The sequence below is a fragment of the Procambarus clarkii genome, chromosome 64 (genome assembly GCF_040958095.1).
Source record: "Procambarus clarkii isolate CNS0578487 chromosome 64, FALCON_Pclarkii_2.0, whole genome shotgun sequence".
In the NCBI taxonomy this organism is placed as follows: Eukaryota; Metazoa; Arthropoda; class Malacostraca; order Decapoda; family Cambaridae; genus Procambarus; species Procambarus clarkii.
In genome coordinates, this window is record NC_091213.1 from 7,645,105 (window position 1) to 7,717,193 (window position 72,089).

The following is a 72,089-nucleotide window of genomic DNA, read 5'->3' on the forward strand; positions in this document are numbered from 1 at the left end:
TTAATAGATAGGGAGCCGAGCGGACAGCACGCTGGACATGTGATCCTGTGGTCTCGGGTTTGTTCCCGGGCGCCGGCGAGAAACAATGGGCAGAGTTTCTTTCACCCTATGCCCCTGTTACCTACCAGTAAAAAAGGTACTTGGGAGTTAGTCAGCTGTCATAGGCTGCTTCCTGGGGGGTGGGGAGGTGGAGGCCTGGTCGAGGACCGGGCCGCGGGGGCACTAAAGCCCCGAAATCATCTCAAGATAACCTCAAGATAGGGTTAACAACTTTAACATTTTCATATATGTGGGCTGGATTATTTATACTCAAACCCATTACCATGACTTCTTAAAAAAATTATTTATTGTCATATAATTATTAGATTATACTGCAACTACAACTAGGACATTATCACACACAGATATCACACTAACGTGATGCATCAAATGAACAAATCCACAAGGGCCGTGACGAGGATTCGAACCTGCGTCCGGCAGCATTGAGATGCTCCCGGACGCAGGTTCGAATCGTCGTCACGGCCCTTGCGGATTAGGTTCATAGCACATTAGATATGACGGGTCATATCTGATAGGTTTTCATTACGTGTGTTTTTCTAACTCGATATGTTTCGCGCCTCCCCCAGCGCCATCAACCCTATACTGTACAACGCTCTCTCAGTCAAGTTCAGGAGGGCCTTCAAACGCATGCTGTCCTGTGGTAGGTAATGCCTCTACCTCCGTTAATCTCTCTAATCAATGCTGTATTATGTGTGTGGTGTGTATGCGTTGTATGCGTGCGTCTATACACACACACATTATATATATATATATATATATATATATATATATATATATATATATATATATATATATATATATATATATATATATATATATATATATATTTCTTGAATGATCAGTTATCTTCCTGCCAGCTCACAAGATCCATGGTAGGACAAGCAGGTCCTTGGTGTTCACTACTGATTCAAGAGGTTCGTTTCAATTACTTAATCAAGTTGTTCCAAACTTTTTTGGCTCGATTCTTAACGATTCGTTGTCATTCAACAATGTCGGCGCTTAATGGATAAATTCTGTCTTTTACAGATATCGAGGTCGTGATTAATATTATTTTTTAGTATAGCATTTAGGTTTTCAAATACGATAAACCTATTGTTTAACTTCAATGATTTTACTACAATGTCGATAACTCCAAAATGTTCACAGGTGGTGGTTTCCCCAACCACAGGTGTTTAGATTCTCTAAACCACAGGTGTTTAGATTCCCTAAACAACAGGTGTTTAGATTACCTTAACTACAGGTGTCTAAATCCCCCCCAAATTAATTTATCTAAATGCGAGGGAATAACTTTCCCCAGCTACAGGTGTTCATTCCCCTCAAATGCAGATATTGAAAGGCCCCATTTACAGAAATTGGCTTAATTCTTTTAACCACAGCTGTTAGTCTCGCTCAACCACAGATATTAACTACCCCTCATAACAAGTTATGATTCTCCATCTATAAATGTCCGATTTCCTAAAACTGAAGGTATAACGTCCTCCAAGTACACATGTTCAGTTTCCTCACCCACAGGTGTTGAATTCCTATAGCTACAGATGATGATATATCACACTGTTACTGCCCCCCACAACACACACTCTTGTGGTCACAACACCATACAGCTCCACAACATGTGTCTACTGCCAGACTGCTCATCCTGCCTTTACAACCACCCAGGGAGGTGAAATCCCCGGCAATGAGCACTTCCAAACTCACCTCAACTTGGGCTTATCCCCTTTGAACTAACATCAAACGCCCAGTTAGAGGCGGCTTGGTGCGTCGCTTCAGCAGTCAGTCACCCGTCTCACTAAACGATGCGGCTAATGTGGAGTGTGTGTGTGTGTTCTGTTCTTGTCGAGGGCCCAGATTCACGAAAGCACTTACGAACGTGTACATCTTTCCTCAATCTTTGGCGGCTTTGGTTACATATATTAAACCGTTTACAAGCATGAAAACTTGCCAATCAACTGTTGTTGTTGTTATAAACAGCCTCCTGGTGCTTCGGAGCTCATTAACTGGTTTAATAATTGTAAACAAAGCCGCCAAAGACTGAGAAAAGATGTACAGGGGCCAGATTCACGAAGCAGTTACGCAAGTACTTACGAACGTGTACATCTTTCCTCAATCTTTGATGGCTTTGGTTACATTTATTAAACAGTTTACAAACATGAAAACTTGCCAATCAACTGTTGTTATTGTTATAAACAGCCTCCTGGTGCTTCGGAGCTCATTAACTGTTTAATAATTGTAAACAAAGCCGCCAAAGATTGAGAAAAGATGTACAGGTTCGTAAGTGCTTGCGTAACTGCTTGGTAAATCTGGACCCAGGGCTGTAAGAGTCTCGAACCTTGGTCCCCAGCGTGTGGAGTATTAAGACACAGCCCAGTCGGTAGAGCTTAGGTCTCACACACATGGGGTTCATGGTTCGAGACCTCGGAGTCTTGGCTTTACTCTCGAGTTGATGTAAATTTTCCGTTTAGGCGTCTACGTTTTAGTAAAAAAAAAATTATTATAAATGTTTTGACGTCTTAACTTTTCACACTAAAGAGGCTTTAAGGTGGAACTCAAAATTGAATACTTGTCCAAGATCCAACCCGTCCTCTGCTCAAGTCCATTCCATCCAGCGGTCGACCCCACAGACGTATTCATGAATGTTTTACATGCTGTTCATTCAAAACAAGAATTTTCTCAAATATAAATTAATATTATAATATATTATCATATTGTGCATATATGGGCTTAGGTCAGGTTAAGTTCTGTTGGCGATTATTTGTATTTGTAGTACGTGGGCGAAGCATTTACAGCGTTGTGGTTCGAACACAAGTCGTCAGTGAAGCACTTGTTCCGGAAGTGTTCGGACGTCAGCAGTTGTGAGTCGTGTGTAAACCGTTTTTCATTCATAAACACCTGGGGGTTTGGCGGGTGGATGGAATGGTCTTTGGGTCTTTGTTTGGAGGACGGGCTGCAAGATTTGATACATTTATTTCAACTATTTCGAGGAATTATTGAGACTCAGTGGAGGTATGTCTCGAGAGAAGTGAACAGACAGTCGAATATGTCAGAAATCCTGTCTACCTGTCTATTATTTTGTTCCTCTGTTTGCCTGTCTGTTCGTCTGAACGCTTGTTGATTTGCGTTTCTAAACGTCTAAATAGACGTTAGGTCCTGATTACGTTTTGACGCACATAATACGCAAGGTAAATCTAGAATGAGAAATTCAATTGGAGCAATGCGGAGGATTCGAACCAGCATCATATGGATACGTCAAGCCGCATGCCTTAAACCCCTGCACCACGGTACGCTAATTAGTAACCTAACTTGAGATTCCTGAGTCGCCTCAGGCCCCCTTGAGGCATCGAACTGATACCAGATGAAATGTTCAGTTGAATCCCATATTACATATCAGCTTATCGTGGTCCAATGGTCACGGAGTGGGGCTAGGTGTATCCAGTTCCCTAGTTCGAATCCCCGCCTTCCTTCACTTCAATTCCTCATTGATATTACGTTAGTGGGATTGAGTTTAAGAATAAGTTTAGCATACTTGAAGCAGGATACTGGACCGTATCCTCTACTGGATCAACACGTTATGCTTAAGAGTTCGTTGTCTGTCTTCTTAAAGATGTCTGTTGCTGCGGCAGTTAGTTCATGGGGGCTGCTGTCCGTTCATGGGGGCTGCTGTCCGTTCATGGGGGCTGCTGTACGTCCATGGGGGCTGCTGTCCGTTCATGGGGCTGTTGTCCGTTCATGGGGGCTGCTGTCCGTTCATGGGGGCTGCTGTCCGTTCATGGGGGCTGCTGTCCGTTCATGGGGGCTGCTGTACGTCCATGGGGGCTGCTGTCCGTTCATGGGGCTGCTGTCCGTTCATGGGGGCTGCTGTCCGTTCATGGGGGCTGCTGTCCGTTCATGGGGGCTGCTGTCCGTTCATGAGGCTGCTGTCCGTTCATGGGGGCTGCTGTCCGTTCATGGGGGCTGCTGTCCGTTCATGGGGGCTGCTGTCCGTTCATGAGGCTGCTGTCCGTTCATGGGGGCTGCTGTCCGTTCATGGGGGCTGCTGTCCGTTCATGGGGGCTGCTGTCCGTTCATGGGGGCTGCTGTCCGTTCATGGGGGCTGCTGTCCGTTCATGGGGGCTGCTGTCCGTTCATGGGGGCTGCTGTTCGTTCATGGGGGCTGCTGTCCGTTCATGGGGGCTGCTGTCCGTTCATGGGGGCTGCTGTTCGTTCATGAGGCTGCTGTCCGTTCATGGGGGCTGCTGTCCGTTCATGGGGGCTGCTGTCCGTTCATGAGGCTGCTGTCCGTTCATGGGGGCTGCTGTCCGTTCATGGGGGCTGCTGTCCGTTCATGCGGCTGCTGTACGTTCATGGGGGCTGCTGTCCGTTCATGAGGCTGCTGTCCGTTCATGAGGCTGCTGTCCGTTCATGAGGCTGCTGTTCGTTCACGCAGCTGCATGTTAACTGGTACACAGCGGTACACAGCACCATCGCAGACACGACAGTTAACGGAGCGAAGAATCTCTCACTTATATAAAGATGGGATGAGGATTCTCAGTACGACTGCTTCTTCGCGTTCTCTACGACCTGAAAACGACCGCTACCCTCTACTCTACGACCTGAAAACGACCGCTACCCTCTACTCTACGACCTGAAAACGACCGCTACTCTCTACTCTACGACCTGAAAAACGACCGCTACCGTCTACTCTACGACCTAAAAACGACCGCTTCCCTCTACTCTACGACCTGAAAACGACCGCTTCCCTCTACTCTACGACCTGAAAACGACCGCTTCCCTCTACTCTACGACCTGAAAACGACCGCTACCCTCTACTTTACGACCTGAAAACGACCGCTACTCTCTACTCTACGACCTGAAAACGACCGCTACCCTCTACTCTACGACCTGAAAACGACCGCTACCCTCTACTCTACGACCTGAAAACGACCGCTACCCTCTACTCTACGACCTCTTCTCCTCTCTAGACACTCAAGACCTCTCTATACGACTGCTTCCCCCCCCTCTATCACTACGACCTCAAGGTGACCGCTTGTCCCCCCCCTTCTCTACGACCTGAAGGACGACTCCCACTCCCAAACGACTCCTCTGTGACCCCTAAACATCACACATTACGGCATCTTCTCCTCATCGTCATCACCCATTTTCTGTCTCTTTCATGTGGGTTTTATTGCTACATATTATCATCCTCCACTCGTGGCTCCTCTGCCGAAGACTTCAGGGGAAGCTGCGGTAATTTGGGACCCTTTAGCTCGAGGGGTCCTTGGAATATATTTTCTCTCCTTTGCATGTCATATCATTATCCTGCAGATTTTCCTCCCATAACTTAGAGACTGTTCTTCAAGTCAGAAAGATGTTGTACTCATGTTTCAAGTTGGCTTCATTGATGACTTTTATGCGGCAACATTGATGAAGCAACATTGATGAAGCAACATTGATGAAGCAACATTGATGAAGCAACATTGATGAAGCAACATTGATGAAGCAACATTGATGAAGCAACATTGATGAAGCAACATTGATGATGCTTCTCTTCAATTCATTGTGATCCTTTTTTTCTGCCTAGTCGTTAAATAGAATGAAATAAAGTCTAGCATAATTACTTACTGATTTCTGACTTTTTACTGCGAGAAAGACGAAGGCATTTTTTTTTCGTTTGAAGTTACTAATTAGGTCTGAAGTTTTACTGATTGTATTAAGTTCTTCGTTGGCCATTCTTAAGTTTTTAAGTCTGCAATCAACAGTATTCAGTTGGCAGACGATCGCTGCCAATACCGCATTTAAATCGTTCTTTTCATAACTTTGGCATATTTTCTCTCGAAACATCTGTTGTTTTTTATCTTAAAGTCACGATTCTTCCAGTATGTTGTGTGGTGCCTGAGGGAGACATTACTTCCATCTCCACCACACTCCTTCACCACATGGCTGCCATCTCCACCACATGGCTGCCATCTCCACCACATGGCTGCCATCTCCCCTCTCTGATGTAGTCTCTGTGAGAGCTATATTTTTCACTGTCCCTACATTACCGCCCCCAGTGTTCCAGCCGTCCCTGCTGTCTACCCGTCCAACACCCTGTCTATCTCATCTTCTCTCTGTTCGTCAACTACGTTGTTCTCGATGTTCCCGTCCTCTCCTCCGGTGCGTTGAATAAACGTGACAATTTAGCAGCGCCTCTTGCATTGGGTGTTGTATATGGTGTCAAAACGAAGCTGATCGGTGATTGCTTGACACGTTGGCCCGTGGCTCTATATGTACTGCCTTACATACACACTTGATGTATATGTGATGTGTGGGTTTGGGTTTGGTCTGTGTATGCATGCTGTGTATGGATCTGTTTCTATGTGTGTATACATGATGCATGGGTGCGTTTTGGTCTGTGTATGCATGCTGTGTGTGGATCTGTTTCTATGTGTGCATACATGATGCATGGGTGCGTTTTGGTCTGTGTATGCATGCTGTGTGTGGATCTGTTTCTTTATGTGTGTATACATGATGCATGGGTGCGTTTTGGTTTGTGTATACATGCTGTGTGTGGATCTGTTTCTTTATGTGTGTATACATGATGCATGGGTGCGTTTTGGTCTGTGTATGCATGCTGTGTGTGGATCTGTTTCTATGTGTGTATACATGATGCATGGGTGCGTTTTGGTCTGTGTATACATGCTGTATGTGTGTGCATGCATGCGCATGTATGCCCATATTCTCACCGCTCCACCACTAACCGTCCGTGCTTGTCTCTGGCCAACAGGTAAGCGGAAGCAAGAGCAGTGGGCCATGACCATGTTTTACAGCGAGGGCGGGAAGCGACTACCCTCCCGCTTGGCAGCAGGACATGCGCTAGCAGGCAGGGCATCGGACGGAGCGGCAGCAGGAGGGCCACGAGGCCTTGGAGGATCTCCAGGAGGTGGTTCAGGGGGAGGAGGAGGTGTTGGAGGGGTGCTGGAGCGCTCTTCGTCCCCTCCACTCTCCTATCCGGCCACTAACATGTCCCCTGAAGCCGCCACAATGGAGACTACCCTTAATACGAACGCCATCCCGGCTAAACTAGCCACCTAGGCTATCCACTGGCCCCTAGGATGGTCCTGAATACCTTAGGATGGTTTTTAAATAGTTTAAGATGGTCCTAAATAGTTTGGGATGGTTCTAAATACCTTTAGGATGGTCCTAAATAGTTAGGGATGGTTCTAAATACCTTAAGGATGGTCCTAAATACCTTAGGATGGTTCTAAATACCTTTAGGATGGTTCTAAATAGTTAGGGATGGTTCTAAATACCTTTAGGATGGTCCTAAATACCTTAGGATGGTTCTAAATACCTTAGGATAGTTTTAAATAGTTTGGGATGGTTCTAAATACCTTTAGGATGGTCCTAAATAGTTTGGGATGGTTCTAAATACCTTTAGGATGGTCCTAAATAGTTTGGGATAGTTCTAAATACCTTTAGAATGGTCCTAAATAGTTTGGTATGGTTCTAAATACCTTTAGGATGGTCCTAAATAGTTTGGGATGGTTCTAAATACCTTTAGGATGGTCCTAAATAGTTTAGGATAGTCTTTAATAGCTTAAGACGGTCAATGTTTGTTTTACTACTACCCACTCATATCATAATTAATATTACCCGTATGATAATATTATTAGTGTCATAGATTATTATTTTTATTATTATTTTAATGATCAATAATGATCCAATGTCATTATCAGTCATCACTCTAATGTCTTGTGCTTCTGGGGGATATCTCTGTGTCTTGTCTCATGCTGTTATTGATCTGTGTCCACCAGTATCTTGTCTATGTAATCTGTGTCCCAGGATGTGTCTCTTGGTCTAGGCCCCCAGGGGACAGGGCCGGGGGGGGGGGGAAATGCACCCTGTGTGTTGGCCTTTCCTGGGTGACCTGTAGTGACCTAGGGCAGTTTTGGCATCGTTGGGTCAGCATCTGGGGGTCACGGTACTGTGGGGTATCTGTGGGGGAGGGGGTCACGGTACTGTGGGGTATCTGTGGGGGGGTCACGGTACTGTGGGGTATCTGTGGGGGGTCACGGTACTGTGGGGTATCTGTGGGGGGGTCACGGTACTGTGGGGTATCTGTTGGGGGGTCACGGTACTGTGGGGTATCTGTGGGGGGGGGTCACGGTACTGTGGGGTATCTGTGGGGGGGTCACGGTACTGTGGGGTATCTGTGGGGGGGTCACGGTACTGTGGGGTATCTGTGGGGGGGTCACGGTACTGTGGGGTATCTGTGGGGGGGTCACAGTACTGTGGGTTATTTGGGGGTCACGGTACTGTGGGGTATCTGGGGGTCACGGTACTGTGGGGTATCTGGGGGTCACGGTACTGTGGGGTATCTGGGGGTCACGGTACTGTGGGGTATCTGTGGGGGGGGGCTCACGGTACTGTGGGGTATTTGGGGGTCACGGTACTGTGGGGTATCTAGGGGTCACGGTACTGTGGGTATCTGGGGGTCACGGTACTGTGGGGTCTCTGGGGGTCACGGTACTGTGGGGTATTTGGGGGTCACGGTACTGTGGGGTATCTGGGGGTCACGGTACTGTGGGGTATCTGGGGGGTCACGGTACTGTGGGGTATCTGGGGGGGGGCTCACGGTACTGTGGGTATCTGGGGGTCACGGTACTGTGGGGTCTCTGGGGGTCACGGTACTGTGGGTATCTGGGGGGGTCACGGTACTGTGGGGTATTTGGGGGGTCACGGTACTGTGGGGTATCTGGGGGGGCTCACGGTACTGTGGGTATCTGGGGGTCACGGTACTGTGGGGTATCTGGGGGGTCACGGTACTGTGGGGTATCTTGGGGGTCACGGTACTGTTGGGTATCTTGGGGGTCACGGTACTGTGAATATATGAGAGTCACGGTACATTAAACATCTGAGTGCCACTGTACAGTGAACATCTGAGAGCCACGGTACATTAAACATCTGAGAGCCACGGTACAGTGAACATCTGAGAGCCACGGTACATTAAACATCTGAGAGCCACGGTACAGTGAACATCTGAGAGCCACGGTACATTAAACATCTGAGAGTCACGGTACATTAAACATCTGAGAGCCACGGTACATTAAACATCTGAGAGCCACGGTACATTAAACATCTGAGAGCCACGGTACATTAAACATCTGAGAGTCACGGTACATTAAACATCTGAGGGGAGGAGGAGGAGCCACGGTACACCTAGCAGACCAGGAGTACCTGTAGGACTGGAAACAAATTGTCGCGACAATGAAAGTTAGTTTTTACAACATCTTTACTCTTCCCTTCACATCGGATTTAGAATTTATTTCTCACATGGGCAACCCACTGAAGATTTTCATCTTCTCATGTGTGGTTTGGTCACCAGTGAAGACCTCTGTTGTTAAAGATTTGCTACCTAAACTAAAAAGTTCCAAGCAGCACGGGCTATGGCGAGCCCGTAAAGTGAAAACCTGGCCCGGGACCACCTTCCCTACAGTGTGGTTACCTCACACTTATCTAAAAATATTAAAAAATGCAAATATATCACATGTGAGTGAATGGACTAGGTCTGAAGGGAGCTATCAGGGGGAAAAGCGCCAAGTCATTGCGATAAGGGGTCAGGATAAGGATTTGGGATGGGACGAGGGAAGAAAGGAATGGTGCCCAACCACTTAGACGGTTGGGGATTGAACGTCGACCTGCATGAAGCGAGGCCGTCGCTCTACCGTCCAGAGCAAGTGGCTGGGGAAGGAAGGAATTATCAAGGGAAAGCGCCAAACCATTACGACAATATAGCACAGGGAAGGGGTCAGGATAAGGATTTGGGATGGGACGAGGGAAGAAAGGAATGGTGCCCAACCAATTAGACGGTCGGGGATTGAACGTCGACCTGCATGAAGCGAGCCTGTCGCTCTATACCGTCCACCCCAAGTGGCTGGGCGGGACTTTATCTGACCGCTGTCAAGCACAGGTTGCTCCTGGGCTTGACAGCGCTCAAGCACACGAGCATCCTGTGCAACATGAGCAACCCGCTGTCAAGCACAGGCCTGCATGAGCAGCAAGAAGAAAGCACTCCATACGCTGATATAAAGCAGGAGCTGTACAGGACAGGAAACATAAAGCAGGAGCTGTACAGGACAGGAAACATAAAGCAGGAGCTGTACAGGGCAGGAAACATAAAGCAGGAGCTGTACAGGACAGGAAACATAAAGCAGGAGCTGTACAGGGCAGGAAACATAAAGCAGGAGCTGTACAGGACAGGAAACATAAAGCAGGAGCTGTACAGGACAGGAAACATAAAGCAGGAGCTGTACAGGACAGGAAACATAAAGCAGGAGCTGTACAGGGCAGGAAACATAAAGCAGGAGCTGTACAGGGCAGGAAACATAAAGCAGGAGCTGTACAGGTCAGGAAACATAAAGCAGGAGCTGTACAGGTCAGGAAACATAAAGCAGGAGCTGTACAGGTCAGGAAACATAAAGCAGGAGCTGTACAGGACAGGAAACATAAAGCAGGAGCTGTACAGGGCAGGAAACATAAAGCAGGAGCTGTACAGGTCAGGAAACATAAAGCAGGAGCTGTACAGGTCAGGAAACATAAAGCAGGAGCTGTACAGGACAGGAAACATAAAGCAGGAGCTGTACAGGGCAGGAAACATAAAGCAGGAGCTGTACAGGTCAGGAAACATAAAGCAGGAGCTGTACAGGACAGGAAACATAAAGCAGGAGCTGTACAGGACAGGAAACATAAAGCAGGAGCTGTACAGGGCAGGAAACATAAAGCAGGAGCTGTACAGGGCAGGAAACATAAAGCAGGAGCTGTACAGGGCAGGAAACATAAAGCAGGAGCTGTACAGGTCAGGAAACATAAAGCAGGAGCTGTACAGGAAACATAAAGCAGGAGCTGTACAGGACAGGAAACATAAAGCAGGAGCTGTACAGGTCAGGAAACATAAAGCAGGAGCTGTACCGGAAACATAAAGCAGGAGCTGTACTGGACAGGAAACATAAAGCAGGAGCTGTACAGGAAACATAAAGCAGGAGCTGTACAGGTCAGGAAACATAAAGCAGGAGCTGTACAGGAAACATAAAGCAGGAGCTGTACAGGACAAGAAACATAAAGCAGGAGCTGTACAGGAAACATAAAGCAGGAGCTGTACAGGAAACATAAAGCAGGAGCTGTACAGGAAACATAAAGCAGGAGCTGTACAGGAAACATAAAGCAGGAGCTGTACAGGAAACATAAAGCAGGAGCTGTACAGGACAAGAAACATAAAGCAGGAGCTGTACAGGACAGGAAACATAAAGCAGGAGCTGTACAGAACAAGAAACATAAAGCAGGAGCTGTACAGGACAGGAAACATAAAGCAGGAGCTGTACAGGACAAGAAACATAAAGCAGGAGCTGTACAGGACAGGAAACATAAAGCAGGAGCTGTACAGGACAGGGAACATAAAGCAGGAGCTGTACAGGGCAGGAAACATAAAGCAGGAGCTGTACAGGACAGGAAACATAAAGCAGGAGCTGTACAGGACAGGAAACATAAAGCAGGAGCTGTACAGGAAACATAAAGCAGGAGCTGTACAGGAAACATAAAGCAGGAGCTGTACAGGACAGGAAACATAAAGCAGGAGCTGTACAGGAAACATAAAGCAGGAGCTGTACAGGACAGGGAACATAAAGCAGGAGCTGTACAGGACAGGAAACATAAAGCAGGAGCTGTACAGGAAACATAAAGCAGGAGCTGTACAGGAAACATAAAGCAGGAGCTGTACAGGACAGGAAACATAAAGCAGGAGCTGTACAGGAAACATAAAGCAGGAGCTGTACAGGACAGGAAACATAAAGCAGGAGCTGTACAGGAAACATAAAGCAGGAGCTGTACAGGACAGGAAACATAAAGCAGGAGCTGTACAGGACAGGAAACCTAAAGCAGGAGCTGTACAGGAAACATAAAGCAGGAGCTGTACAGGACAGGAAACATAAAGCAGGAGCTGTACAGGACAAGAAACATAAAGCAGGAGCTGTACAGGAAACATAAAGCAGGAGCTGTACAGGGCAGGAAACATAAAGCAGGAGCTGTACAGGACAAGAAACATAAAGCAGGAGCTGTACAGGACAGAAACATAAAGCAGGAGCTGTACAGGACAGGAAACATAAAGCAGGAGCTGTACAGGACAAGAAACATAAAGCAGGAGCTGTACAGGTCAGGAAACATAAAGCAGGAGCTGTACAGGGCAGGAAACATAAAGCAGGAGCTGTACAGGGCAGGAAACATAAAGCAGGAGCTGTACAGGACAGGAAACATAAAGCAGGAGCTGTACAGGACAAGAAACATAAAGCAGGAGCTGTACAGGACAGGAAACATAAAGCAGGAGCTGTACAGGACAGGAAACATAAAGCAGGAGCTGTACAGGACAAGAAACATAAAGCAGGAGCTGTACAGGACAGGAAACATAAAGCAGGAGCTGTACAGGACAAGAAACATAAAGCAGGAGCTGTACAGGTCAGGAAACATAAAGCAGGAGCTGTACAGGGCAGGAAACATAAAGCAGGAGCTGTACAGGGCAGGAAACATAAAGCAGGAGCTGTACAGGACAGGAAACATAAAGCAGGAGCTGTACAGGACAAGAAACATAAAGCAGGAGCTGTACAGGACAGGAAACATAAAGCAGGAGCTGTACAGGACAAGAAACATAAAGCAGGAGCTGTACAGGTCAGGAAACATAAAGCAGGAGCTGTACAGGGCAGGAAACATAAAGCAGGAGCTGTACAGGGCAGGAAACATAAAGCAGGAGCTGTACAGGGCAGGAAACATAAAGCAGGAGCTGTACAGGACAGGAAACATAAAGCAGGAGCTGTACAGGACAGGAAACATAAAGCAGGAGCTGTACAGGACAGGAAACATAAAGCAGGAGCTGTACAGGACAGGAAACATAAAGCAGGAGCTGTACAGGACAAGAAACATAAAGCAGGAGCTGTACAGGTCAGGAAACATAAAGCAGGAGCTGTACAGGGCAGGAAACATAAAGCAGGAGCTGTACAGGGCAGGAAACATAAAGCAGGAGCTGTACAGGACAGGAAACATAAAGCAGGAGCTGTACAGGACAAGAAACATAAAGCAGGAGCTGTACAGGACAGGAAACATAAAGCAGGAGCTGTACAGGACAAGAAACATAAAGCAGGAGCTGTACAGGTCAGGAAACATAAAGCAGGAGCTGTACAGGGCAGGAAACATAAAGCAGGAGCTGTACAGGACAGGAAACATAAAGCAGGAGCTGTACAGGACAAGAAACATAAAGCAGGAGCTGTACAGGACAGGAAACATAAAGCAGGAGCTGTACAGGACAAGAAACATAAAGCAGGAGCTGTACAGGACAAGAAACATAAAGCAGGAGCTGTACAGGACAGGAAACATAAAGCAGGAGCTGTACAGGACAAGAAACATAAAGCAGGAGCTGTACAGGTCAGGAAACATAAAGCAGGAGCTGTACAGGGCAGGAAACATAAAGCAGGAGCTGTACAGGGCAGGAAACATAAAGCAGGAGCTGTACAGGACAGGAAACATAAAGCAGGAGCTGTACAGGACAAGAAACATAAAGCAGGAGCTGTACAGGACAGGAAACATAAAGCAGGAGCTGTACAGGACAAGAAACATAAAGCAGGAGCTGTACAGGTCAGGAAACATAAAGCAGGAGCTGTACAGGGCAGGAAACATAAAGCAGGAGCTGTACAGGGCAGGAAACATAAAGCAGGAGCTGTACAGGGCAGGAAACATAAAGCAGGAGCTGTACAGGACAGGAAACATAAAGCAGGAGCTGTACAGGACAGGAAACATAAAGCAGGAGCTGTACAGGACAGGAAACATAAAGCAGGAGCTGTACAGGACAGGAAACATAAAGCAGGAGCTGTACAGGACAGGAAACATAAAGCAGGAGCTGTACAGGGCAGGAAACATAAAGCAGGAGCTGTACAGGGCAGGAAACATAAAGCAGGAGCTGTACAGGACAGGAAACATAAAGCAGGAGCTGTACAGGACAGGAAACATAAAGCAGGAGCTGTACAGGACAGGAAACATAAAGCAGGAGCTGTACAGGGCAGGAAACATAAAATTATGATATACGAAACTCTAGTTGAAATATAAAGCCAAATAACTCAATAGATAATATAAGATATCAGTTATCAGCCACAACTCGAACATAGAGATCAAGAACAGGAGCTGGATAATAGTATCAGTAAACTTAAATACTTTCCAACATTGATTATGGAACAAAAAATAATAATAGAATATAATTACTGCATTATAGACGTATCTAACAATGACGAATTATTATACAAAACATCATTTAACACAAAGTAATAATTCTCATCATAGCCTTAATATTACAAAGCAATGTTGCATAAACAAGCTAAACCCTTAAAGAAGTTCAAAAGTTGCAAGAAATTTTGATTGCAAGAAATGAATCTAACTTGGAAAGTCGTAGATTGGTACTGTGTTACTCCAATGGCTAACGAGACCTGATCCTATAAAATTTCGTTCAATAAATCCGTTGTTGTAAGTAATGCATTTGCAAGAGTTAGCAAAGTTGGCATGCAAGAATATCACATCCGATACCTGCCCAATTCTCAGCAAGTATTTATGTTCTACGATCAATTGTGAATAACTTTTTCCACTCTCTCCAATGTAAATGTATTCACAATATTTGCAAAGGATAAAATAAACGAATCCCAATCCCGACCCAATCTTCACCTGCAGGAGGCGTTTATCGTATCCTTTAATAACACAATAAAGTGGTCATGCACGAAAGTTCAAATGTATTGTAATATTGCATGCTGCAATAAGTAAGTTCTTACATATTGGAGCATACAATACGTAAGAGAGTTTGCCAGTTATACCTGTAAAATCTTAGAACATTCCATGGCTAGCAATGCTGAAACGACAGTTTGGCTCCTACGAAGGACTTCGGTGACTTATGTTGGCCTGAGAGACCAATAACCCTTTAAAGAGTTTAATCGGATAAACGAGACTCTATTGTAGTGTTGTATCATAAGTCACTTGAGTCATATCTGAAACGTTTATAAGTGACCAAGGGCACCCCAAGGGTACCCCTAGGGCACTATGTTAAGACTAAAGTCTTCAGATATACCTCAATGCTCTAAACTTTAAAAACCATACAAAATTACCTCCCATAGGGTCGCTCTGGAGCTGTGATAAGCAGTTAGTAAAATAAATGATGTTCATTTTGAGTGCAGAAGGAGAAGATGTACACCTCGTAGGTATTTTGATCTTACTAACGTCTAGGGAAGTGTCAAGGAATCATTCGGTGACTCACAGGTACTTTGAGGTCCCAGGTTCACAGGTTTCTGAGGTACAAGGCTCACAGGTACTCTGAAGTCCCAGGTTCACAGGTTTCTGAGGTACAAGGCTCACAGGTACTCTGAGGTCCCAGGTTCACAGGTACTCTGAGGTCTCAGGCTCAAGAGAATTGCCAATGGAGGTACTCTGAGTGGTCGGCGTGTCTTGGGTTCTATGATAGCCCTTTGGAGTGAGTTATCTAGGGCTCTACAATAGCCCTAAAAAACAACCTGGGATGCTACGATAATCCTTAGGGTGCTCTGTGGTTCAATGATAGCCCCCTCAGGGTGATCTATAGTTAAATAATAACCCTTAGGATGCTTAGGGTTCTGCGATAGACCCCTTAGAGAGTCATACGGCTCAGTTGAGTTCAGAAGACTCAAATGTTGTAAATATTTCAGGGGATGTAGCACCTATCCGCCTGCAGTCCTTGTCGCAGTGATCACAGACCTTTCAGTGACATCTGTGGAAAAGACGTCACAGATAGGGCTATTCCCAGACAGTAGTCATGTAGTAATATTTTCTGCTTTCTTCACTATCTCAATAATATGAAAAACCTCTACTTTTTTACTTGAATAATTTATATATATCTATATGAATGGATTATTATTATGATATTGAAGAATATGTGCTTATGACTTTGTGCATTGTTGGGGGAAATGCATAAAATATGTGTGTTATTGATTGTCAGAATTTAATATGTGTATTCATTGAATATTTTAGTAAATAATGTATCTATTAAAATATGTGAGTATTTATTAAGTAAATATCTGTACAATAGGCGGTGTGTGTGGTTAAGGGGAGTGGAATAACCATATATACAAATTTAAGATTATTTTCACACACACACACACACACACAAACACACACACACACACACACACACACACACACACACACACACACACACACACACACACACACACACACACACACACACACACACACACACACAGGATGCCGAGTAGAATTCTACGAATTTATGTTACCAATCATATCCTCCCCCTAGTGTGGGTTCACTACCCTTCCCTCCCCCCAACATCCTCCCCTAATGAGGGTTCACTAATATTACCATCATTGACCTAAATACCTGAATACAGAGTCTGAAAATCAAAGATTGTAAATAAGTCACAGACATTATTAATAAAAATATTACAACTATTACTTTTAATGACTATTATTAAACCAAAATTAGCAGAAAGTGAGGCTGAATAATCAATATGAATTAGAGAGGATGAGAAGAAGTAGGAAATCTCGAAATACTAAAAAATATATATTAAGGGATATGGAACTCAGGGAGAGGAAAGGGGAGTAAGGGATAAACATAATGGGTCAACAAGAGGCAAGATGAAGTAATAACAGTTCCATGTACCCAACAAGAGAAGCAATAACAGTCCCATCAACCCAAGAAGAGACAATTACACTGCTAATGTGAATTTAAACACCTTGCCTCACCCATCTAGGGAAGATAAGTAATTCCTTCTATTGTTAATAGAAAATGGTGCAAGAAAGCCACTCCTATGACTAGGGCAGGACTCCTGAGCCAGGATTCACCAAGTAGAGATGACCTTACCTCGATCATGGCAGAATAGTGTGGATTAATTACACATTTCACGAGATCAGTGTCCAACAAGGTTCAGCCTTCAAGTCAAGATTATTATAATACGAACACTCTCGTAGTGCTTTGGAGCTCGTAAGTTCTAATACATACAGACTCAACGGCCGTGGAGGAGATAAGAGGGACGGCTGTCGTATGTACGCTTGGTGAATACCGGCTCTTTGAGAGCCAGGGGAGTCTTTGACCTGTAAGGAAGTGCTTAATATGCGCCAAGATCACATGAAGGAAATCATATCATCTGACTTAAGATATTGATGGAGGACTTAGGAACACTGCTGGAAACAAAGGGTGGAACTAAGGAAGCTGAAAGAATGTATAGAGGGAAATTATGAAGATCCATGTTGACCAGACCACACACTAGAAGTTGAAGGGACGACGACGTTTCGGTCCGTCCTGGACCATTCTCAAGTCGATTGTCTTGATCTTGAATGGATCTTATGAAGATCCATTCTACAAAAGGGAATAAAGTAACAAGGTTACTATGGGTCAAACACAAATATTTACTGACTGCTAATTGAAAAAAACTTTGTAAATATGAATAAAAGTACAAGACTGAAGGTAAATTATTTGACTGTAAAAATATATATTTTAAATAATAAAGTACAAGAATGTGAAAACATATGCTAACTGAGGAGGAGGGGGAAGGGAGGGACTGAGTTATCAGGGGAAAACTCCAAGCCATTACGACCATATAGCACTGGAAATGAATCAGGATAAGGATTTGGGATATGACTAGAAGAGGAAAGCAATGGTCCCCATCCCCTTATGGACGGTCGAAGAATTGAACGCCGACCTACATGAAGCGAAACCGTCGCTCTACCGTCCAAGCGAAAGGACTGAGGGAATGATAGAACCAGCCAAAAAAAATGCATCATAATATAGAGAGTGAGATAGCTGGATGATTGATGGCTCATCTGGGAGCTGAGCTGAACTCACCAAGTTGAGAATATTGATATATTGGCTCGCTTACACCGGTCAAAAACATCAGACCTCTGATAGTGACGTTTTCAATTACTTTGGCCTTAAAATTTGTAAGGGATAATGAACATAGAGTAAAGTACATATACACACATGATATTTGGGAAGGTTGTGAAGAATGGAATGTTCTTGTACGTGAATTTTAACGAAGCGCTCACCACCACTACTCTGCTGCCTTCTCTTATCACCACTACTCTGCTGCCTTCTCTTATCACCACTACTCTGCTGCCTTCTCTTATCACCACTACTCTACTGCCTTCTCTCACCACCACTACTCTGCTGCCTTCTCTCACCACCACTACTCTACTGCCTTCTCTCACCACCACTACTCTTCTGCTTTCTCTTATAACCACTATTTTGCTGCCGTCTCTTACAACCACTACTCTTCTGCTTTCTCTCACGAGAAAGCAGAAGAGAAGAGAGTGAGAAGAGAGAGAGAGAGAGAGAGAGAGAGAGAGAGAGAGAGAGAGAGAGAGAGAGAGAGAGAGAGAGAGAGAGAGAGAGAGAGAGAGAGAGAGAGAGAGAGAGAGAGAGAGAGAGAGAGACAGACAGACAGACACACACACACACACACACACACTCGGGGCACAGCCAAGTGCCCCATTTAGTAAATTCCACAATATTATCCACCAACCATTGTCCCCCAGACGCCCCTGGTGTCGTCACGGGACTACGACGCCACAAGACAATGATTGATGAGCCACCGTCCCCCTCCCCCGTCACCCCTCCCATCCCCCCTCGTCACCCCTCGCTGGACAAAACAAAAAAAAATGAGACACGAAAAAAAATCTTGAGTTTTAAAATATTCCCCAAAAATATTCTCTTTCTAACGAGATTTTGGTCTTGACTTTAAGGAAAGTGCCGTTCTACCCCGTTTTCTGTTTTGGGTCCTCTGGTGGTAGGTTAGGAGAGACCACTTTAAACTGACCCAACAGGGCAACCTTAGGAGGTTGCCCTGTTGAGCTATTAGCTCAAGCTATCGGGGTGAGAATAGCTTCTCACCCCGATTTTTTTGGCATTGAATAAGTCTTGCAATGCTTCTTCGAGACGTGGGTGTCCACAAAGAGGTCTCGACAATCACTCACCACCCACTCTCAACCTTGGCACAACTCCACATAAGACTCCAGAACTCCACGGCTCCCTGACGAACACGATGAGTCACAATAACGTGGCTGAAGATATGTTGACCAGACCACACACTAGACAGTAAAGGGACGACGACGTTTCGGTCCGTCCTGGACCATTCTCAAGTCATGTGTGAGCACGACTCCCGCACGATGTGATAATGATCCATGACGGACTGAAACGTCATTGTTTTTCCATCTTCTGATGTCTGGTTTGCTCCTCACGGGACGCCTTCATTATAACAAGTCATATCTAGAGTTACAATATATTTTCTCGACAAGATTTTACATCTATTTCGAAAACAAATTTTCCACCTACTGAGAGGCTGAAAATGAACTTGTTCCTATTACCTGATAATAAACTACCCATTTTATTCAGTCCCCGCCCCAGCCACCGGAAAAAAATGCTCTAATTCTATTTATTAAATCCCAGGAGCAGAATGATTCGTCAATATAACCCATGTGTGGGTCCCAACAACTGAAAATTGTCTTATCTTGTTAGTTGCAACTTTCAACTTGACAAACCTCTGCGTCTCTGAATCAAATCAAACACGAATCAAGGGATGCAAATTGGTTAGGTTTAAATTATCATCCACACTTCCGTGGAAATAAAAATGACATTCTCTTGGGCTCTTGGAGACTCGAACCCTGGACCCCGGCGTGTGAGGACGTACCTTGTTTCGTACCTTGTTTCGTACCTTGTTTCTGACCTTGTTTCGGACCTTGTTTCGTACCTTGTTTCGTACCTTATTTCGTACCTTGTTTCGGACCTTGTTTCGGACCTTGTTTCGTACCTTGTTTTGGACCTAATTACGTACCTTGTTTCGTACCATGTTTCGTACCATGTTTCGTACCTTGTTTCGAACCTTGTTTCGGACCCTGTTTCGGACCTTGTTCCGAACCTTGTTTCGTACCATGTTTCGTACCTTGTTTCGAACCTTGTTTCGGACCCTGTTTCGGACCTTGTTCCGAACCTTGTTTCGTACCATGTTTCGGACCTTGTTTCTAACCTTGTTTCGGACCTTGCTTCGTACCTCGTTTCGTACCATGTTTCAGACCTCGTTTCGGACCTTGTTTTGTACCCTGTTTTGGACCTTGTTTCGGACCTTGTTTCGAACCCTGTTTCGGACCTTGTTTCGGACCTTGTTTCGGACCTTGTTTCGGATCTTGTTTCGAACCTTGTTTCGTAGGCGAACCCTGTTTCGGACCTTGTTTCGGACCTTGTTTCGGACCTTGTTTCGAACCCTGTTTCGGACCTTGTTTCGGACCTTGTTTCGTAGGCGAACCCACATCAAATTATGGGGTTGAGACGTGGGCCAGACGGGCTACGGCATCTCTGTGCTGGCAACACTGGGCGTCAGTTCTGAAGATAACGGGGAATAGTGACATTAATGGTGAGTGTAGCAGCGAGAGTCATGATGGTGATGAAGAAGGTGATGGTGATGGTGAGGGGAGGGGGGGGGGAAGATGATGATGGAGGCGGCGCGGCACACACACACACTCCCCAGCAACGCCCGACCATCACAACTTTATCACCGGATGACTACACGCTCCAGAGGGCGTCGTTTATCTCTTATTAGTGTTGCATAGCATGTCTTCCTCCAGTGGTGTGTTGCAGAGAGGCCTCCTCCTCCAGTGGTGTTGTGCAGGGAGGGCTTCCTCCAGTGGTGTGGTGCAGGGAGGCTTCCTCCTCCAGTGGTGTGGTGCAGGGAGGCTTCCTCCTCCAGTGGTGTGTTGCAGGGAGGGCTTCCTCCAGTGGTGTGTTGCAGAGAGGCCTCCTCCAGTGGTGTGTTGCAGCGAGGCCTCCTCCAGTGGTGTGTTGCAAAGGCTGAAGAAAACACATAACGAAGAAGTGACGAGGACCAGAAAGAGATTGACGAAATATCTTACCAAAACATAAGTTAGAGAAGCAGCCAGAAAAAATTTTAACATCACGGTAAGCTCGGCATGTTTCTGATTTAAAAAAATCGACCATTAAAGGCGATCTTGAGTATAATGCTTCAGAGACGTGTAATGAGAGAAAAGATAAAAAACATTGAGGGCCAGGGAACCTTATTACGATATATCCGTTAGCCAGAATATATCAAAGGAGAGGACAAAGAAAATCAGAAAATAAATTATGCAAGGATACCAGATAAACACACAATAGAGATCACCGTAAAGTATTTGACCGAACCAGCCTATCAGAGCACCTATTCAAACAAGCATGCAGAAATTACTATCTCAAAGAATAGTTCTTTTCCACTTAAGAATGGTTTTGGGGCAGCCAGAACAACTATGCCCTGTTTAAACAACAAAGTTGCTAGGTTAAGATGATTAATATTTTGTTAATCTCTCAAGACTGGGGACCTCACGTTAAACTGTCAAGACTGGGGACCACACGTTAAACTGTCAAGACTGGGGACCTCACGTTAAACTGTCAAGACTGGGGACCTCACGTTAAACTCTCAAGACTGGGGACCACACGTTAAACTGTCAAGACTGGGGACCTCACGTTAAACTGTCAAGACTGGGGACCTCACGTTAAACTGTCAAGACTGGGGACCTCACGTTAATCTGTCAAGACTGAGGACCTCACGTTAAACTGTCAAGACTGAGGACCACACGTTAAACTGTCAAGATTGAGGACCTCACGTTAAATTGTCAAGACTGAGGACCTCACGTTAATCTGTCAAGACTGAGGACCTCACGTTAAACTGTCAAGACTGAGGACCACACGTTAAACTGTCAAGACTGGGGACAAACGTTAATCTGTCAAGACTGAGGACCTCACGTTAATCTGTCAAGACTGGGGACCTCACGTTAAACTGTCAAGACTGGGGACCTCACGTTAAACTCTCAAGACTGGGGATCTCACGTTAAATTGTCAAGACTGAGGACCTCACGTTAAACTGTCAAGACTGAGGACCTCACGTTAAACTCTCAAGACTGAGGACCTCACGTTAAACTCTCAAGACTGGGGATCTCACGTTAAATTGTCAAGACTGAGGACCTCACGTTAAACTGTAAAGACTGAGGACCTCACGTTAAACTGTCAAGACTGAGGACCTCACGTTAAACTGTAAAGACTGAGGACCTCACGTTAAACTGTAAAGACTGAGGACCTCACGTTAAACTGTCAAGACTGAGGACCTCACGTTAAACTTGAATAAGAGAAACTGTCCCAGTATTAAAAACAATAGACAGGCACAACGCATTCAATTATAGACCAATGTTCATAACATACTTTCAACCACTTGGGCTGGACGGTAGAGCGACAGTCTGGCTTCATGCAGGTCGGCGTTCAATCCCCGACCGTCTACCAAATGGTTGGACACCATTCTTTCTCCCCCGTCCCATCCCTAATTCTTATCCTGACCCCTTCCCAGTGCTATAACGTGAGAGAGAGAGAGAGAGAGAGAGAGAGAGAGAGAGAGAGAGAGAGAGAGAGAGAGAGAGAGAGAGAGAGAGAGAGAGAGAGGAAGATCATCCACACAAACTTACTCATAATGGCTTGGCGCTTTCCCCACTGATAGTTCCTTTTCTTCCTTACTTCACGAGAAGAGTATTGGGAAAGGTATTCAGAAAGAGTGTGACGGAGCGCTTGGAGAAACTCACCTTCGCGACAGAAGGACAACCTGGAGGCAGAGAGAGACACAGTTTCGTCTGACAAACATTAAAGTGTTTTATAGCAAAGTCGCCAAAATAGCGACTGGAAAAAGGTTGGGTAGACTGCTGCTTCCTAGAGTGGCTAGAGTTATCTGATACTGTTCTTCATGCAAGATAAGCTTAATGATAAGCTTAGTTAACTAAGATAACACATGGTCACAATGAGAGAGGAGGAGGAGGAGTCATGCAGGAGTGCAGGAGAAAGGTTGTAAGTAGGTTTCTGCAAGGTTGGGTCTTGGGTCCATTACTGTTCCTCATTAGGAAAGCCCTGTGTCCACCTACTCATCCATCTGCCTGTGTCCACACCCACTCACCCACCTCCCTGTGTCCACACCCACTCACCCACCTCCCTGTGTCCCCACCCACTCACCCACCTCCCTGTGTCCACACCCACTCACCCACCTCCCTGTGTCCCCACTCACCCACCTCCCTGTGTCCCACACCCACCTCCCTGTGTCCACACCCACCACCTCCCTGTGTCCCCACCCACTCACCCACCTCCCTGTGTCCCCACCCACTCACCCACCTCCCTGTGTCCACACCCACTCACCCACCTCCCTGTGTCCCCACCCACTCACCCACCTCCCTGTGTCCACACCCACTCACCCACCTCCCTGTGTCCACACCCACTCACCCACCTCCCTGTGCCCACACCCACTCACCCACCTCCCTGTGTCCACACCCACTCACCCACCTCCCTGTGCCCACACCCACTCACCCACCTCCCTGTGTCCCACACCCACTCACCCACCTCCCTGTGTCCACACCCACTCACCCACCTCCCTGTGTCCACACCCACTCACCCACCTCCCTGTGTCCACACCCACTCACCCACCTCCCTATCCCCACCCACTCCTGAGTTACGAATGGCTGACAACTTATGCCTCCCTCATGAATATAAATAAGCAACATTTAATCTTTAACTTCCTTCGGCAAGTCCGCCATAAATTCCTTCCTACGTAACAAAATATATATATATTTTTTATCTCACAAATTCCAAAATGTCGGAAATCAACACCACATCCTCACTACCACGAGGCAGGAAAAGTGTGAAATATTTTTTTTTTCTGCCTCTCATCAGAGTCAAGTGGGTTCCAACCCCTGTCGAGGGAGTCGAGTTTACCCAGCTTATTGCCAGTTTGCCAAGGGTAGCCGAGACGGCGAGGGTGTGTGGAGGAAATGGCGCTGGCCAGGCCGGGATGTGGTGTAGGCAGGAGTAAGGAGAGAGAGAGGGAGGGAGAGACAGAGAGAGAGAGAGAGAGAGACAGAGAGAGAGAGAGACAGAGAGAGAGAGAGAGAGAGAGAGAGAGAGAGAGAGAGACAGAGAGACAGAGAGACAGAGAGAGAGAGAGAGAGAGAGAGAGAGAGAGAGAGAGAGAGAGAGAGAGAGAGAGAGAGAGAGAGAGAGAGAGAGAGAGAGAGAGAGAGAGAGAGAGAGAGACAGAGACAGAGACAGAGAGACAGAGAGAGACAGAGAGAGACAGAGAGAGACAGAGAGAGACAGAGAGAGAGACAGAGAGAGAGAGACAGAGAGAGAGACAGAGAGAGAGACAGAGAGAGAGACAGAGAGAGAGACAGAGAGAGACAGAGAGAGAGACAGAGAGAGAGAGAGACAGAGAGAGAGAGAGAGAGAGACAGAGAGACAGAGAGACAGAGAGACAGAGAGAGACAGAGAGAGAGAGAGAGAGAGAGACAGAGAGAGAGACAGAGAGAGAGACAGAGAGAGAGACAGAGAGAGACAGAGAGAGAGAGAGACAGAGAGACAGAGAGAGAGAGAGAGAGAGACAGAGAGACAGAGAGAGACAGAGAGAGACAGAGAGAGAGAGAGAGAGACAGAGAGAGACAGAGAGACAGAGAGACAGAGAGACAGAGAGACAGAGAGACAGAGAGACAGAGAGACAGAGAGAGAGACAGAGAGACAGAGAGAGAGAGACAGAGACAGAGAGAGAGAGAGAGAGAGAGAGAGAGAGAGAGAGAGAGAGAGAGAGAGAGAGAGAGAGAGAGAGAGAGAGAGAGAGAGAGAGACAGATAGAGAGGAAGATCATCCACACTAACTTACTCATCCACTTGGCAGAAACCATTTACTATTCATCTTTCTCTCGAATACTTCTATTCCAAACTTCAACGTTTTTCAACACAATATTCTCCTCTGTGTAGCTTAACACCACTCTCTATGGGCCAAGATAATGATTGCATGCATTAAGCTGATGCAGTCTCAATAAATCTCAGTCCCAGTCTCAGAAGTCATCATGAAACCAAAAACTTTTTCTTTTGCTGCCAAAATTATCTTCAAAGAGTCTTTTCAACTCCCTTCGTCCCTCTCATCATTTTCTCAGACTTATGGAAACTTAGGAAATAGCTTCTTGCCATTTAATCAAAAGAATAGTTTTTTATATAAATTTCAGGAGTGCATACAAATTCCCCTGGTGGATATATTCAGGTGAGGAACCCTACAGTAGGCCTACTGCCTGAGGCACTGATTAAGACATGGAAAGTGACATTTCGTATGTAGATGTGAGATTGGTAGGCCTACCTACCAAGGGTGTAGATTATAGTTGATATATAAGTATTATGACACTAGGACAGGGTAAACTATTCCATGAATGATATTTTGATCTGAAAACAATGCTTTTAAATAGATCGTCAGATAAATACGATATTTGTTGATCAGGAGGAAGAATTATATAGCAAAAATAAAGGTGTAAAATCTTTCATGAAATTTCTACGTTAAATTAATACAAATGTGCGACAATAAATTATGAATGCAAACAACGGTTTTGAAGCTTAGGTAACTGCAGATGTTAAATCATGGAATTTTTTTCCAGTTGTATGTGACAAATTGTTTGTGACAAAAGCTTTGTGAAGACTGGGCAGGTGGAAGGAAGTTTTGGATAACTGATAAATGTCAAGGACGATACTTCTAATATTTTGAATAATATTTCTTTGTCATTTGTCAATAGAGAAGACCTGGAAGTTTTACCCTAAGAGAAAACAGTTTGTACCCGTTTCCTATGACACCACAATCATTCCCTTCCCTTCACTACCCTTCCCTATGACACCACAATCATTCCCTTCCCTTCACTACCCTTCCCTTTGACACCCCAACCATCACCTTCCCTTCACTACCCTTCCCTCTGACACCTCAACCATCTTCTTCCCTTCCCTTACCCCTCCCTACCCCACACTTACTCACCCAACCACCTCTCATCCTCGCTCCATGCATTCACACGCTGCCTCTCCTCCTTTCCCACATCAATCATCATCATCTTTTCCACAATCTCGCCTCCTCCAAGCCATCCCCAACCTATTCACCTTTTCCTCCTCCTTCCCAACCTCCCACACTGCTCTCTCTTGCCCCACTAACCCTCCCCACCTCCCACATTACACAGGACTCCTACCCACGAGCCACCTCCCCTACTTTACCCAAATATTTTCGGCTTTCATTCCACCGGAGTAGCGGCCAGTCACGCCTTGCAGAGCCGGCAGTTACAGCCCCCCGGGTCGAACCACCTGGGCGGGTCGTCGGCTCGGCTGGTGAAGTTAGCTACCTCACACTTTACCTGACCCTGACGATAGCAGACTACCTCCTGGAGAAGGTGGTGTTTGGAGCAGGAGAAGATTGGGTGTTGCCGCCAGGATAAATGGAGATGGTGATTGGGGTGAGGCATTAAGAATGCTGATTGTAAAGGAGAATCACTCAACTTGATAGAAATGGCAAAGGGGCAAGTATTTGCAGGCGATGAGTCACAATAACGTGGCTGAAGTATGTTGACCAGACCACACACTAGAAGTTGAAGGGACGACGACGTTTCGGTTCGTCCTGGACCATTCTCAAGTCGATTGTGAACTAGGGGCAAGTATTTGTTATTTGTTAGGTATTTGTTTGGTAGACGAATGATCAGTTGTGTTCAGCAGGCTTGGAAACAGGCGAATAGTTATATATATCAGGCGAAAAAGGTCATTATTTTTATATTATGTAGGTGGGTCAAGTGATTAATTTTATGCAGTAGGCGGAGGCAGATGTGACTGACAAGATGAGGTATCATCACTTTCATTTTGCATTTTGGAATTAGGGTTTGCTGTTGAAATATCATTTTAAAATCCTCTGAGATTAAAAAAAATACAAAAAAAATATAATGTGAACGAATTGCACATGTCTCAGTCATGACTGAGACATGTGCAATTCTTTCACGTCATGACTGAGACTTGCATATGTCTCAGTCATGACTGAGACTTGCATATGTCTCAGTGATGGCTGAGACTTGCAATATTCCTCAGTAAACACACTCTTCGGTCACGTCAAGGAGCCAGTCTCAGTGACAGGATATTTAACCCCAAATTGGCAATCCCGAGAAAATAACCACGCTGCCAGTGTAGAGCTGATTGTGGTTGTAATAGGGTGATATCGGTCAATTATATCTATACACGATATCATTTGTCCGCTATTCATTTTACAACTTCATATGCTTTAGACAGCAGTTCTACAACGTTTGAAACATTTTTATTAGTAATAAAGTTCATTTCAGAGATAGAAATTGAAAAAAAACAAGACTATGTTAACTTGAATTTGTGTGTGTGTTTAAGTGCCATTTTTAACTACTTAGCATGTGTTAATGTGGTTCACTTAAGTGCTCATTATCAGTTACATACACTGTTGTATGGGTTACTGCATGAATGGCATGCAATGCAAGGCTCCATTAATCCAAGTGAATGCAATATTTTGATCCACAACACTGTAGTGAGCCGCAAATACACAAATCATATTTGCAACGTTTTTTCACAGATATATTTTGTGGAAAAACAAAAATTGTTATGTTTCATAGCGGGGAAAAAAACATGTGATTTCGTGCATGTAAATACAATATATATTGGGTTGTGGCGGACCATAAACACGGGTCCTGTCTAATACGACGTGTCTGAAAATTGTGTCATTTAATTAATAAAAAACTAATTGGGCTAATTCAGAGGATTCCCAATGTGGTAAATCATTTATTAAATCTTTAAAGGCACTTTTATCTAAACCTTTTATCCAAAATATATATATATTACATACACACACATATATAAATATTATATATATATATATATATATATATATATATATATATATATATATATATATATATATATATATATATATAACTTGTCCTGGGGACCATTCAGGCTTGTTCGCATTTGTGTTCCTCACGTGTGCCCCAAAGAATGAGGTGATTTGGTAAAATGCTATGCCCAAGATTACTATCCGAGTGCCGGCGGTGGGGTGGTTCAAATAGCCTCGGCTATCACCTCATTGTCCGGTCGTGATGGTCAAGTGGATTAAGGCGTCTTGTACATACCAGTTGCGTTGCTTCTGGGAGTATGGGTTCGAGTCACTTCTGGGGTGTGAGTTTTCAGTTGCATATTGTCCTGGGGACCATTCAGGCTTGTTCGCATATATATATATATATATATATATATATATATATATATATATATATATATATATATATATATATATATATATATATATATATATATATATATGTCGTACCTAGTAGCCAGAACTCACTTCTCAGCCTACTATTCAAGGCCCGATTTGCCTAATAAGCCAAGTTTTCCTGAATTAATATATTTAGTATAATTTTTTTCTTATGAAATGATAAAGCTACCCTTTTCTCTATGTATGAGCTCAATTTTTTTTTATTGGAGTTAAAATTAACGTAGATATATGACCGAACCTAACCTACCCTACCTAACCTAACCTAACCTATATTTATAGGTTAGGTTAGGTTAGGTAGCCGAAAAAAGCTAGGTTAGGTTAGGTTAGGTAGGTTAGGTAGACGAAAAAACAATTAATTCATGAAAACTTGGCTTATTAGGCAAATCGGGCCTTGAATAGTAGGCTGAGAAGTGCAGTTCTGGCTACTAGGTACGACATATATATATATATATATATATATATATATATATATATATATATATATATATATATATATATATATATATATATATATATATACAAAATCCTTTAATATAATAAGTGTTAAGTAAATAAGTACGTAATCTACGATTAGCCTTAGCAAAAACAAGTCTAATATTCTTGCGTAATAAAAAATACTGTGGCAGAGTTTTAGTCGCAGACTTCAAAGCACTCAGAAATGCTTTCAACGTGCTTTCAAAAACATTACTGTCCCTAAATCCCAAAGAAAATTTCTATTACCATAGTCTCACCGACCACATAAATGCCATTACTGTCGCGTCAGTGGCAGCTGGACGAATTGGATGTGTTTTTTCTGTGTGTGTAATTTTTTTTTTTTTTATGAGCGGCTGTGAAAACATTCACACAATACTGTTGCTTAAATATGTATTACTCTGAAAGCACTATCAACTATACATAAAAACACATAATCGCAATAGCGAGATACGTGTATGAGAGCATTACTTTTAAACAAGAGTGTGTGCCAAGAAAATTGGGAAAATTGGATTGCATATGCAGGCGATGAGTCAAAATAACGTGGCTGAAGTATATACCTTACTTTCCGCCTCAGCTCTCTCTTGCCTATTTATTACCTGTCTCTACCTCCTCATCACAATCGACTTGAGAATGGTCCAGGACGGACCGAAACGTCGTCGTCCCTTTAACTTCTAGTGTGTGGTCTAGTCAACAAAATTGGATTGTGTGTCCTCATCTCCACCTTCAGATTTCTTGTAATGGCTTTCAGGTCGTTAGTTTTAGCACATGGTGGGTGTTGAAAATTCCACCCACTATATCAATATTATTAACTAAATAATGTAATATTTCCATATCATATCTATCATTTACATCAGAATCATATCTCTACTGATGATTTAAGAATCATCAGTATCCTACATGACCATTTGGGCTACGTGCTCTATTGGGCTCAATAGGCCGTGTGACATTGTTCATGTAAGATCAAGAATCTGGAAGCTTCTAGAAGTACGCTAATAATAATAAAATAATTATTGGAACAAAAATTATAGCTTCCAGTGATGTATTTTCAAAATAATAAAGGACAAATTGTACTATTAAATACTATCAAGAATCTTTAAATCCACTATGAAATTATCTTATAATCTGACTTTATCACAATAATCCGTCTAGGCAAGGAAAATATGCAATCTATAATCATTGTGGGGCACCTTCACTGTAGAGGAGAGCGGGCCGACGCCGCCGCCAGTGGGGCAGAAGCGACCAGGGGCCAGATTCACGAAGCAGTTACGCAAGCACTTACGAACCTGTACATCTTTTCTCAGTCTTTGGAGGCTTTGTTTCCAATTATTAAACAGTTAATGAGCTCCGAAGCACCAGGAGGCTGTTTATAACAATAACAACAGTTGAATGGCAAGTTTTCATGCTTGTAAAGTGTTTAATAAATATAACCAAAGCCGTCAAAGATTGAGGAATGATGTACACGTTCGTAAGTACTTGCGTAAGTGCTTTCGTGAATCTGGCCCCAGGACGGGAGGGAAGTTTGTTGACATCGAAGCGGTGCTCACGCTTGTGGTGTTTGAGAACAAATTTAACAGACATTACCTCACAATCTACTTATTCGAATCACTAGTGGTGGCTCCCAAGGTACTCAGGGAGTTCCTAATCTATAATCTGACATAGAATTCACCCACAAGAACTCATATAGAGAGTAGGGAGAGCGAGCTTATGTTCAAAGAGGCCCACCACGTTTCCACCATCATTTAATCTCATCCTAGCTACAAGTATCCATCCTACATATTCTACATATCCTACATCCTACATATCCTATCATATCCTACAGCAAACGCTACTAGGGACATAATCAACATAGAAGCTGCTATATCACCTTTATATCATCATTAAAATACAGAGGTTGGTCTCGACAAGAGAGATCTCGTCTGGTAACTGTCAGAGAGGCTCTGGTTGTCAATTCAGGAAAAGTTATTGGTTGTTTTAGAGCGTAGAATTGCATGTTTTATAACATTAATACGTTCATATATAAATTGAGAGTCGTTAGGCAGCGAAGCAACGCCTCATCAGTTAGGAAGTTCTGACTTAACCTTTTCAGTGACTGAACCTTTTCAGTGACTGAACCTTTTCAGTGACTGAACCTATTCAGTGACTGAACCTTTTCTGTGACTGAACCTTTTCAGTGACTGAACCTATTCAGTCACTGAACCTCGTCTATTGCTGAATCCTTCGTATAAATCTGAAATATGTCTGGATATAATATTTTGTTTGTATAATTTGCATATACATTATACTTGTATAATACCTCTTGTGTTTATTAGCATTTGATTATTGGCTGCTGTTATATTTCTCGAGCTAAGTTACACTCCAGGCTATATTGTTAAATACTTCAGTGTTTTCAAGTATTTAACAATACAGTTTGAGGATCATTCAAGTGTATCATCTGTGTTATCATTTTGCGTTCCCCGGCCCACACCTGGAGGAGGTGAAATAGTTGACAACTTAATATGAATTAACTCGGGCAGGGGTGGTGGGGGAGGCGGAGGGTTGTATCAGTTGAAAAATACTGTCTTGTGCTGTTTGTGGTGTGGTGGTACAGTGGTAGAGCACTCAGCTTTGTGGTACAGTGGTAGAGCACTCAGCTTTGTGGTACAGTGGTAGAGCACTCAGTGAGTGGAGGTTCCCGTCTCAGTCAGAGCACTTGGAATTTTCAAGTAGGGAATATGTTACAATATAGAAGCTGAAAACTCTTATGTGTCCAGGACGGGTCCTAACTGAGCCACTTACTTTCCATTTCACACGTGTGGTTTGGGTTACAATGTTTACATAAATGATTTTGAGTTACTACCATAAAGGCTGTTTATGTATGGATATAATGAATACCTGCCAGGATGGCTGCACACAGGGACAGTCAGATCAAATAAGTTGACCAGACCACACACTAGAAGGTGAAGGGACGACGACGTTTTGGTCCGTCCTGGACCATTCTCAAGTCGATTCTCAATCGATTTGATTCTCTATTGAAGGGACGTCGTCGTCGCTTCACCTTCTTTATTATTGTGACTCATCGCCTGCTGATCAAATAAGTATAGGGAGAGAGACGACAGGTACAACATTCTTCTTAAGGGATCTGAAATTCTTGGTTCAAGACCGGGAGAAAATGGCAGATCCTGGAACTCAGGGATCTGGGTTCCAGGCTCACTGAAACAGCAAAAGATCCAAGAGCAGCCACTTTACTATCCCACCGTCTCAGTGTAGCGATCAAGAGGGAAAATATCCATTGCATCTTTAATTTCTGTCCAGCATCCAAGAAGTTCGAAAACACCAGCAGCTTCTGAGAAGCAAACTTTATTTTTTAAAATATTCATCTTTGAAACCAATCAGTTTATAGTTTATAAACTTTATATTTTAGTCCACCTTGATATGAGTTTTTGGTGTTTACTTTGAGTAATCTTGTTTGATAATTATTTCTGTTTAATTAAGGTGCTCAGAATAACATTTGGTGTTAATTATTATATAATATATTATGTTTTTATAACGTGTATAATGAGTAATATGAACCCTTTTTTTAACTCTACAGTGTTTGTATAAGTCTTCTGAACTGCTTTGTTTTTAATTATAATTTCGAATTAGTATTTGCTTTGTTGAGTAAATATTAAAACCAACAAAAATGGACCGTAACACGTAAATTGAGCTATTGACTTTATATAATTAGTGTTTCTATTAGCACTATATTTAATAACTTCATGAACACCCTTTATAACCCAAAAAATAATATGAGAAGTTGTAATGAATGGAGAGGAAGCCACATTGGTTCATTGGTTCCTTCCAGTTTTTCCAACTAATGAGTTAAAAGCAACTGAAAGAGCCTTTTCTTCATCTTTGTAATTGAATCACTATCGTTACCTCATTTCTCATCTCCGTGTGGTGGTGTAGGCATTAGTACAGATAATGTGTCGGTTCTAGAGGTAGGTGCCCACGACGGCTTTGCTTCTTTCAGGGTTGGTGTTCAACGATTGTCGAAGTTGTTGGGAATCATTTATTCACTTTATCCCAATATCCTAGCTCCTTGTCCTTATATCTCAGGTCCTTGTCCTTATATCTCAGTTCCTTGTTCTTATATCCAAGCTCCTTGTCCTTATATTCCCAGCTCCTTGTCCTTATATCTCAGTTCCTTGTCCTTATATCTCAGGTCCTTGTCCTTATATCCCAGCTCCTTGTCCTTATATCTCAGCTTCTTGTCCCCATACCCCAGCTCCTTGTCCTCATACCCCAGCTCCTTGTCCTCATACCCCAGCTCCTTGTCCCCATACCCCAGCTCCTTGTCCTCATATCCCAGCTCCTTGTCCCCATATCCCAGCTCCTTGTCCTCATATCCCAGCTCCTTGTCCTCATATCCCAGCTCCTTGTCCTCATATCCCAGCTCCTTGTCCCCATATCCCAGCTCCTTGTCCCCATATCCCAGCTCCTCGTCCTCGTATCCCAGCTCCTTGTTCGGTGGAACCTCATCCTAGTGCCTTACTCTCAGCCAGGAGCAACATTCACTCTCTTCCCCAATTCACTGAATTTTCCCCTTGCAAAACAAACACAAAACGGCTGGGATTACTTTAAGTTGGTGCATCAAAACCTGCTGCTTATGTGGTCTGCTGTTCAAGGCTAAGGATTTGGGATGGGACGGTGGGTGGAAGGAATGGTGCCCAATCACTTGGACGGTCGGGGATTGAACGCCGACCTGCATGAAGCACGAAGAGTCCAAGTGAATGAGATGTTATTATCTAACAGTTATTGTGTTTGACATATATATATATATATATATATATATATATATATATATATATATATATATATATATATATATATATATATATATATATATATATATATATATATATATATACTCAGCAGTATAGGCACGCACAAGACAACACAGATAGCATTACCTGCATTCTTTCCCTTTATCAGTGCTGCGAGTTCCCGCCAGAATCTTTAAGAGACTCCATTGGGATTCATGATCCCAAATTCACTTAAGGATCCAGCCAATGGGACACTCGTGCAGGCTCTTCGCCACGATCAACTTCTCCAAATAACTGCAGACAGACCAAATGAGATAACCCCACAGTGGAGAACATTGCCTCGGCAATGTTGGAGGAAGCTTATGGGAAGGATACAATACGCTTCTACGCTGTATAAGCTCCTCATGCTGGGGACTTCCTGTTGGCTTTCAGTTAGTCGTCGCTGGGTACCCGCCTGGACCCTTGGGCTCTAAGTATTGGTGTTACCCTGCAACTTGCCTTTTCAATCTCCACCGACGTGTCTGTGACTTTACGTCGGCAGACCAATAGGGTAACTATGGTCTAATGTGTTGTAAGTCAGAGGGAAAGATTGCTAGACATGAAGCAGTCATTGCCCTTAAGAGAAATGACAACATAAGGAACCAACACATGCAATAGCCTAAGTAATGGAGTGCAGAAAATTTAAAACTAGCCAAGAGACTATAGAGGTTAAATATGCAAGGAATTTTGCTTGCAAGGAAGGAATCTATCTTGAAAAGTCCTTGGCTGGTATTAAGTTTATTATTACACTGTCAGGTTTTATGTCCATGTCGTTCAACGACGTTGTCCATGTCAACAGGGACTTTCTGTTCAACAGAACCCAAGTAAAAAGTAGCAAAACAGGGGCCAGATTCACGAAGCAGTTACGCAAGCACTTACGAACCTGTCCATCTTTTCTCAATCTTAGCCGGCTTTGTTTACAATTATTAAACAGTTAATGAGCTCCGAAGCACCAGGAGGCTGTTTATAACAATAACAACCGTTGATTGGCAAGTTTTCCTACCTGTAAACTGTTTAATAAATGTAACCAAAGCCGTCAAAGATTGAGGAAAGATGTACACGTTCGTAAGTGCTTGCGTAACCGCTTCGTGAATCTGGCCCCTGTCCATATTTTCTCAATCTTTGGCGGCTTTGTTTACAATTATTAAACAGTTAATGAGCTCCGAAGCACCAGGAGGCTGTTTATAACAATAACAACAGTTGATTGGCAAGTTTTCCTGCCTGTAAACTGTTTAATAAATGTAAACAAAGCCGTCAAAGATTGAGGAAAGATGTACACGTTCGTAAGTAGTTGCGTAACTGCTTCGTGAATCTGGCCCCAGGACACCAAAGGGGGGTTTTTGGGGGGCCATATATTTGTTTATATATTGGACCACCAGGGCTCAGGAAAAGTGGCTCTTGAGCACATGCTTGGAGTAGCTGTGTTACGGACAACACTGTCGTGATGAACTTGGAGTTTCCTCCACCATCGTCCTCTATGTTAAATATCGAACCTGGTTCCTCTTTGATCCAGTTTCGATATTTATGGGACACGGAGGTTGTCTACCATTAATTTTGTGCCCATTTTCGTCGTCCAATAATATAAAAGTGTTTACGGAGTCAATATATGAGGGGTATATTAGAGGAGCATCGACCACCTTATCGGGCCCCCAAAGGGTGCCTTTGGCGCCGTGCAATTTGCGCAATTCACTTTCAAGCCAACGGTGATTTTGCCCACATTAGCGTCATGTGTAATGTTAATAATTTTCTGTAGATAAAACAAAGAAGTATCAAGCACGACAAACGAGGTGAACAGTGCCACGTTCACTGCACATCCATGGGAACACTAAACTGTGAAGCTTCACCGTCGGGGTGAAGCCAAAACCAAATGAGACCAATGAGACCAAACCCACATCTCACAAGTCATCAAAACCAGACAATTCGTTCTGTGAAACCTTTATAATTAAGGCTTCCGGCAGGTGAAGCCTTTACGTTGGTGGTGGTGATTAGCGTCTCAGAACGTGAAACTCAATATCCTATTTTCGAATTAGTTAAAACTGCGTCAGAAAATAATATTTTTACTGTTACTACCAATTAAAATATGCAAAATTAATGGCCATTAGAGATTTGCAAAAAAATTTCAAGGAATTAATAATAATAACTTATTATTATTATTATTAATATATATATATATATATATATATATATATATATATATATATATATATATATATATATATATATATATATATTAAACATTCCCTCTAATGCGTTATGCGTGGTTTCCTCCGAGGCTATGGGTCCCCCTTCTTCCAGCTAGAGGTGGTACTCCCTTCCATTTGTATATATATATATATATATATATATATATATATATATATATATATATATATATAGTTCTGAGATTCTTGTATAGCCACTAGCACGCATAGCGTTTCGGGCAGGTCCTTAATCCTATGTTCCCTGGAATACGACCCGCCAAATCGTTTAACAACCAGGTACACATTCACTGCCGAGTTAACAGAGGCTACAGTTAAGGATTGGCGCCCAGTCAATCCTTCCCGGCCAGGATACGAACCCAGATCAAAGCTCTAAGCGAGTTTTTTATTTTTTATTATATATTTATTTTTTCTACCACAGACGTGGTCAGACATTTACAATGCTAACCAGGTTATATACATTTTCTTCTGTCCTCCATGGGCAGGGTTAGAGATCTGTGCAACATATAGTTCAGTTAGTTATTGAACTGTGTTACCACTGCGCCATGGAGAACTGTTCACCTCACTGATTTAAAGTCAGTAAAATTCCCATTACTCTGTTTTCAGTCTTGTGTTATTAATAAACCTCCATCGAGTGTTTTCACATATTTAACCCTTATAAAAATGTAGTGACTATTTTGCAGCATTACTAATGGCAAGTGCTTATGCGATCATCGAGTTACTCTCCTCTCTCTCCTGCCTGAAACTGAATTTACCAGACGTCTGGTTATGTTAATGGGGACGGTATTGTTAATGGGGACGGTATTACCCTTATTATGATCACCTGAGCGACGGAGCGACTCACCCAGTGCCAGGGATGTAAAGTAGTCTACAGTTACCTAAGAAGTTTTCATTAGTTTACATTTTCGACGAGCATTTCCACAGCTCTTTGATCCTACAACCGTTAAGGGGAATTATTTGTTTTACTTAGCTTAATACACCATATTGTTTGTATTCCATTTGTATACTTAAATTATAATTACTGAATTTGAGGTCTGTTATCACACCCTCGGTCTTGAATGTAGGAATTTTTTTTTTGTATTTACTGTATGTTGCTGTATGTTACTGTATGTTACTGTATGTTACTATATGTTACTGTATGTTACTATATGTTACTGTATGTTACTGTATGTTACTGTATGTTACTGTATGTTACTATATGTTACTGTATGTTACTATATGTTACTGTATGTTGCTGTATGTTACTGTATGTTACTGTATGTTACTGTATGTTACTATATGTTACTGTATGTTGCTGTATGTTACTGTATGTTACTGTATGTTACTGTATGTTACTGTATGTTACTGTATGTTACTGTATGTTACTGTATGTTGCTGTATGTTACTGTATGTTACTGTATGTTACTGTATGTTACTGTATGTTACTATATGTTACTGTATGTTACTGTATGTTACTGTATGTTGCTGTATGTTACTGTATGTTACTGTATGTTACTGTATGTTACTGTATGTTACTATATGTTACTGTATGTTGCTGTATGTTACTGTATGTTACTGTATGTTACTGTATGTTGCTGTATGTTACTGTATGTTACTGTATGTTACTATATGTTACTGTATGTTACTATATGTTACTGTATGTTACTGTATGTTACTGTATGTTACTGTATGTTACTGTATGTTACTATATGTTACTATATGTTACTGTATGTTACTGTATGTTACTGTATGTTACTATATGTTACTGTATGTTACTATATGTTACTGTATGTTACTGTATGTTACTGTATGTTACTGTATGTTACTATATGTTACTGTATGTTACTGTATGTTACTGTATGTTACTATATGTTACTGTATGTTACTATATGTTACTATATGTTACTGTATGTTACTGTATGTTGCTGTATGTTACTGTATGTTACTGTATGTTACTATATGTTACTGTATGTTACTGTATGTTACTATATGTTACTGTATGTTACTATATGTTACTGTATGTTACTATATGTTACTGTATGTTACTGTATGTTACTGTATGTTACTGTATGTTACTATATGTTACTGTATGTTACTATATGTTACTGTATGTTACTATATGTTACTGTATGTTACTGTATGTTACTGTATGTTACTGTATGTTACTGTATGTTACTGTATGTTACTGTATGTTACTGTATGTTACTATATGTTACTGTATGTTACTGTATGTTACTGTATGTTACTGTATGTTACTGTATGTTACTGTATATACTGGTGTTATTGTCTTCAGGGACCAAGCTCTAAAAATGTTTTCTGTTTGACATTTAAAGCACTTTGACAACAGAGTAAAATATGTTCAGAAATACTCATGATTAAATGGTGGAGAGATTTTATGTACAGCTCTGTGAAGCAGGCTGTTATTGGGTGGTGACGCAAGCTGTTATTGGGTGGTGACGCAAGCTGTTATTGGGTGGTGACGCAAGCTGTTATTGGGTGGTGACGCAAGCTGTTATTGGGTGGTGACGCAAGCTGTTATTGGGTGGTGACGCAAGCTGTTATTGGGTGGTGACGCAAGCTGTTATTGGGTGGTGACGCAAGCTGTTATTGGGTGGTGACGCAGGCTGTTATTGGGTGGTGACGCAAGCTGTTATTGGGTGGTGACGCAAGCTGTTATTGGGTGGTGACGCAAGCTGTTATTGGGTGGTGACGCAAGCTGTTATTGGGTGGTGACGCAAGCTGTTATTGGGTGGTGACGCAAGCTGTTATTGGGTGGTGACGCAAGCTGTTATTGGGTGGTGACGCAAGCTGTTATTGGGTGGTGACGCAAGCTGTTATTGGGGTGGTGACGCAAGCTGTTATTGGGTGGTGACGCAAGCTGTTATTGGTTGGTGACGCAAGCTGTCATGGTTGCAGACGCAAACCGGATAACTGATTCGACACATATGGCCAGCTGACTCGACACAGCCAGAGGGCAATGTTCCGTACATTACGGGAAAGTCTTCCTCTTCTGTAGAATGAAGCTAAGTTCTGGCGACAATAGGTCTGTAATTTTGGCATAGGCCTGGTTTCCTGGCATCACAGGGTCTATAGTTCCGGCATCACTAGGCCTGGAATAGCAAGATTGCACGACGTAAGGTTAAGTTCTGAGGCAGAGAGAGAGAGAGAGAGAGAGAGAGAGAGAGAGAGAGAGAGAGAGAGAGAGAGAGAGAGAGAGAGAGAGAGAGAGAGAGAGAGAGAGAGAGAGAGAGAGGAGGTCGAGAGGCTGTATAAATACACAGGAATTATGTAAGTATTCAGGGCTTCAGCATATACTCGGAAAGCATTTTGTTTACGCATTCATTAAACGCGAACATTGCAGAGAATATGTAGGTGACCTAACGGGTCAGTCAGGTCCCTTAAGGTTAGTTCCTAGAACCTAAACGCTTCAGCAACATACCAGTGAACTCTCTCGACAATATTGGAAAGTCCCAGTGAATGCCAGCAGATCAAGAAGCCCCCAGTGGAAGCTTGAGCCGCATATAAGCAGTCGCACTGATGCGAAAAACCTTTATTTTAGCGAACGAGTAAATGAAACGACCAGGTAGCAGACGCAAGCACCCTGTGGCTATACAGGCGGGACCCAAGAGCTGTGTATCGGTGAGTACGGATCAGTGTGAAAAAAAAGCCCATTGGAAACAATACTCGTCCGAACAAATGAAGTCAAACATTCCTTAACAACATGCATATAATGAGCCTATTATCTGCACCCCCCGGACAGAGATTCTGGTGTTAGGAGTGGTAATAACTAGGGGGGGGGGGGGGTTGCAAAACCAATTAAACTAATTAAATTATCGTCAGAGTGACGAGCCTTGTATAGTGTGCACTCAGCCGCACTCCACACCACGCGGGACAAAACAGGCAACTTTGTTCATGTTTAAATATATCTCCTTTTCTCTGGCGTTGATATCTGTCCCATGGTTAATGTTGATGTGTGTGTGTGTGTGTGTGTGTGTGTGTGTGTGTGTGTGTGTGTGTGTGTGTGTGTGTGTGTTTGTCTATGTGTGCCTGTATGTGTGTTTGTGTGTATGTCTCCTACATGTGCTCTTATTTGTGTGTATCTACATGTGACCATTTATGTGTGTTTGAGCAATTGTATTTAAATATATGTATTTGTACGTGATTGTACACTGTGTGAGTACATGATTGTACTATGGGTTTGTACATGGTTGTGCTCTGTGTTTGTTCATGATTGTGCTCTGTGTTTGTACATGAATGTACTCCATGGTGGTACATGATTGAGTGTTAAAGCCATTCACTTCGTGTACCTACCTTGGCTTGACTGCTTGAATAGATCGCAAAACCAACCAGAGAGACTGGGAAAGTATCTTGAGAAATATCTCTCCATACGAAGCCTCTTCAGCAATATTTTTGACGAGGTAACTTTCAGAAGGAAAGTACTTCAACAACTATCCCATTTGATGTGGGAATGGTAGAATGTATTCAATTGCAACATTCTTGCAAATTGAATGTCACATGTTCTGTAATCTCCTATATGTATATATATAAACGAGGTTGCAATTTCCGCTAAAACAAATTATGCAATGGTGATATCGTATATTATACATTTTCTGGGAGAGAGAAATGGTTAGAATGGAACAGTGTTGGGATTGTCATTATAAATGGGAGAGATATGGAGGGGCTCAAGCAAGGGAAGGGTGAGGGAATGAGGGGAAAGAGGTAGAGATGAGAGAGATTGTGTGGGGGTGGTGAGAGAGAGAGTGTGAGGGGATGAGGAGAGAGCAAGGTGAGTGAGAAACGGGGGCTGCACGATGAGAGACACAATTTCTCATATCAAGACTAAAGCTCTTGGCCCCCAGCTCCCGCACCGTTAGTTTTTCCAGATATTTGATATATATATATATATATATATATATATATATATATATATATATATATATATATATATATATATATATATATATATATATAATATTTCCCAAGGTGCAAATATTTACTTCACTTATGCTACATTACTGTATTTTGTATCGCCTTGTTCTGTATTTATATGTATATTATATTTTGAATGATTTACGTGTATTTTCTTTGTCAAATTATATATTACTGCTTCCGTATAATTGTTATTATTATTTCGCTATATTTTGTATTGATAATTATAGACAATAGTATATATATATTTTCGTATAATATATTAATAACAATGATTATTATATTAGGCAAAATATATTTATGAATCACACAAATATATATATATATATATATATATATATATATATATATATATATATATATATATATATATATATATATATATATATATGAGCGCATTAGACAACGCACACAATTTTAAAAATATTATAAATCGTAAAATTAATTAAAAATTACAATGAAAGAGGACTCATATGTGTTTTTCTAGAATCTGTGGCCAAGGGCTTAGAATCTAGAGTCTAGGGCCAAGGTCCTAGAGTCTATAGAGTCTGAACAGGCTGGTTCAGTGAACTAAGACCTGAATCAGCACTTTGTGTCAAGGGCCGCTGGCGATCAACTAAAACTTACTTTCCCACACACACATTTTCAATATTTATCATGCAGGCGATGAGTCACAATAACGTGGCTAAAGTTTGTTGACCAGACCACACACTAGAAGGTGAAGGGACGACGGACGTTTCGGTCCGTCCTGGACCATTCTCACAATCGACTTGAGAATGGTCCAGGACGGACCGAAACGTCGTCGTCCCTTCACCTTCTAGTGTGTGGTCTGGTCAACGTTTATCATATATCGTCGGTCATCAAATATTCAACAAAGTTATTTACAACAAAAAACGTTAATTCTTTCAACTTTTGTGCATAACAAAAATAATCCAACATAATAAAATTATTAAAAATAACTCAGTATAACATAATTAGATGCTGCCATATTGATTCATCTTAACTCCTCTCCCAGGAGTAGCTTATAAGATGATTTTGACGGAATCTGTTTGGCAATACAGCCTGTTCTCCTAAGATCTCCCAACGTCAAGAAACTATCGTACTAACGTGCCCTTATCCTAACCTACCAGAGGACCCAAATCAGAAAACGGGTCAGTGTGTGTTAATTTCGTTAGCCGCTGCCATTTTCTACTACGACGATTTTTGGCCTTAGGTGGAGTATACGTCAAAATACGACGTTCTATCAGGAGGTCGGATTGACCAATAATGTTTCTCACGTTAGTTGGTGGAGACAGCGAGAAGTTTACTGGAAACTATAGAGGGATTCCACGTGTGCAGTGTAGAGGAAACAATTGTTAGTGTGTAGAGTTATTTCCCTTTAAACTCCAATATTTGTCAAAATAGAATATTTGTTAACTCGTTGTTAACAATGGATGTAAATTTGAAAAGTTAAGATTCAGTAAAGACCTGGGTGAATACTGGTTTCGAAACAGTTATTCCTCTATGAGACAAATTATCAGATAAGATAATAGATGTTGGGTCGAGTGATTGTCTCAACCGCAGGTTACATATATATAGAAATGAGTTTAGGTGTATATAATAAACAGCCGCGTTGTATGTATCAATAAGCCTTCTGCACTTTTCATAATTCTCCTGTTCTCATGTTAGGTTAATCCTTACAAAGTGTTGGTCTGGCGTCTGTGAAAAGAGAGTGAGGATGGTAATGGAGGGGAAGAGGGGAAAGCACTTATTACAAATCGCACTTATATCCCAAACACTTACGCCCAAATTGGTGAAATTACTATAATATACGGAAGGGGGGGGGGGCGGATATTTTTATGACGCTGTGTTATTTAGCGTGTTACTTAAATAAGTTTTAAGTTATTTAGTGGTTCCTTTGTTGGATAATGTGGTATGGTGGAACTGCATGTGAAAATGCTTCATCCCACTCACCCCTGGTCTAATATCTTGCTATGGGGGGAGGGAGACGGGGCGGAGACAGAATGATCCTGGCAGTTACCAACTGGAAGAGGTTCAGTGCTCCATTACACACTGTTATGAAGAGTGTGGGATCACACTATGATCCCTCACGTCCCTGTGGTGAGAGGAGATTCGGGAAATTTATAACAAATTGGAGTGGATTGGAAACTACTTCCTTACACACTGGAGATTAGCAAGATCTAGGACTCCATTATAGACTAGAGTGAAGGAAGACAGTGCTTCCTTAATGACAAGGAATGACAGTGAGTATCAGCTTGTATCTCGGACACTGGTAGGTGAGAGACGCAGAGATAACAGTCTTTACGGTCCGGAGAGGAAGTGAGGCTGAGGGCATCTTACACCAGCATTAGGGGGGAATTACGAGCCCCAGTCTTGGGCTGCTAGGAAGGCTGAGTACCTCATATTGGTGGATTATGAGAGCACTGTTAATGGGTGAGGGTGGGTGCAGAGGAGTGAGTGTGGGTGAGGGTGGGTGCAGAGGAGTGAGTGTGGGTGAGGGTGGGTGCAGAGGAGTGAGTGTGGGTGAGGGTGGGTGCAGAGGAGTGAGGGTATAAATCCTATATAAATTCATATAAAGTAAATATATATAAATCTCACAGGTCGGTTCCCACAGGGTACTCACCTACAAATATTGCAATAAATCTTAAAATAATACTCATCAAGAGGACTATTTACTGTAAAATAAAATTTAGCAAAACATTATAGTGGTTGTCACTCATCGTTAGGCTTATATTTTGTAACTTAAGTTTTCTTAACACTTTTAATATAGTTTCATAAATACAAAAAATCCCAGGTCCTTATGACCATTTCACACCTTAATAGCCCTTCATAGTTGCACCTTTAACGAAGTGCAATAATCTTCTGTAGTTATTAACGAATTCTTTGCAATTTGGACTGTGAGTTATTACGAACCTGTAATTACCTGTTTGTCGAAAAAGGAAAAAAAGATCAGAGTTGTACTCCGATTATTGTGAAGAATTTGGAAAATGCGAATTGGTTTCGGAAAACATTAGTTTCTCTTGAAATTTATTTCAGCCGTGTATATTTTATTTGTAACAAATCCCATCATGTTATTCTGTCGATAGTAAACTTCCTGTATGATGATAATAATGTGTTTTGTAGTTTGTTGCTGTTGTATCAAATTGTCTATCTCTAGATTGTTGCTGTTGTATCAAATTGTCTATCTCTAGTTTGTTGCTGTTGTATCAAATTGTCTATCTCTAGATGGTTGCTGTTGTATCAAATTGTCTATCTCTAGATTGTTGCTGTTGTATCAAATTGTCTATCTCTAGATTGTTGCTGTTGTATCAAATTGTCTATCTCTAGATTGTTGCTGTTGTATCAAATTGTCTATCTCTAGATTGTTGCTGTTGTATCAAATTGTCTATCTCTAGATGGTTGCTGTTGTATCAAATTGTCTATCTCTAGATTGTTGCTGTTGTATCAAATTGTATGTCTCTAGATTGTTGCTGTTGTATCAAATTGTCTATCTCTAGAGGGTTGCTGTTGTATCAAATTGTCTATCTCTAGATTGCTGCTGTGGCATCAAATTGTCTATCTCTAGATGGTTGCTGTTGTATCAAATTGTATGTCTCTAGATGGTTGCTGTTGTATCAAATTGTCTATCTCTAGATTGTTGCTGTTGTATCAAATTGTCTATCTCTAGATTGTTGCTGTTGTATCAAATTGTCTATCTCTAGATTGTTGCTGTTGTATCAAATTGTCTATCTCTAGATGGTTGCTGTTGTATCAAATTGTCTATCTCTAGATTGTTGCTGTTGTATCAAATTGTATGTCTCTAGATTGTTGCTGTTGTATCAAATTGTCTATCTCTAGAGGGTTGCTGTTGTATCAAATTGTCTATCTCTAGATTGCTGCTGTGGCATCAAATTGTCTATCTCTAGATGGTTGCTGTTGTATCAAATTGTATGTCTCTAGATTGTTGCTGTTGTATCAAATTGTCTATCTCTAGATTGTTGCTGTTGTATCAAATTGTCTATCTCTAGAGGGTTGCTGTTGTATCAAATTGTCTATCTCTAGATTGCTGCTGTGGCATCAAATTGTCTATCTCTAGATGGTTGCTGTTGTATCAAATTGTCTATCTCTAGATGGTTGCTGTTGTATCAAATTGTCTATCTCTAGATTGCTGCTGTGGCATCAAATTGTCTATCTCTAGATTGTTGCTGTTGTATCACATTGTATGTCTCTAGATTGTTGCTGTTGTATCAAATTGTATGTCTCTAGATTGTTGCTGTTGCATCAAATTGTATGTCTCTAGATTGTTGCTGTTGTATCAAATTGTATGTCTCTAGATTGTTGCTGTGGCATCAAATTGTCTATCTCTAGATTGTTGCTGTGGCATCAAATTGTCTATCTCTAGATTGTTGCTGTGGCATCAAATTGTCTATCTCTAGATTGCTGCTGTGGCATCAAATTGTCTATCTCTAGATTGCTGCTGTGGCATCAAATTGTCTATCTCTAGATTGCTGCTGTGGCATCAAATTGTCTATCTCTAGATTGTTGCTGTTGTATCAAATTGTCTATCTCTAGATTGTTGCTGTTGTATCAAATTGTCTATCTCTAGATTGTTGCTGTTGTATCAAATTGTATGTCTCTAGATTGTTGCTGTTGTATCACATTGTATGTCTCTAGATTGTTGCTGTTGTATCAAATTGTATGTCTCTAGATTGTTGCTGTTGCATCAAATTGTATGTCTCTAGATTGTTGCTGTTGTATCAAATTGTATGTCTCTAGATTGTTGCTGTGGCATCAAATTGTCTATCTCTAGATTGTTGCTGTGGCATCAAATTGTCTATCTCTAGATTGTTGCTGTGGCATCAAATTGTCTATCTCTAGATTGCTGCTGTGGCATCAAATTGTCTATCTCTAGATTGCTGCTGTGGCATCAAATTGTCTATCTCTAGATTGCTGCTGTGGCATCAAATTGTCTATCTCTAGATTGTTGCTGTTGTATCAAATTGTCTATCTCTAGATTGTTGCTGTTGTATCAAATTGTCTATCTCTAGATGGTTGCTGTTGTATCAAATTGTATGTCTCTAGATTGTTGCTGTTGTATCAAATTGTCTATCTCTAGATTGTTGCTGTTGTATCAAATTGTCTATCTCTAGATTGTTGCTGTTGTATCAAATTGTCTATCTCTAGATTGTTGCTGTTGTATCAAATTGTCTATCTCTAGATTGTTGCTGTGGCATCAAATTGTATGTCTCTAGATGGTTGCTGTTGTATCAAATTGTCTATCTCTAGATTGTTGCTGTTGTATCAAATTGTCTATCTCTAGATTGTTGCTGTTGTATCAAATTGTCTATCTCTAGATTGTTGCTGTGGCATCAAATTGTCTATCTCTAGATTGTTGCTGTTGTATCAAATTGTCTATCTCTAGATTGTTGCTGTTGTATCAAATTGTCTATCTCTAGATTGCTGCTGTGGCATCAAATTGTCTATCTCTAGATGGTTGCTGTTGTATCAAATTGTATGTCTCTAGATTGTTGCTGTTGTATCAAATTGTCTATCTCTAGATTGTTGCTGTTGTATCAAATTGTCTATCTCTAGATTGTTTCTGTGGCATCAAATTGTCTATCTCTAGATTGTTGCTGTTGTATCAAATTGTCTATCTCTAGATTGTTGCTGTTGTATCAAATTGTCTATCTCTAGATTGTTGCTGTGGAATCAAATTGTATGTCTCTAGATGGTTGCTGTTGTATCAAATTGTCTATCTCTAGATTGTTGCTGTTGTATCAAATTATCTATCTCTAGATTGTTGCTGTTGTATCAAATTGTCTATCTCTAGATTGTTGCTGTGGCATCAAATTGTATGTCTCTAGATGGTTGCTGTTGTATCAAATTGTCTATCTCTAGATTGTTGCTGTTGTATCAAATTGTCTATCTCTAGATTGTTGCTGTGGCATCAAATTGTCGATCTCTAGATTGCTGCTGTGGCATCAAATTGTCTATCTCTAGATTGTTGCTGTTGTATCAAATTGTCTATCTCTAGATTGCTGCTGTGGCCTCGTGTTGCTTTTGTCTCCGGTTTCAAAATTATTTCATTGCTAGCACTATCTCATCCCTTTACAAACTCGGCGCCTGTTCTTCATTTGCGGTTTTGAGAGCCATTGTTCTTAATTACAGTGCACGCTGCATTAGCACGATTAGCAGGTCCATCTAAGTAGCGTTTTATCTAATACATTTCCTCCCTCTAAATTAATTTCTTGGAGATGCCTATGTCTCGTTTATTATGGTAATGTGACGTTTCTTCGTGGTTGGCTCGTTCATTGAAATCTTACGAGGTGGTTCCAGCCTGTAAGGTCCTTATAAGCATGAGATCTCAGGCTTGCGAAAGTAGGTGGAAAGGTAGAAAAGTGGTAGAAAAGGTAGAAAAGTGGTAGAAAAGGTAGAAAAGTGATTGGTTAGGCCACTTTCCTGGCATCCTGATGCCAGGAAAGCAGGAAGCTGCTTCTGGTAACTTTTTTATTAAGACTTATTGACATTAAGATGCCATATAGCTCAGTCGATAGAGCTTCGGTCTCACACAACGTGAGGCCGAAGTCTCCTCAGTAAGGTTCAGTCTCCTAGGAGCCCAAGGGCTTCAACTCCCTGGCAATCTTAATAAACAGCTTTTCATTTCACACATAAATCACAATCTGGATGAAAGATAAGCATCCCAGTCCGAGAGGATCCCCCCCCCCTCTCTCTCTCTCTCTCTCAGAGAGAGAGAGAGATGCTCTCGGACGTAGGTTCGAATCTTCGTCACGGCCTTTGTGGATTTGTTCAGCTTTTCATTGATTCTTAATCTTGTTTTTAACACTAATCGTCGATTCCATGCCTCGGAAGTCTATAGTGACTCCTAGAATGACTAAACACTTGAGTCTTTTCAAGCTTTCACACATACCCAGGAGATCATGCACAGAAGACCGTCGCGGCATAGTCTGTGACGCAGCATAGTATATGACGCAGCATAGTATATGACGCAGTATAGTATATGACGCAGCATAGTATATGACGCAGCATAGTATATGACGCAGCATAGTATATGACGCAGCATAGTATATGACGCAGCATAGTATATGACGCAGTATAGTATATGACGCAGCATAGTATATGACGCAGCATAGTATATGATGCAGCGTGGAGATTGACGAAGATTAAGCCGGGTAAGAGGCGGCACCAGCATGAATAACCCGTAATACAGCGTGCACATGTTGTGTATATTAAATAGGCCTGTAACCCCCCTCTTGCCACTTACCACTTGCGGAGGCAACACTGTACCCAGCGGCCACCAGATACCCACGACCAGCGGGCCGCGGGGTGATAGAGAAGCTGGTGTTTACTCTAACTCCTCGTAGCGCGGCAGAGTGCTTACCTGACCAGCCAGGCGGTTTGTAAGTAGGGCAATTACAGCCCTGTGATCCTAATGGAACGTGGCTCTCAGCGCCCGTCTCGTCTCTGGGCGCTGTCCATCTGAAGCAGTTACGTAAACACTTACGAACCTGTACATCTTTTCTCAGTCTTTGGCGGCTTTGTTTACAATTATTAAACAGTTAATCAGTTCCGAAGCACCAGGAGGCTGTTTATAACAATAACAACAGTTGATTGGCAAGTTTTCATGCTTGTAAACTGTTTAATAAATGTAACCAAAGCCGTCAAAGAGTGAGGAAAGATGTACACGCTCGTAGGTACTTGCGTAACTACTTCGTGAATCTGGGCCCATGTCTACAAGAGTGAGTCTGTGTTTCCTAAGGGAATTCAGTGTTTCCTGGTTTGTATATAATTATACATCTAACTACACGGCCAACTACTGACCATCCCTATAGAATTCAACCCCCAGAAACTATCTAACACCCAGGTACCTATTTATTACTAGGTGAACAGTGGCATGAGATGAAAGATAACGTTGCCGATTTGTTTCTACTCCATCCGGGATATAAATCCTGGATTTACTCCATCCGGGATATAAATCCTGGATTTACTGAAGTATATCCGTATTTATCTGCCCATTCCACCTAGTTTTGAGAGGAAATTACCGAGGTAATACACCCCTGATACAGTTTTCCTCGCTATATTTGTTTAAAGCATTTCGGCACTCTGGAGTTGCTTTGAGTGCCTGATATTTATATTTGATATCTTTGTTGACTATCGTATGTGACGTGAATATGCTGGATAAGTCCCTGAGATATTTGAAAAGAGTTGTATTCTTTGGATTGCTTGAATGGGGAAAAGCGTGCATATCGCATTCGCTGTGCAATGTCTGTCTGTCTTTCAACGTGTGAACTTTTGACTAACGTTGACATTTGATAGTCTGTATAGTTCTGTATAGATATATACAGAACTATATAGATATATAGTTCTGTACAAGGGCGAGTTCTGTACAAGTCTGACTAAAGTCAGACTGCGAGGAGAGAGAGAGAGAGAGAGAGAGAGAGAGAGAGAGAGAGAGAGAGAGAGAGAGAGAGAGAGAGAGAGAGAGAGAGAGAGAGAGAGAGAGAGAGAGAGAAAGAGTCTGCTTGTCTGTCTAAGGTTGGAGGCCAGACGCTTGAGGCTAGTTTCACTCAGTTTCCCAAAGTAATTACTGTGGGTTACGTGCCCAACATGGGAAGTTCGGAATTAGCATCAAGGCTTGACACTGAACCGCAGTGACCCATACGATCTATATCTATACCACTGTGTAGAGACTGAATTATCAAACGCTCATTATACAATAAAATAGAATTGCTTAAGGCCTATCTTGTATCTAATTATAAAAATATTACATTTACTCTTGAAAATAAGATATTCAAAGAAGCTGGATTTATTGGATATATTGATTCCTAATAGTAGTGATGGATATCTTACTAGTGTCGTCAGAAAGTCCACTTTAACTGAGCTAGGGGTTAACTACCTTGTTCATCCTTGTTTCAAGAAAATTTACTCAAAGAATCACATCTATAAATTGCAATTTTAAGTTCAAATTGATCTTTCGATTTAGAAATTAATTTTTTTGATGACTTTTTTCATAATAATGTTTATCTTTTTACAGTCTCGGAGAGAATCCTGAAATAATTTTTAAATTGTAAACTTGTTCCTCACATTTCGCTTGTTAGCGCTCCCTAAGATATTAAATATATTTGTCTCCTATTTTATGCGTATTTGAGTCATCAAATTAGGATGTAAATTATACAGTGAAACAATAAAAACTTAGTATTATTACATACTAGAATGTGTTTAGTAGTTTGACCTAACTTAGATTAGGTTAGTTGGTTAGGGTAGGTTAGGTTAGTTGGTTAGGGTAGGTTAGGTTAGTTGGTTAGGGTAGGTTAGGTTAGTTGGTTAGGGTACGTTAGGTTAGTTGGTTAGGGTACGTTAGGTTAGTTGGTTGGGGTAGGTTAGGTTAGGTTAGGGTAGATTAGGTTAGTTGGTTGGGAAGGTTAGGTTAGTTGATTAGGGTAGGTTAGGTTAATTAGTTAGGGTAGATTAGGTTAGTTGGTTAGGCTTCATTGGCAATTACTTATATTTGCGGTACGTGGGTGAAACATTTATGGAGGTACGTTTCGAGCAGAGTAAGTGAACGAAACACTGCTCCAGAAAAGTACTTGCGTCATCAATTGTGAGTCGTGGGTAAAGCCTTTTCATTCACAAACAGGGGTGGGTGGGCCGGTTAGAATAACAAGCATTTGACCTTTGCTGATGAGGACGTTCTGCCAGGAGACAATATGATGTTTCTACACTTCCCTGGAGTCTCTCCTGCCTTTGATAGAAACTCTGATTACAATATATTCCTAATAGGGACCTTCGTTGACTTGTTGAACTACACATAAGGGACATAACTGGCCGACCCCTCACAGTGTTCAAGAGAGAACTAGATAAGCACCTCCAAAGGATACCTGATCAACCAGGCTGTGTCTCATACGTCAGGCTGCGAGCAGCCGCGTCCAACAGCCTGGTTAATCAGTCCGGCAACCAGGAGGCCTGGTCGACGACCGGGCCGCGGGGACGCTAAGCCCCGGAAGCACCTCAAGGTAAGGTAAGGTCGTGTCTGGAAGGCGAACATGCCATCAATATGTGAATAAAAAGAGGTGAAAGTATATATATTATGTAGATTATAAGATGAGGTACTTGGCTCATTACAAACACTTATGCATTGATACTTTGGTTTTAAAATCCTGCTTATCATAGCAATGATTATGCAATTCAATCCTTTCGCAATCTCAACACCATCTTGCTCTAATGTTGTGACTATCATCATTAGTGAGAGGCACCTTATGTTGGCATTCTCATTGGTCAACTGGGGCAGTCATAATGGTGTAAATTGGGTAGTTCTGTTTTGGTGGTGAAGGTGTCAGGATGTACCTAAGAGTAAGCTGGCTCTTGACAGTTGAGCGAGTGTTTAAGATCTATCTTGAGATGGTTATCTTGAGATAATTTCGGGGCTTTAGTGTCCCCGCGGCTCGGTCCTCGACCAGGCCTTCAACCCCAGGAAGCAGCCCGTGACAGCTGACTAACACCCAGGTACCTATTTTACTACTAGGTAACAGAGGCATAGGGTGAAAGAAACTCTGCCCGTTGTTTCTCGCTGGCGCCTGGGTTCGAACCCGGGACCACAGGATCACAAGTACAGTGTGCTGTCCGCTCGGCCGACCGGCTCCCATAGCACCCATCTAGTGCTTAGGCTATGTATAGTCTCCTAATGTCATTGTACCCGCCGATTATTTCGGTGCTGCTGGGCAGGATATAAATGGAATATATAACAGAACACATGAAATATCCTTAAAACAAAATACACAATAAAACACTGGCCATTACAATCTTAAAGATATCACGAGTCTATTTACTCAAGAGTCCTCATTCCTCTCCGTCCACGGAGGACAGAAGAAAATGTATATATGCTGGTTAGCATTGTAAATGTCTGGCCACGTCTGTGGTAGAAAATAATAATAATAAAAAAAAAAATTCCTCTCCGATTCATTCTCTTGCCAAATGTCAGCTTCTGGTCGTTAAGTTAACATCTGATAAAACCAATTTCCTTTACTTAATTGCCGTTAGAAAGACAATCTCCATCGAGAGTGGCATCATCCATTCGCCAATATCCCATTCTAGATTGCCTAGATGTTGTTGTTAATGCCGTAATCTTGATTGCATCTATGCTACGGGTAATTGCTTCGCTGACAACGGCAGATGAGAGTTGTTGATGGGTCTCAACGTTATCGACATGTATTAGAGAAATACAATTAAATTTCGGAGAGAGAGAGAGAGAGAGAGAAGATTAAGCCACCCAAAAGGTGGCTTGGGCATGAATAGCCCGTAAGTGGTGGCCCCTTTTGAGCCATTTCCAGTATCAATAGATGATACTGGAGATCTGTGGAGGTGCGACTGCACCCTGCGTGACGGGAGATGTCTCCCGTAGATCTGTGGAGGTGCGACTGCACCCTGCGTGACGGGAGATGTCTCCCGTCTAAATTTCGGAATTATCTTCAGTAGAAGTGTTGTGATTAGTATTAATTTCAGATATGTGCTTCATTTATATATTATTTTTATACATTAAGTGCTAATACATATGCTAGAATTGTTTTAAATTTACATATTCTAGAATGCGTAGATGATTGTACTGTTTTTACCTGACTAGGACCAGAGACAGACAGAATTTCAGAAGCATGGCATGAAGATACATTTGTCTTAATGTGAGGATTACCTGTGGAGGATTTCAATAGTTCTACTTTCGTAACCTGGCCTGGTGCCTGCCTTCCTTCCTTGGTAATTGCCAGGTCTACGAAGCAGTTTGTCTTGGTAGCCAGGAAGGCCACTCCCATACCCACCATGATTCATGGTGGGTATGGTATGGTATGGTATGGTATGGTATGGTATGGTATGGTATGGTATGAGCGTTTGGTATTCAACCTCGGACAGACAAAGAGACAGACAGAGATTCTGTTTTAGAGATACGGATATATATATATATATATATATATATATGTCGTACCTAGTAGCCAGAACGCACTTCTCAGCCTACTATGCAAGGCCCGATTTGCCTAATAAGCCAAGTTTTCATGAATTAATATATTTTCTCTATTTTTTTCTTATGAAATGATAAAGCTACCCATTTCATTATGTATGAGGTCAATTTTTTTTATTGGAGTTAAAATTAACATAGATATATGACCGAACCTAACCAACCCTACCTAACCTAACCTAACCTATCTTTATAGGTTAGGTTAGGTTAGGTAGCCGAAAAAGTTAGGTTAGGTTAGGTTAGGTAGGTTAGGTTGTCGAAAAACAATTAATTCATTAAAAATTGGCTTATTAGGCAAATCGGGCCTTGCATAGTAGGCTGAGAAGTGCGTTCTGGCTACTAGGTACGACATATATATATATATATATATATATATATATATATATATATATATATATATATATATATATAACTGAAAACTCACACCCCAGAAGTGACTCGAACCCATACTCCCAGAAGCAACGCATCTGGTATGTACAAGACGCCTTAATCCACTTGACCATCACGACCGGACAAAATGAGGTGATAGCCGAGGCTATTTGAACCACCCCACCGCCGGCACTCGGATAGTTATCTTGGGCATAGCATTTTACCAAATCACCTCATTCTTTGGGGCAACACGTGAGGAACACAAATGCGAACAAGCCTGAATGGTCCCCAGGACATATGCAACTGAAAACTCACACCCCAGAAGTGACTCGAACCCATACTCCCAGAAGCAACGCATCTGGTATGTACAAGACGCCTTAATCCACTTGACCATCACGACCGGACAAAATGAGGTGATAGCCGAGGCTATTTGAACCACCCCACCGCCGGCACTCGGATAGTTATCTTGGGCATAGCATTTTACCAAATCACCTCATTCTTTGGGGCAACACGTGAGGAACACAAATGCGAACAAGCCTGAATGGTCCCCAGGACATATGCAACTGAAAACTCACACCCCAGAAGTGACTCGAACCCATACTCCCAGAAGCAACGCATCTGGTATGTACAAGACGCCTTAATCCACTTGACCATCACGACCGGACAAAATGAGGTGATAGCCGAGGCTATTTGAACCACCCCACCGCCGGCACTCGGATAGTTATCTTGGGCATAGCATTTTACCAAATCACCTCATTCTTTGGGGCAACACGTGAGGAACACAAATGCGAACAAGCCTGAATGGTCCCCAGGACATATGCAACTGAAAACTCACACCCCAGAAGTGACTCGAACCCATACTCCCAGAAGCAACGCATCTGGTATGTACAAGACGCCTTAATCCACTTGACCATCACGACCGGACAAAATGAGGTGATAGCCGAGGCTATCGGCTATCAGTTGCATATGTCCTGGGGACCATTCAGGCTTGTTCGCATTTGTGTTCCTCACGTGTTGCCCCAAAGAATGAGGTGATTTGGTAAAATGCTATGCCCAAGATAACTATCCGAGTGCCGGCGGTGGGGTGGTTCAAATAGCCTCGGCTATCACCTCATTTTGTCCGGTCGTGATGGTCAAGTGGATTAAGGCGTCTTGTACATACCAGATGCGTTGCTTCTGGGAGTATGGGTTCGAGTCACTTCTGGGGTGTGAGTTTTCAGTTGCATATGTCCTGGGGACCATTCAGGCTTGTTCGCATTTGTGTTCCTCACGTGTTGCCCCAAAGAATGAGGTGATTTGGTAAAATGCTATGCCCAAGATAACTATCCGAGTGCCGGCGGTGGGGTGGTTCAAATAGCCTCGGCTATCACCTCATTTTGTCCGGTCGTGATGGTCAAGTGGATTAAGGCGTCTTGTACATACCAGATGCGTTGCTTCTGGGAGTATGGGTTCGAGTCACTTCTGGGGTGTGAGTTTTCAGTTGCATATGTCCTGGGGACCATTCAGGCTTGTTCGCATTTGTGTTCCTCACGTGTTGCCCCAAAGAATGAGGTGATTTGGTAAAATGCTATGCCCAAGATAACTATCCGAGTGCCGGCGGTGGGGTGGTTCAAATAGCCTCGGCTATCACCTCATTTTGTCCGGTCGTGATGGTCAAGTGGATTAAGGCGTCTTGTACATACCAGATGCGTTGCTTCTGGGAGTATGGGTTCGAGTCACTTCTGGGGTGTGAGTTTTCAGTTGCATATGTCCTGGGGACCATTCAGGCTTGTTCGCATTTGTGTTCCTCACGTGTTGCCCCAAAGAATGAGGTGATTTGGTAAAATGCTATGCCCAAGATAACTATCCGAGTGCCGGCGGTGGGGTGGTTCAAATAGCCTCGGCTATCACCTCATTTTGTCCGGTCGTGATGGTCAAGTGGATTAAGGCGTCTTGTACATACCAGATGCGTTGCTTCTGGGAGTATGGGTTCGAGTCACTTCTGGGGTGTGAGTTTTCAGTTGCATATGTCCTGGGGACCATTCAGGCTTGTTCGCATATATATATATATATTCTCATTCAAAATTACGAGGTCATAAAATCATAATAGCGTGATGAATCAAATGAACAAATCAACAAGAACCGCGATGAGGATTCGAACCTACGTCCGAGAGGATCCCAGACGCTGCCTTAATCGACTATGCTACGACATGGCAAATGAATTGCAACCGGGAGTTCAACTGACCTCACACGGGTCCTGAAATCCAATTGTACCTCTTTAGGCATTGCAGAGAATGTTACTATTCACTGTCCAGAGTTAAATGGTCATATCTTCCGTCGCCAAAGACTTTCTTGAGGCATGAAATGGCTTGACTCGCTTCTCCAGTGAGCCTGATGATGGAAGACACTGCCGAAGTGGTTGAGCATTATATTCCCAAGGCTGCCCCCCATTACAACCAACACGGATTATTACAATCAAGACGGATCATTATAATCAATACTGATTATTACAATCAATACGGATCATTACAATCAGTACTGATTATCACAATCAATACGGATCATTACAATCAATACTGATTATTACAATCAATACGGATCATTACAATCAATACTGATTATTACAATCAATACGGATCATTACAATCAATACTGATTATTGCAATAAATACGGATCATTACAATCAAAACTGATTATTACAACTAAAACGGATTATTACAATCAGTACTGATTATTACAACCAAAACGGATTATTACAATCAGTACTGATTATTACAATCAATACACACAACAAAAAACACTGTAGTATTGCTAATCATTACTGATTATTATTAATCAGTAATATTATTATTTTTACTGATTAATGATTATTAATAATCATTGATCTTCAACTCTTTTAGAGAACACTGTTTGAATTGTAGTATTTCTGATTTAGGATATACCGACGTAGGACTTAAAATGATGCTTAAAAATGATTAAATTAATCCTTAAGTAGGATGCTTAAAAAGATCAATTGACCAATACCAAGGGAGTTTGTTGGTATCCTACCCAAGGGAGGGATTTTTCAGGGAAAAACGCCAAGCCTATATAGCACTTGGAAGGGATCAGGATAAGGATTTGGGCTGGGACGGGGGAAAGGAATGGTGCCCAACCACTTGGACGGTCGGGGGATTGAACGCCAACCAGCATGAAGCGAGTCCGCTGCTCTACCGTCCAGCCCAAGTGGTTGGTGACTATATCCACCCAAACTCATTCCTATATATGTGAAACCTACCCTTGACCCCAATGTCTATTACGTTACCTCAGGGATCTATTCGATAGATCAGCAACTATAGTCCCAGACCAGCATATACCTCAAGTCTTTCATGACTCTATACTTGTTCCCCTTTATCATGGAGGCCTGACGGCTGAGTGGACAGCGCTCGGGATTCATAGTTCTAATGTTCCGGGTTCAATCCCCGGCGGAGGCGGAAACAAATGGGCAGAGTTTCTTTCACCCTGATGGCCCTGTTAACTAGCAGTAAATAGGTACCTGGGAGTTAGACAGCTGCTACGGGCTGCTTCCTTGGGGGTGTGTAACAAAAAGGAGGCCTGGTCGAGGACCGGGCCGCGGGGACGCTAAAGCCTCGAAATCATCTCAAGATAACCTCAAGATAGATCCTTTTAGCACCTTTTTAATACCTTATCTTTTATTTGTATATTTTGATCATATCGCCCTATACTCTTCACATTTCTAAAAATGCAAACTATAGTTTTTCTTAATCTCTGTTCTTAAGGAAGGTGTCAAATCCCCGGGATTACAAATTGTCATTCGTCTTCGAACAGTTTCTAAATAGTTTATATCCATTGGGGCCAGATTCACGAAGCAGTTACGCAAGTACTTACGAACGTGTACAACTTTCTACAATCTTTGACGGCTTTGATTACATTTATTAAACAGTTTACAAGCATGAAAACTTGCCCATCAACTGTTGTTATTGTTATAAACAGCCTCCTGGTGCTTCGGAGCTCACTAACTGTTTAATAATTGTAAACAAAGTTGCCAAAGATTGAGAAAAGATGTACAGGTTCGTAAGTGCTTGCGTAACTGGTTCGTGAATCTGGCCCCAGGTTCGTAAGTACTTGCATAAATGCTTCGTGAATCTGGCCCCAGGTTCGTAAGTACTTGCATAAATTCTTCGTGAATCTGGCCCCTGGTGGCCGATTTAAACTGCATAATATCACTGCGTCTTAACAAGGTGGAGGAGCAGCCTGATAGCTTCCGTTACTTGTATGTCGGTCCTGCGTAGCCTACCAGGCTTGGTGCCTTGTTTTGATAATTACTTACGTTACTTGTCTTGTTACTAAACAATATTACTAATCATGTCGGGAGCCGGTCGGCCGAGCGGACAGCACGCTGGGCTTGTGATCCTGTGGTCCTGGGTTCGATCCCAGGCGCCGGCGAGAAACAATGGGCAGAGTTTCTTTCACCCTATGCCCCTGTTACCTAGCAGTAAATAGGTACCTGGGTGTTAGTCAGCTGTCACGGGCTGCTTCCTGGGGGTGGAGGCCTGGTCGAGGACCGGGCCGCGGGGACACTAAAGCCCCGAAATCATCTCAAGATAAGATGTCTTAATTTAAACATTTATTAATATGACTGAGGATTGATTACCCATCATTAACACAGTCACCAGAGCAGTTGATTCTCGCGGCGGCAGAACTGAGACGTTTAAGCACGCGTCCTTTTCACCTGATGCCTCTGCTCACCTGGCAGCCTATTAGCAGGTAGTCAGGGATTAGACATGTGTCGTGGTGTGCATCCTCGAGAAGGTCAGTAGTTGACCTGTAGGGTGACGTCGATAAGTCTAATAGTCTTCCTGGTCCCAGTTAATGGGAAGTGCCGGCGATCTAACGAAGTAGTTAACGCGTGTCGTTAAGTAAGAGGAGCAGCCCTTAGGTAATCCAAATATTAAGGCGTGACTCGTCCTGCATTTAAGCAAAGTTGTCTTTAATTGTTGAACAAAACATCTTCACTGTCCTTTGAAACAGGCTTTGCAATGAGCCCTCTTGCCTTGCAAGTGCTGCAAGTGGCTGCCATTTCAATGTACACACTATTGCTAACACTTAAACAAATTTACAGTGTTTAAAAAAAAGCCATAAAGGCACCAGAGAATTTTTACATTTTCTTGAATGCTGGCATTATAAGACCATTACTTGCAGGGCTCCGACAGAATTGTCCTGAGGTTAACGTTTGGGTAAAGTGAGCACCCGGGCTTTCTAGTGGGGAGGCCCCATCACCAGGGGGTAGACCCCATCACCAGGGGGGGGGGGAGACCCCATTACCAGGGGGGGAGTAAACCCCATTACCAGGGGGGGAAATGATATACGACCCATCGACCAGCAAAGAATTATTGCAATGCCCAGCTTTAGATTAGGAACGACCAGTGATCGTTACCGAGAGGCGAACTGGCTCATTACCCCTCGACCTGTTGCCCTAATACACAACACGTGCACATATATATATATATATATATATATATATATATATATATATATATATATATATATATATATATATATATATATATATATTTATACATTCAAGTATATGCATCCACCTTCAAATTACATACATCTGCAAACCCGCGCTTTTACACACACACACACACACACACACACACACACACACACACACACACACACACACACACACACACACACACACACACACACACCCGCGTTAGTATGCATGCACGATAAGAAATTGAAATTAGTTACCAATAGCCAGGACTGGGAGGCACGTTTATCCCGGTGTAACACCCTCAGTTGGCACGCTGCCAGACACCTCCTCCACAGCAAGAGGAGAGACCTCCTCCACAGCAAGAGGAGAGACCTCCTCCACAGCAAGAGGAGAGACCTCCTCCACAGCAAGAGGAGAGACCTCCTCCACAGCAAGAGGAGAGACCTCCTCCACAGCAAGAGGAGACACCTCCTCCACAGCAAGAGGAGACACCTCCTCCACAGCAAGAAGACCTACTCCACAGCAAGAGGAGAGACCTCCTCCACAGCATGAGGAGAGACCTCCACAGCAAGAGAGGGAAGAGAGAGAGGGAGACCTTATCTATCCTCTTCACTAAACAGCCAGCTATAATCAGCTTCAAGTTCAGTAAACACATTAAACATAACCACCTTCCTTCTTCGACTCTAACTGCCTTGTTACCTTAGTACCCAAACAAGTCTGCAAGTCCAGAATTACGGTTCATCAAATATGTCTGTCTTCAATCATTCTGGAGGCTTCGTTTGCACTTATGAAACTGTTTCTTATAAACTTCGAACGACTCAATTGCTCTACCGGGTGTCATCCTGGATTGCTTAGTTAATTAGCGATATTGCTGGCCATTCCAGATCGCTGGAGAAGTGGTTATGGTGCTCTCTATGCCAGGGCGTGGTCCCCGGCAACGGAGGTTCGATCCTGGCCGGGTCATGAAGTTATTAGATATATATATCATAAAATATTATTCTGCAATAATTATAATATTGTTATATATTGGAAATGCTTTAAAGTCAAAATGCCAACACGGAAACAGTGTAAATGTCAATTGATTATGGAAACGATAATTAACAATAATTTAGATATTTGACAAATCGTTATAAATAATTAAGTAAAATAACTGAAAAATTAGTTTTTGACGATGAAAAAAAACGAATCATAGATTGAATGAAAAAGAAAAAAACTTAAATATTAAAGTAGAAAAAGAACAAATGCTGCAACTTGGTGTGTGGAAGTAATCGCGAGGAAGAATTGTTGCAATACTGCAAGCTGCAATTGGACGTCTGTGGGGATATATATGTTGGGGAAGACCTCTAGTGAAATGTTCTGATTAGACGTTCCTGAAGGGCAGAACACTAGGTAGGAGGTTGTTGTTTATATATTAGACGTCCCTGAAGGACAGAACACCATGTAGGAAGTTGTCGTTTATATATTAGACGTTCCTGAAGGACAGAACACCATGTAGGAAGTTGTCGTTTATATATTAGACGTCCCTGAAGGACAGAACACCATGTAGGAAGTTGTCGTTTATATATTAGACGTCCCTGAAGGACAGAACACCATGTAGGAAGTTGTCGTTTATATATTAGACGTCCCTGAAGGACAGAACACTAGGTAGGAAGTTGTCGTTTATATATTAGACGTCCCTGAAGGGCAGAACACTAGGTAGGAGGTTGTCGTTTATATATTAGACGTTCCTGAAGGGCAGAACACTAGGTAGGAAGTTGTCGTTTATATATTAGACGTCCCTGAAGGGCAGAACACCATGTAGGAGGTCGTCGTTTATATATTAGACGTCCCTGAAGGGCAGAAAACATGTAGAAAGTTGTCGTTTATATATTAGACGTCCCTGAAGGGCAGAACACCATGTAGGAGGTCGTCGTTTATATATTAGACGTCCCTGAAGGGCAGAACACCATGTAGGAGGTCGTCGTTTATATATTAGACGTCCCTGAAGGGCAGAACACTAGGTAGGAGGTTGTTGTTTATATATTAGACGTCCCTGAAGGGCAGAACACCATGTAGGAGGTCGTCGTTTATATATTAGACGTCCCTGAAGGGCAGAACACCATGCAGGAAGTTGTCGTTTATATATTAGACGTCCCTGAAGGGCAGAACACCATGTAGGAGGTCGTCGTTTATATATTAGACGTCCCTGAAGGGCAGAACACCATGTAGGAAGGTCGTCGTTTATATATTAGACGTCCCTGAAGGGCAGAGAACATGTAGAAAGTTGTCGTTTATATATCACATTTGAACATATTTACGAAATTTTGTCATAAAATGTTTGATTATTTATTTTCAGACTCAATAGGTTAAGTAGGATGCCTGGGTTTGGTCGTTTGTGGTTAGGGAAGTGATGAGAACAGAGAGGCTGATTAACTTCCTGTTTAGGAAGTCATGAACTTCAAATCCTATTTATTACAGAAGCATTTGGGCCACTTTTCCTTATATCTAACGCCTGTGTTTACCATAGCAGCATATATACCCGCCAAACACACACCGAAACTACGACGTTGGTACAACGTTCGAAGAAGTTTTAACACCTCCTAACCAGTTATAACAACCAATATAGCAAGTTGTAACAACGTTCTAATACGTCATAAACACGTTAAGCCAAGATGTAACAACTTTATTACAAGTTGTAACAAGCGAAAAATAGGGACAGTTTCGGTTTGTGTTTCCAGGGTAGGGACTTGAGAGTTAGGCAACTGGTGTAGTCCTGTAGAAAGTCATCAGGTCCAGTGGAAACCATGATCAGTGTAACACGCTACCTGCTCCGGCCATGAGGAAATCACGTCACGTGTTCCAGCTGCTACTTTTCTCGCTCGGCCTCGTCGTGTTCCGGGGCGCCGCTCTCCTACGAGGTGTCGTTCCGGTAAGTGCTCCTTAAAATACTCGCGAGAGACGTCTCCTTAACAGATTTTCATCTTCAGATCTTACTGCTTAGATTCGTGACTTACCGAGAATTATCTCATATTACTTAATAATTATAAAAATATTACTTAAAATATAAAATATTTCTTATATTATATTGTTTTAAAATATTATAAAACTACTCATATACAATGAAAACTGAATTTAATGGACTTACAGTGGCGAACAAAATACTTTTTTTTACGTGAAAAAGAAGAGTGGACGTTATATGATAAGCGCCACAGGGAAGACAAATGGCTTCATCTCGGCTCCTAAAAGCGGCCTTAAACATTCTCTAAACCTTAATAAAAGACTTGAGCATTTGGGCACTGCCCTTCCCCACGCCTCTCTCTCCCGACCAAACGGCAATTTATGCAACCATTTTAAAATTAGCATAAATATAGTCCTCTTAGCATATATAATTTCGGACAATTTTGGTATATAACAAAAAAATTGCCAATTTTCCTCGTGTTTTTTAAGAGTTTGTTTTAATATAAAAGAGTTTTTTACTCTTGTTCTTTTGCCTTACTACTGGTTCTTTAAGGTTCATGTTTGCTTGTTTCAGTGTTTATTAATTTTAGCGGAATATAATAGTTGAATAGCTTAAAGGTCAGTCAGATAAAAGAGTCGGCTCTTAGGGTGAAGAAGAGCGCTTCGAAGAGCACTTCAAAGAGCGCTCTCTGCTCATCCCGTGGTAAAGTGCCCGACTCGTGGCCACCATTCTCTGCACTTTGGCAAAGTGTGTGGCGCCTGGAGACCATACACTCTTGACAAAGTGTGTGGCGCCTGGAGACCACACACTCTTGGCAAAGTGTGTGGCGCCTGGAGACCATACACTCTTGGCAAAGTGTGTGGCGCCTGGAGACCATACACTCTTGACAAAGTGTGTGGCGCCTGGAGACCATACACTCTTGACAAAGTGTGTGGCGCCTGGAGACCATACACTCTTGGCAAAGTGTGTGCCGCTTGGAGACCACACACTCTTGGCAAAGTGTGTGGTGCTTGAAGACCATACACTCTCGGCAAAGTGTGTGGTGCTTGGAGACCATACACTCTCGGCAAAGTGTGTGCCGCTTGGAGACCACACACTCTTGGCAAAGTGTGTGGTGCTTGGAGACCACACACTCTTGGCAAAGTGTGTGGTGCTTGGAGACCACACACTCTCGGCAAAGTGTGTGCCGCTTGGAGACCATACATTCTTGGCAAAGTGTGGCACCTGGAGACCATACACTCTTGACAAAGTGTGTGGTGCTTGGAGACCATACATTCTTGGCAAAGTGTGGCACCTGGAGACCATACACTCTTGCAAAGTGCATAGTGCCTGGAGACCATACACTCTTGGCAAAGTGTGTGGTGCCTGGAGGCCACTTCTTACCGAAGGAAATTGATTATCTTTGTCCCGACGCAGCATGAGGGTCCTCAAGTTCAAGTGTACCTCCTCTTGATGCAGTGGCTGTGAGTAGGTGAAACACTGACTACGAGCAATCATTTTTTTTTAATATAGTGATTGCTTGTAGTCCGTGTTGTTTTGAGTTACCTCGGGATCTGATTGCTCATACTCCGGGTCATTTTTGGTGCCTTAGCGTCTGATTGCTCGTAGTCCTGATTGCTGCAGTCCTGGACCTCGTAGTCCAGCGTCTGATTGCTTTTTTGTTATCTCGGCTACTGATTGCTCGTTATGGCGTTATGGCATATATGTACTGTCTAATATATGGCATTACGGTCTAATATATGGCATTACAGGTATATATGTATTGTCCAATATATGGTGTTACGGTATATATGTACTGTCCCAATATATGCCGTTATGGCATATATGTACTGTCTAATATATGGCATCACAGTGTATATGTATTGTCCAATATATGGTGTTACGGTATATATGTACTGTCCAATATATGATTTTACGGTATATATATGTACCGTCCTATATATGGCGTTATAGCATATATATATGTACCGTTCATTGTGGCGTTATGTCTGCGGCGCTTGACGTCACAGGTGGACCCAATTACGTCTTCGGGATCAAACTAGTCATTAGCACCAAGGTGTATGTATCATTACGTCAGAGACGTGTTTAACGACGCAGGCGACCCAACGAGGTCATTTATCAACTTGTATCTTGCTTATTGTCCCCTTCACAGCAAAATAAAAGTGAAAAATACTGAGTGATCGTCTGCCTCTGCCAAGAGATTATATTGACTCCAATTAGAGCGCGTTCCTCACGTGATCAATTCAAATATATTGTGCAATAATCCGAGGACCTTATGGGGTCATTAAGAGCATGAGGAGTAATACATTCTATTAATATCCCGACTTTGACATTCTATACTTATTAATAACAATTTATATACTATTGTCGTAAAGTGACCGTATCATCATTTTTTGAGGAAAACAAAAATGCAGATTTGGATACTTAGCAAATTTTACTACTAACATGTTTCTGGAAACCTGAATATATATAACTCAAACTTGTTAATATAGGAACCACTCCTATATAACAACTTTGTCCTCCTCCTCCTCCACTGTCATCAGATCATCTTTCCTGAAGCTACATCTGAGGAAATAGGGATGAATGGAGTCGCCTGTAATCTCCACCCTCATCTTACTATTCACTTCATGTGGCTCCTTCAATAGATCCCTTGCCATCATTTCACGATACACATCAGTTTGGGTCAGGGGTGTCCCGTCCTCTCCGGTCTTTATTTCATGCATCTCCCGCGAATCAATGGAGGTAATCTTCACTGACCTCTGCTTAGATCTCTCACGATAATGGAAACTTGAGATGAAAACAGCAGCTTAAGTCATAGAAATTAAGGAGGTTAATTCAACCATAAAACAATGGTAACTATTTTGTTTTCATTGAATTCACCACTTAAAATAAGTTACAATATTTTTTTTCAGGTGTCCAGAAACATGTTATTAGTAAAATTTGTTAAGTATCCAAATCTGCATTTTTGTTTTCCTCAAAAAAATGATGATACGGTCACTTTACGACAATAGTATACAAATTGTTATTAATAAGTATACAATGTCAAAGTCGGGATATTAATAGCATGTATTACTCATCATGCTCTTAAAGACCTCATAAGGTTACCTAACCTTGAGGTTACCTTGAGGTGCTTCCGGGGCTTAGCGTCCCCGCGGCCCGGTCGTCGACCAGGCCTCCTGGTCGACGGTTTATTGTCCTCGGATTATTGCACAATATATTTGAATTGATCACGTGACCGCCAACTCGAGTACGGAATATAAAGGAAGGGAACTATCAGATAAAAGCACCAAGCCATTACGATTATATAGCACTGGGAAGGGATCAGGATAAGGACTTGGGACAGGACAGGGGAAAGGAATGGTGCCACACCACCTGGACCGTTGGGAATTGAACGCCGACCTGCAGGAAGCGAGACCTTCGCTCTACCGTCCAGCCCAAGTGGTTGGGTAAGTGGAAAGTAAACTAATCCACTTCTCACGACTAACCATCATGAGAAATCCCTCTCACTAATCACCACTGAGGATAATCTTACATTTCGGACACCCTCTTGCTCTCTGTCTCTCTCACCAGTTCGGACACTGGACAAATAGTCACATCTAAGCCAAATGCAGCAATGCTACAACATCTTGCGATTAATTTCGTGGTTGGACCGACACCGTAATGGCCTTTGTTAACCGTGATGGATTCACGGTCCTCACAGTAATCACCTCATCTTGAATACTGATATATGAATGGGACTCGGTTTAGAGTGTCTCGTGCTGTCTTTAATAATTTCACTTGAGATTACTCAATCTTTATGTTTTTTCTTAAGGTGTCTTAATTTCAGCATTGTAGTGGCTAATGTTTCCATTTTCACATGAACACTCTCTGGAGAGTGTTCATGTGGAAATATATGTACACTCTGGTACATGTATATACTGAAAACAGTACATATATGATGTGCTGTTTTCACAAGCAATAAATATCAATATATATACCATCGTCGACCAATTAAAAACACCGAGCCGAGAGAAGAGAGAAGCATCAGGAGAAAGCGCCAAGCCATTATGACTAAATAGCACTTGTAAGGAATCAGGATAAGGATTAGGGATGGGACGAGGGAAAGGAATGGTGCCCAACACCGAGTCAACTACTATATTGCAAGTCCTCCAAAAAAAAAAAAAATCCTCATTCTACGGACCGTCTTTTCGTGTTCATGACTCTGGACTCATATGAGTTCATGAGTCATTTCGTCATTCAGAATTTCTGAGAGCTATCAGTATTGGGGGGGGGGGGTCATTTTTTCCGTTGTTTTATGAGTCTATGAGTCCCTCTGTCATCTCGTCTGTCTGTCTGCGAGTTCTTTTTCCCGTCTTCTGCACATCTGAGAATATTTCTGCATTTCAGTCTGGTGTACCACAGACCCTTTCGGGCGGCTGTGAGCCCTTACTTCTGGTGTTAGTCCAGATCTATAGGAATCGTTGTCTGTGTCTCCTTTTATGAGTTTCTCCGTCACTCTTTGTGTACAATCCTGTGTGATGTCTTTTTCCTTTCCGCCGTTATTGTCGCCTCTCCGTCAATTTGTCCGACGGTAAGCACTTCTGTGCTTACTGCACAGAACTGCGCTATAGTTCTTCAAGCCGGACAAATGCGTAAGAGTTGTTTATTCCTACTTTCCACACGATTGTGTCCGGCGGTGTTTTTTGTCCACTTCATGGCGACAGTTTTGTCCGCTTTCTTAGTCATTTTATCTTGGAAAGTTTTATTCTACGAATTACATTATGTGTGTGTGTGTTACTAACTAATTTTTTTCACACACACACACACACACACACACACACACACACACACACACACACACACACACACACACACACACACACACACACACACAGGCTGATGCACATATAAATAGGATAACGACAGCAGCGTACTCTACACTGGCGAAAATTAGAACTTCATTCAGAAACCTAAATGAGGAAGCTTTTAGGGCGCTTTACACTGCCTACGTGAGACCCGTCTTAGAGTATGCCGCGCCATCATGGAGCCCCCACCTGAAGAAACACATAAAGAAACTGGAGAAGGTTCAGAGGTTTGCGACGAGGCTTGTCCCAGAGCTACGAGGGATGGGATATGAAGAGCGGCTGAAGGAACTGAACCTTACGACACTAGAGAAAAGAAGGGAGAGAGGAGATAAGATAGGGACATATAAAATACTCAGGGGAATTGACAAAGTGGAAATAGATCAAATGTTCACACGTAATAATAACAGAACGAGGGGACATGGGTGGAAACTGGAAACTCAGATGAGTCACAGAGATGTTAGGAAGTTTTCTTTTAGCGTGAGAGTAGTAGAAAAATGGAATGCACTTGGGGAACAGGTTGTGGAAGCAAATACTATTCATACTTTTAAAACTAGGTATGATAGGGAAATGGGACAGGAGTCATTGCTGTAAACAACCGATAGCTAGAAAGGCGGGATCCAAGAGTCAATGCTCGATCCTGCAAGCACATATAGGTGAGTACATATAGGTGAGTACACACACACACACACACACAGGAAGCAGCCCATGTGTATGTGTGTGTTACTAACTAATTTTTTTCACACACACACACACACACACACACACACACACACACACACACACACACACACACACACACACACACACACACACACACACACACACACAGGAAGCAGCCCATGTGTGTGTGTGTGTGTGTGTGTGTGTGTGTGTCATTCGTATCTTTTTCAGAGGCCGAAATATTTTTTATTAATAAAGCATTTAATAAAATTCATTGTCTTGTTGCGAATATTTTATAATTCAGTGGTAATGAAAACCACAATAAACAATTACTTAATTTTCAGGCATAAATAAAATAATTTAATTTACCCTCCAAAACTCAGGTTAAAATGAGGATTTCTGAACCCAACACTAAAGCTCTTGCTACTATCTCGAATAATTGCTCAGTTCTTGATGAGAAAAATCCAGTTGATTTAGAAGCAACAATTAATTGGTATTGCAATTAAGCTTCATAGCATTAATTTAATTGCAAATCTGTAAGAGAACTTCGATTCTCTCTCCCTTTCTCTCTCTCTCTCTCTCTCTCTCTCTCTCTCTCTCTCTCTCTCTCTCTCTCTCTCTCTCTCTCTCTCTCTCTCTCTCTCTCACCAATATCCAGTACTGGGCTAGCAGCAGCCCACACCGACTCAAATCTGTAAGAGAACTTCGATTCTCTCTCTCTTTCTCTCCCTCTCTGTCTCTCTCTCTCCCTCTCTCTCTCTCACCAATATCCAGTACTGGGCTAGCAGCAGCCCACACCGACTCAAATCTGTAAGAGAACTTCGATTCTCTCTCTCTTTCTCTCCCTCTCTGTCTCTCTCTCTCCCTCTCTCTCTCTCACCAATATCCAGTACTGGGCTTGCAGCAGCCCACACCGTCTCAGACCCGGGAAACTTGGTTGCAATATCTCACAACTTTGGCAGAATATTCGCTTGCGGTGCACTATGTGCAAGATGAAACTTATTTACAGTCAGCACATTTCAATACGCTCTCCAAGGCTGCAAAACCACCCGCGTATACACTCTTCAGATATCACTAATGTGTTATATTATACTTGAAAGAGATTTTCAGCAGACCTTGTAATCCCTCAGAGCTTGGGACGCATTTCCAGCTTCCTTGCAACATTTTTTTCAAAGCTGTTTTCACGTTTTTCAAACTTGAAGTTAATGGTTACAAAAAATGAAGGAACAGACGAACACTTAATAAAGTGGAAGATGATCAAGTGAATAAATTCATCGTTAATAATTCATCGCCTTAAATAATACAATACGTGAATTTACATACAAACAACGTAGTGCTTCATGCTTCTAGGTATGAGTCTACTTATACATTAGCATGAGTCTACCTAATTGCAATAGTTGTTCAGTATTATCTATACTTCTCCCTTCAGCCACTAAGCCATAGCAAGTGAGCGTGTGAGGTTATCATACCCACAAGCGTTCTGGATATGATGTATATGACAGTATATCATATATACATATATGCATATATGATAGTATACACCTATGGGTGCCCACTGTATAGGTGGGTAGCCTGCTGCAGTTGTACGTGGCACTCACAACTAGTTGGTGTAGGGGAGCCATTAATATTATCGTTAAGACACACCATATTATCTCTATTTACAAAATAGTGACTGTCTGTACGGGACTGGAGGCCAGATTCTTGTCTTTAGGTTCACATAACTTTCTATGGTCATCTATTATGGTATGGAGAGTGCCAGAATGGGGGTGGGGGTCGATCCCTGTGCCCCCTCTTTAAGTAGGACTGGCTCCAGTTGTAACACCGATGTCTTCTATCAAGTTTGAAGTGAGGGTTTGGTTCTCTATCAAGTTTTTTCAATAGATTTTCATCTGTTCATAACGTTAAAACGCTGTGTCGCAGTGACAGTAGTCAAAATAACGTCGAGGTTACGTTGTTTGTTTGTTCGGCGTTTACACTGAATGTTCTCAGAGACAAGGAAAGAGAATGGGAGAGAGGGACAGAGGGAGAGAGAGAGAGAGAGAGAGAGAGAGAGAGAGAGAGAGAGAGAGAGAGAGAGAGAGAGAGAGAGAGAGAGAGAGAGAGAGAGAGAGAGAGAGAGAGAGAGAGACTGATAAACAGACACACACACACAAACAGAGACTCGCCTGGTACCCTATCTATTTTCTAATCTTAGGTCATAGCTTTATACATATATAAATTTATATTTACGTATATAAATATATATTTTTACAACAGAACTTCAAATGAATCCTCAAGGATTCGACCCTAGACCGGCAGGGTGACAGGTCAGTACTGTGACCACTCAAGCAACGACAGCGTTAAAGAACACCTATCTGTATCCAATATCCCCACTTTACGCATACACTGTGATACTCCTTCCGACCCGAGTGTAGGGTCGTAAGGTGTTAGCTCCACGAGTGTAGCCGGGTGTCGGATGCGTGTAGGTGTAATGACCCTTCAGTGCTCTCATTGTTCAGTGTGTTCAAATACGACATCCACATCTCCATTATACTTCCTCTCCTCAACACACACACACACACACACACTCTCCTCTCACCCACACACACACACACTCTCCTCACCTCTACACACCCACACACTCTAAACACCCACACACCCACACACTCTAAACACCCACACACCCACCCCCCCACCCTACAAATGCCCCATCTCTGTCCCCACTCTCCCCCCATATCCCTCCTCCCGGAAGCCTCCCTCTTACCTTTTCACTGCAACAATTTATCTTACACACTTTCTCCATCACTGCAACCAAATGGTTACTTGCAGAAGGCAAAATCTGATAACATGTTGTGTAACGCTGTATCTCGAACGCATTAATATTTAAACGGATGATAAACTCTACGGGCATTGTGTGCCACATTTTAATACCTCCAGCCCTCAAGGAAAGGATAGGGATCGACGCCTCTGCAATGGGGGTGCATGGGGTGGGTGAGGTTTACCCCCAACCCCCCATATAACACCCCCATTAAATTCCTTTTAATCCTGCTAAACTTTTAAGAGGCTATTTCTTGGTGTCCGGCCTCCATCCTTGAACAGACAGATACACATACCTTCTCTTAATATGTTTATTTGTGATGTGTGTCTATGTATATATTAACACGTTGTACTGAATGGGGTGAGAATAGCTTGAGCTACCTCATCCCTTTGTGTGTATTTTACCTCAATAAACTTATTTCAATTTTCAATTTCAATTTCATACCTTCTCCTTTACAGATATACAAATAATACATTTCGAAATACTACAACAGCCGGAAAAAAACTTGGAAATTCAACGCTGGCATTCTTTTAACATCCAGATCGAAGCTTGATGAAAAATAGAATGGAATATTATTTGACCTCCTGACTCCGTGACGTGAACCTTGCAATATTGGATGGAGAGGCAGCTGGCCAGAGGAAAGGGGCAAAGCTATTATTTGTTCAATACATAAAACGATGACCTCTCTGAATACAAAAGTTTTGGAGATATATCCATTCACCACATATGTATAAAATATACGACACATATATATTCAATAGCTTATATTTTGAGGAAAAAAACTTATTCTTACATAATTTGTATATACACTGATTGATAATTGATATGTTGGTTTAGCAGGATGTGCATCCAAATATGAATATATATCTGAAATTAAAGTTTGTAAAGTAGTAAAAAACTTTACACACACAGAAATCACAATAGTGTGATATATCAGTAATGGAATATTATTTGACCTTGCTTCAGTATTGTTTAGTAATTTGTTTATTGAACTTGATTTGAACAGTGAACATCTTTGTTAACACCAGCAAGTTGCATAAAAGCATGCGAAAAGATTATGTAATTAGATTTTTATATAATCTCTATTATTTATTATAATCAGTATAATCGTAAATCTAAAAAAAAAATATTCACTTCTAAAATTTTGTGGTCATTTTTGTTTAACTGTAGTTTAAATATATGTTAAATGTGATTCGTTGGTTGTTATTTCTGACATTACGTTAGTTTAATGATGCAAATCTTTCCTTTTTCTCAGTGGAAATTGATAATTTCCAAAATCTCAGTGTCCAGTTCACCAAAAGGAAACTCTGAGAGAGTGAAATAATAGCCATTTTCTACACATTTTAGTCACAAGCAATTATGAAACAATACTTACTACACAAGAACCAAAAATGTGTAACATTGCGTTGTAATCGTTGATAGATCAATAAGCTCAATAAATAATAAATAAAAATAATAAATAGATATCAATAAATAGATAAATCAATAAATAGATCAATAAATAATGGCCTTAATATTCTTAATTTGCTGGCAGGTGATGACTTTAGGAGCTATAAAGAGAGGTGGAAACGCCTGGTTAATAAGATTTTGTCTTACAAGTGGTTCAGCATTACTACGCTCCTCAACAAGCCTCGCCAACTAGTCGAGCTCGCGACCAGGGATCGAACCCTGGTCAGGAGTTCAGTCTCTGACAAAGGGACATGCAATTAGACGCTAACCTTCACCTGTTCGCTTTTCCTCACCCAAGCAACAAAACCATTTAGTTGCAAATCGATTGGTGGATCCTGTTTCAGTGAAATTTAATTTAGTCTGGCTTAAGACTATAGCTATAGCCTATAGTGAAGCTCTAAGCCTGTGAACCAGAGTCGGAATTTCTTTGCTCCTGCACCCTGCCACGAAAGTAAATAGAGAAGAAAAAAAAGACATGTAAAATATGTTTAGAATATTGGAAAGAGGTCGAGATCATGGACTTTGAAGAGGTGGAAAAGGCAGGAATTAGCTGCCACAGTTATGGTGATTGGATTCCCTTGTTGTTGGGGTGTTATCTGCGAGTGGAAGGTGGTTGAAGTAGGAGGTGGTAGTTGTGTACTATACTTGTAGGGAAGAGCTTTCAGATTAAATACTGTAGGAAAGAACATTCTTAAATGGTCTACGGTTTACAAGTGATGCCTGAATTCAAACTTTTAGCATACAAATATACTCTCGCCTCTATAGAAAACTTTTTCCCATTAATATTTTCCGTCAAAAATTTACATTTAAATTGTTTTTTTTTCAAATAGAGAGAGAAGTAAAGACAGTGAAATTTTTGGTGAAATAAATCATTTATTGTTTCTGTCACAATTTAGATATAGCAGAGGGGAGGGGGGAGGGGGAGGGGGGTGGGGGAG

The 72,089-nt window shown here is 42.2% G+C and overlaps 2 protein-coding genes across 2 annotated transcripts in view; both read left to right on the forward strand.

Moving 5' to 3' along the window:
* The window catches only part of LOC123747541 (thyrotropin-releasing hormone receptor), a 77,058-nt gene extending 69,895 nt beyond the window's left edge, over positions 1 to 7,163 (forward strand). Inside the window, 2 exon segments of the mRNA XM_069308992.1 lie at positions 627 to 700; positions 6,800 to 7,163. Of these exon segments, the coding sequence (XP_069165093.1) occupies positions 627 to 700; positions 6,800 to 7,107 (382 nt within the window). The 3' untranslated portion in view covers positions 7,108 to 7,163.
* Positions 7,164 to 9,908: 2,745 nt separating this feature from the next.
* LOC123769058 (eukaryotic translation initiation factor 3 subunit A-like) lies at positions 9,909 to 59,167 on the forward strand. Its single transcript, XM_069309042.1, has 3 exons — positions 9,909 to 10,955; positions 12,136 to 14,103; positions 58,769 to 59,167. The coding sequence occupies exons 1-3, from the start codon at positions 9,909 to 9,911 to the stop codon at positions 59,165 to 59,167; spliced, it is 3,414 nt and encodes a 1,137-aa protein (XP_069165143.1).
* The last annotated feature ends 12,922 nt before the right edge of the window (positions 59,168 to 72,089 follow it).

Coding starts and splice junctions, on each gene's coding strand:
- LOC123769058 (XM_069309042.1), top strand. CDS start 9,909: ATGAAGCGAGCCTGTCGCTCTATACCGTCCACCCCAAGTGGCTGGGCG. Junction 10,956..12,135: donor ATAAAGCAGGAGCTGTACAG/GTCAGGAAACAT, acceptor TGTACAGGACAG/AAACATAAAGCAGGAGCTGT. Junction 14,104..58,768: donor GGAAACATAAAGCAGGAGCT/GTACAGGGCAGG, acceptor TAACACCCTCAG/TTGGCACGCTGCCAGACACC.